General features: G+C 38.9%; 4 protein-coding genes across 7 annotated transcripts; 2 read left to right on the top strand and 2 right to left on the bottom strand.

Moving 5' to 3' along the window:
- Positions 1 to 9,546: 9,546 nt before the first annotated feature.
- LOC124165404 (geranylgeranyl transferase type-2 subunit beta) lies at positions 9,547 to 17,599 on the bottom strand. Of its 2 annotated transcripts, XM_046542799.1 has the most exons (6): positions 17,417 to 17,599; positions 17,166 to 17,273; positions 16,890 to 17,087; positions 16,611 to 16,769; positions 14,225 to 14,369; positions 9,547 to 10,329 (listed from the first exon to the last, which is right to left on the bottom strand). In XM_046542799.1, the coding sequence occupies exons 1-6, from the start codon at positions 17,417 to 17,419 to the stop codon at positions 9,941 to 9,943; spliced, it is 1,002 nt and encodes a 333-aa protein (XP_046398755.1). In that variant the 5' UTR covers positions 17,420 to 17,599; the 3' UTR covers positions 9,547 to 9,940. The 2 variants fall into 2 exon arrangements, with proteins under 2 accessions (XP_046398755.1, XP_046398754.1); XM_046542798.1 differs by lacking the exon at positions 17,417 to 17,599 and having other exon boundaries at positions 17,166 to 17,309.
- Positions 17,600 to 18,398: 799 nt separating this feature from the next.
- LOC124165405 (RNA-binding protein 8A) lies at positions 18,399 to 22,408 on the top strand. Its single transcript, XM_046542801.1, has 5 exons — positions 18,399 to 18,587; positions 18,704 to 18,841; positions 19,025 to 19,161; positions 19,508 to 19,632; positions 22,206 to 22,408. Exons 1-5 carry the CDS (start codon positions 18,527 to 18,529, stop codon positions 22,231 to 22,233), a joined length of 489 nt encoding a protein of 162 aa, XP_046398757.1. The 5' UTR covers positions 18,399 to 18,526; the 3' UTR covers positions 22,234 to 22,408.
- Positions 22,409 to 28,744: 6,336 nt separating this feature from the next.
- LOC124165733 (iron-sulfur cluster co-chaperone protein HscB) lies at positions 28,745 to 33,254 on the bottom strand. Its single transcript, XM_046543218.1, has 3 exons — positions 32,657 to 33,254; positions 32,317 to 32,570; positions 28,745 to 28,947 (listed from the first exon to the last, which is right to left on the bottom strand). The coding sequence occupies exons 1-3, from the start codon at positions 33,038 to 33,040 to the stop codon at positions 28,818 to 28,820; spliced, it is 768 nt and encodes a 255-aa protein (XP_046399174.1). The 5' UTR covers positions 33,041 to 33,254; the 3' UTR covers positions 28,745 to 28,817.
- A 6,189-nt stretch (positions 33,255 to 39,443) lies between these two features.
- LOC124165284 (sorting nexin-2-like) lies at positions 39,444 to 65,559 on the top strand. Of its 3 annotated transcripts, XM_046542623.1 has the most exons (12): positions 39,445 to 39,611; positions 40,031 to 40,138; positions 48,993 to 49,073; positions 49,791 to 50,148; positions 50,925 to 51,152; positions 53,211 to 53,332; positions 54,054 to 54,260; positions 56,543 to 56,635; positions 58,838 to 58,981; positions 60,111 to 60,263; positions 64,069 to 64,155; positions 64,463 to 65,559. In XM_046542623.1, exons 1-11 carry the CDS (start codon positions 39,519 to 39,521, stop codon positions 64,117 to 64,119), a joined length of 1,638 nt encoding a protein of 545 aa, XP_046398579.1. In that variant the 5' UTR covers positions 39,445 to 39,518; the 3' UTR covers positions 64,120 to 64,155; positions 64,463 to 65,559. The 3 variants fall into 3 exon arrangements, with proteins under 3 accessions (XP_046398580.1, XP_046398579.1, XP_046398578.1); XM_046542624.1 differs by having other exon boundaries at positions 39,444 to 39,611; positions 49,794 to 50,148; positions 64,069 to 65,559; XM_046542622.1 differs by having other exon boundaries at positions 64,069 to 65,559.
- Positions 65,560 to 71,819: the final 6,260 nt, after the last annotated feature.

Raw genomic sequence — 71,819 nt, 5'->3', positions numbered from 1 at the left:
ACAATGGGGAACTTGCATGAATTTTTTTTATTTCATAGGCGGACAGAAAATTATTTTCTGAATACAACAAAGGAAACCGCATGTAAATCTGAGTTTTCCTTCGCGAGATATTTAATGATAAATATTACGAATTTTAAAGCGCGGGAAAAACTCCCTCACCCCCCAAGCCACTGCCGACGAAGCCTCGATGACGTCAAAGGTGCCTAAACATCACGCGAAGCTATTGTTGTGATTGTTTGTAATAGTTGCCAGCAGTTGTGAGAGCTTCGTTTGTTAGACGTGTTGATTATATTATATTTAAAGATAAATATCCGACGGTAGAGGCTCGGAAGCCCTCGTATTTTGCATTATTTATAATATTAATATCTGAGTAAGGGCATAAAATATAAAACTGGAGCAGTTAAACCAAAAATTTGATAATACCTAAATAACATCGTTGTAGGAGTCTGAGCCACGGCCATTGGAAAGGGGATACGTTAATTGTAAGTTGATGTTATCGACGGCATATCATTCATTTAAGTATGTAATTAGAACGATTTTGATGTTTACTAATGTCCGCTTAGCTTTTATATACAATAACTTCATCCGTTTATTCGTAGGTACCGGAGAATTCGTCGTTTAGGACTGTCTGTGCTTGTATTATGGGGTGAATTCCAGTCAATGCAACTTTTGCTCGCTGATTGGAGACATCTAGGAACATTTTTGTGCCAAAATAGTGTTGTTTTCAACGTGACATCTCCCGTTTAGCTACTGCTAATAATCACAGTGCCAGTGGTTGTAATGCACAAAGTTTGACAATGTTGAAAAATATCGGCCATGAGTTATCAGTGTTCCATCGTGATTGAATTGTAAAAAGTGCTACTACGCTATCGATAAATGTCTAACAGTAGTGTAGAAATTGTCAGTGGCGTGCTAATCTCCGTTGTTCACCGTAGATATGACATTTCACGATCACGCTATTGAAATAAAAACTGTGTGTGAAGTTTGTTATTCCATTATTTCAACGAATAGTAGTGAGAAATGTCACCTGTGTCACTTGTGTGGGATAATTTAAGGGTTTAAATCAGTGAATAAATAGTTGTATTCATCATAACGAGTTCTGTTATTGTAAGTTGTACGTGATGAATATAAGAATGTGATAGTGACATCCAGTTTTTGATAAGAGTATTTGCCTATTTCCCACTATATTATTATGGTATATGCTAGTATATTGTTTATGGATTTACCTATATTATTGAAATAGGTTGTAGCTTGTGTGTGTGTTGGCAGCGGAACCGATTCGCGATCTCACATGTGGATTGTGTGCAGACTGTTTTGCTGTGAATTCGTACCGTAGGACGGATAGGACTACCTTCTCCGTTAATCCGGCGTTGCCAAATTCAACAGCACAGCTTACTCTAATGTCAACAGCACAGCTTACGATCGTTATCCTCCAGTATTACAAGTTTCTTTTACAACTCGATTTGCCGCCGACGTATAGCAATAATTTGTCTTAACAAATTCCATGAGGGTCGTGGCATCAATTTTTGGTGTTCTAAAAAAAGGCTGGTGTCCTAACACCCCATGCCACTCGCCTTTTAGGCGGCTTGCGGGGTATTATGTAGACGTAGATGAATTTCAGGTGTACTATTCGAACGAGTGGCAACGTTATCATCCATTTTTCTGATAACCAAAACACACGAAGTGAAACGCTTGTACTTCATCATCCCGATGCCGCATTATTAATATCCCAAGTAATAATCTAGGCACAATAGCAATAGGAAAACTTTCCCAAGAATAACAGAACAAAATAAAGTGACGATGAGCGGCTAAATACTCCCTCAAAACAAATTTTACACCATGCGCTCAGCGTATTTCCCTACTCCCAACGGTTGTTTAGGCACCTATGACGTCACGCCTGGCCTCGGCAACGCTCGGGTGTCTTCGCGCAGTGGTCGGCTCAGAGAAATTTTTCTCGATTTTAAATGCAATTTTTTTATTTCTTTTGATGTTGAATGGAGAAACTGAAGGTATTTTTGCGAGCTAATGTATCCATTTGACTTATTCAAAATAGTTTTTAGAGCAATCTACGACCCATGCAAGTTCCTCATTGTATGCTTTTATATCATAAGATGATATTGTCTTGTATATGCGTATAATCACTTTAATTAAAACTTTCTCTAATTTTGCGTGTGACTTGATTATTTTTATCGTGATCGTGATAAAAGTAAAGGTAACTTAAGATATATTTTGCCCCCCCTCCCTCGAGTTTTTTTCAGTACCCGCTACTAATTAAATCATTTCAATCATTACACCATGTATCATGAATAGAGATACGCTAAAATAGCATTTTCATTTTAATTTTATAGCACTTTTAATTATAGTTTCTAGCATTTTGTAGCATCTATTTTTTCTGGATTTTCATATTGTAGCATTAGTAGTTGACGACAAAGTGTGATGAAACACAGTATTTGAAAAAAATACTGATAATATAATTATAATTGATATTAGTAGCCTGAATATCATTGACAACAACACTTAATTAAGGAATAAGGCATAAAGTAAATAATCAAAATTGATATTAGTAGCCTGAATGGGTGCTTTCCATTCATGCGACTCGCGCGTCGACTAGTGTCGACTCACGAAAACTTCCTTTATAACCCTCCAATTCCTGTGCGTTACCGTTTGTTGACTTGTGTCACAACAGTCAGCGACACACACAGAATGGAACACGAAAACCGCGACGCAAGTCGACTTGTGTCGACGCGTGTCAATGAATTGAAATCACCCAATATCATTTACGCTAGTTGAACATCAACATTGAACTAGTTTCAAAACTCTCTTCCTTCAACCGGTTGCGTCTGTCAGTCACAACTAGATTTTACTGGCTGAAAAACCTCTCTGTAAACCTCTGTCCAGATTGTGTGGTGTTCAGCATTACCAAACTCAGTTTTTTTCTAGGCAGAAGGCAAGAAATATTTGCTTAACTCGCAGAATCTACCAGAGTTCTCTCTCAACCTCTCAAGTAGCTGCCGATGAAAATACCATCTAAGAAACAGTAAGGCCCAACGTCCAGTGGCGTAGAGAGAGGCGGGCTAGGCACTAAATTTGCGAATTTCGCCATCGAAGAGGCAAATTTGCGGTTTAAATATCATAAAAGTCCAGTCATCGTGCCTATATCGCATTTATTCACGTGTATCGCATCAATATCGTATTTATCGCATATGCGATTTTCACGTATCACTAATCATGAAATATGAGTTTTTTTTATGTTCATTATGGATTTTTTAACATTGTTAAACTTTAAAATATTTATATTTTTCCGCTAAATAGTGCTAAAATTATGAATATCTGATAGCAAGCTGCACACTTTATTGCGCGATTTGTCATCGGAAGTTAATGAAGAGCAGGACCCGTTATTTCAGCGAAAGGGGTAGATGTTATTAGTTGCATCATGAAATGGAAGATAAGGAAAAATTACAAAAATCCCGATAGCATTTCGATACTCTGTGATTGTGTAATCAACTTATAGGTGGGTATTTGGTGGCGGCGATCGACACTAGGGTAATTTCCGCGATCGGTAAAGGCGTGGAGGAATGTGTAGAGAGAAACCCTGTTCGCCTGTTCTGTACGAAAAGCGCCCAGGGGAAAATGGATATATGTCCCATCCAACAGACGGAGTATTGCCCTTGAAATGCCATCCATCTAATATAATAGATCTCTAAGTGATCTTCGCCGTGTCGCTCGCAAAGATATCTTTTTTCAATTGTTCCAGCAATCTATGCCTATATTATAGCGCGCAGCCTCCGAGTCTCCAGCGGCTGCCAGCCTAATTCGCTTAACATCTGGGTAGGTACCGCTGTCTGTACGCCCGTAGCAGTTTTTCACGAATTGCGCCGCTTTCCTTTGAATTTTATTCAGTTCATGGATTAAGTCTTTCTACACTAGATACCATATCCCACGCTCGCTGCATATTCAAGGTGTGGTCGGACGAATGCGAAATAAATCCTTTCTTTTACTTTCTCAACCGAAAATCTTCCCACAATGCGCTTGACGAATCCTAACTTCTTAGCAGCTCTACCTTCATTAAATTTACCTACATTTATTATTATAATTTAAATACATTCCTCATATTTGTTCCCCACGAGAGGTTCGAAGTTATCATAACTCAAGTACCTCACTTCATCTGTTGCCTTTAGGTTAATACCAAGCAATCTAAGCCTAGCGCGCAGCCTCCTAGTTTCTAACATCTGGGTAACTTGAAGGCAATCGACTAGTTAAATACAAATTTTAAACAATATAATGCCTTTACTATTTCCGAGAGAGGAAGAAATGTCTTAACCATTGGACTACCTTCAGAAATTCACGAACGGCGTACCTGAACGTCATTTATAAAACACCAATATACGCGCCACACCAGCCTGATGTATTTTTTTATTTTTCCGCTGAGAGCAGCACTTCCTAACGAATGCTGACCTGCTGACTCTACCGTTCGAGGTGTTGTGGGACTCTTGAAAATCCGCGGGTAACGAGCGCAGGTTTCAAACAGCGGCAGGTGAAATCCAACTTAACTAAAACATTTAGACGGTAGTACTCGACACAAACGAAAAACTAACAAAATTACACACAAACGAAGCAGTTCTAAAAAGAAGAGAAACCTTGAAATTTGACCTCGCTTTTTTAGTTGGAAAAAATACTGGGAAGCAAATATAATTCCTCCTTCAAACATCATATCATAAATTTTTCGAGCTAATCAACACTAAGGTATAAATACCAAAAAATACCCATGTTTAATTTTATCGTTTCTGATATTCTACCATCAGGGTAACGATTCAACAAAATATACTATTTATAACCTAAATATCTAAATTTCCAAAAAAGGCCATTTTTCTAAAACATCTAAAAATTCTTTTTATTAGAGCGAGTAACAATCAGTTTGAACATAGATTAAGTGTTTTAACACATCTTTGCCAGGCACTAATATTTACATTTATTTCAACCTCATGCAGAGAATTATACACTTCCCTCTGAACTGAACCATATATTGCATGAATGGGGTTGTTTGCTCTGGTCCGAAATCGCAATTAATGCGTAGAATGCGGTAGAAAGGAAGGTCAGATGAGTTACAAGAAAAAAAAACCTCAAAGCTGGCAAATATGCACCTGCGACCAGGGGCACAGCTAAGAATTAAGGCTAGGGGGTGATTTAGGCGCAACTAATACTTCGGGGTGTGGGGGTATCGCATGCCCGCCAGGGTAAGTGGTAGGTGCGAAGGCCTTCCGCCGGAAAAAATTTAAGATAAATGCTTCAAAATGGTGATTTTTACGGTCTTCTGAGGGATATTTCACTAATCCTTGCACTATTCTATAAGAAATATTAATCAAATTAAGTAAAATAGATTTACTTAAAAATTTCCATGAGCTCTGGGGGGGGGGGGTTTTATCCCCCAAAACCCCGCCCTCGCTGCACCACAGGTCCAATACACCCCTCCAAATCCAATCCCTGGCTAACTCATAATGACCCCCAAAATTGATGCATGCACAATCATATCAGTACCTTTTAATCCTTTCCTGCCAGCACTTAGGAGAGAAAATTTTTCCATGCTAAGGGTAGCATAGGAATAATTTTAACCTCTCTGTTCAGAGCTCTCTTTTTGGGTGGAATTCCCATGGTATTCTCATTCCGCCGATTTGGGACCTGACTTGGGGCTTATCCCAGCCACTGGACTAGACCCTCCAACCCTTTCTTACCACAAGTTCATGGTCAACTTGTTGTGTTACCAGTGTTTTTTTAAACCATATACATATTGCCCTTGATTGTCAATAATATACTCTATAGCAATACTAACAACTAATACTATAGCAATTTTTTAAGCATAGCAGAATTTTAATCTGATTACTAGCGTTGATAAGAACAAAGTTAGTGAACACTAGATACTAAGACTTCTACTCCAAATGTTATTAGTAATGCTAAAATTTCCTTTAAAAATTGCTTACGCACAGAACAAAACGAAGGATTCATTTCAAAGAAAAAAAATTGCAGTATGCAGCAAAATGTTTTATCACGAATACCATTGACAATATAACCACTTCACAACAGATTCTTACAGCTAGGAGTATCATAAATGAGTGGGGGAGTCTCACTTAATTGCCTAGGAATGGCCCTAAGGTTTCGCGAAGCTGGGTTTCAGGCAGGCACTTCATGCATCTGACAATCGCTGCCATTGCAGCAATCACTTCCCTCCCCCACACCAACGTTTGGATGTTTGTGATGAAAAATCCTTGCCATCCACACCAGACATTAGGTCTTCTGCGAATGAAAATGCTCATCAGCTTTACCAGACATTCAGCACTTCAGGGTTTAACAAGAAAAGATTCTCTTACAGGTTCATATTGAGCAATGATAGGTCCTTGTGGGCCCTAAAGCCTTTGCTCTAAAGTGTATGTGAGAAAGGAATATGTTGAGTGTCTTCCTGCAAAACTTGTTTTTCATTATCGAGATAGTTTTTGAGGGATTGAGTAACAGCCAGAGTTACAGTAGCAGAACCCATATTGCACAGTGACTCAGAAGCATAGAAGTCATTTGAAATGTTGTGCCACTCAGAGAAATTATGAAGATAAATGGACTAAACAATGACAATTTCAATAGGATAGCTTAAGTTTTAATTGAGTAATATGTCACTAAAAAAAGGTAGATTGGGTGGGAAGTAGACATCATCTTAATTAAGCACATAAATGTCCATTCTCCCAACTCTAAACCGCAGGAGCGAAGCTAGGAATTAAGGCTGGGGGGGTTTAGGTGCAACTAATACCAGGGTGTGTGGGGGTATGGAATACCCACCAGGATAAGCGGTAGGTGCGAAACTAATTAATTGCGGAATTTTAAGATAAATGGTGAGTTTTACGGGGCTTTCTGAGGGATATTTTATTAGTCCTTACACTATAATATTAGTAATATCAATCCAATTAAGTAAAATGGATTGAAATAAAAATTTTCTCTGAGCTCTGGGGGGGATTTATTCCCCAAAACCACATTCATTCAAAAAAATGCATTTCAACATTAATTCACACCGATAAAATTTTTTCACGAAAAGAGGTGCTTTAATTGAACATTGCAAATTTCTATTTAATCCACTTCTTGCCAACGTTCTTTAGATGAAGGGTACTGTATTCAAAATTATGTTTAAAAAAATTGTATAAACTCAACTTTCAATAATTTATTTTTAAAATTACTCAAGATATTTTAAATGACAAATGTTCTTGATAAAATATATGTACAAGGCTTTTAATGAACAGATAAAAGACATAAATTTTGTACATTTACATGCCAGTTCTAACGTACTACTTACAGTGCCTATCTCTTTCCCTTTTCTAATGATTTCCTTGCATACAGATTCAAACAATGCACAGAATCACATTCCTGGCACTGATAGATATATGTATTACTGTGTTCTAAGTAGTTGTGCAGTTTTGAAAAATAAATCAACAACTCACAAGCAAAACAAGAAGCACCTTTAAATACCTCATGAAGTTATGAATAGAAAGGCTGTTCATGTAAATGTCAGAGAGACAACATTCATACAGAAGAAAGTATTTCAACATTATGCAGATATGGAAAGAAATGCTTTCTTGAACATTGCAACTTTCCATTTTAATCAACTTCTTGCTAACGTGCTTCAAATGAAGGCTCAAAATTGATATGATTTTTCTAAGGTGATGCAAAACTACGCTTGAACACAAAATCTACACCTTGAGTTCTTTGATGACAATGAAATGCACCAAAACAATGTTGAGACAATGTTTTTAATCAAGCACTTTTAAACACCTGAATACCTGGTTATTGGGTACATTAAAATGTATGAGTAAATACGTAAATACATGAATGCTAGAACTGACCTGAAAATGCCCTGTGCCCACCCAACTCACACAAATACCTGAACAGAAAATAGAACCTGCTCTAATTTGTTCAGGCATTCATAAGAGTCATGTTTCAGTCAATCTAAATTGTTCACGCATTCAAACATTAAATAGCACATGTTATCGCAACGTGCAACCAGGCCTTAAGAGTTTACCAGTGCTGGAAAATGTAATCATCATCAAATTCAAGATGGAATGCAGACAACAAAGGAAAGAGTTTATTTCAGAGCAATGGAGAGGCCCATCTCAAAATGAGCATCTCCTTTGCTTTTATTCACCAGCACAAAAGCTAGCCAACCTAGGGAACTGCACTAGTTCAAACTTGCCTCAGTCACATTTGAATGGGAAGGTTTGGCCAGTTTCAATGAGCAATAGGGAACATCATAGCTCAGCACAGCACAGATCACGAATATATAAATGATGATCATATACATCATGACATCCAAATGAATGTACAGAGGTCAAATAGCTCTAGTTTATGCCAGAAGATGGGTCTCGAAAGAAGAAGCATGGATTGCATGGATGAGGACAAGATTGAAGAGGGAATGATGCCAGCATAGGAAAGAAGAGCAGGTTTCCCACTCCAAATAAATTATAAAATTCATGGTTTTTTCCAGGTTTTCACGGTCTCAGTGTCGTCAAATTCACGGTTTGTAGTTGAACCGTTTTAGGCAGAAAAAATGATTGCATAAGAATCATCGGCCGCACGTTACCTAAAAATTTAACAAACGCGACAGACTCCAGGAATGCAAACGCAGCAATGAAAGTGCTATCTCTCCTGACGTCACATATCATTTGCAAAATTCAGCTCTGGCTAAAGGTGTCTGAATTTTCGCCAGGTTTAATGAACACTTTGGTTACCAGTCTTCCGGCTTAAGGTAAATGTGTCGTCACAGCACATGGACCAATAATTGGACCATGGAATATTAATTGCGCTTAGAATATATGTGTGCAGATAAATGAGTGGACAGTGCCTGCACGTTACTGACCTTGAAATATGATCAAAATATCAATTTTTCTTTTGATCTGTCAATCCTAGTTCTAAAATCAAGTATGAGAGACTTTTACGGTTTTATAATGAAATTCACGGCTTATTCAGGGTTTTAAGGTCTTCACAGTTGAGTGGGAGCTCTGAAGAGGGAATCGTGCAAGGGGTCGTAATGATTGGGCAATTGTTGCGCGGGGAGGGAGAGGGAGCCCTGAAGAATACTGGCGAACCCTGGTCGGGGAGAATGGGAAGTAAGTCCTCAGGCATGAGTGGTCTGACCGTGAAGAATTAGCATCTGGAATGAAAATGAATAATTAAGTTGAGCTACCAATTGGTTAACAAGAATGTGTCCACAGACAGGAAATTCAAATGTCAATTAAAGTTAGAGAGAAAAATATCTCTGCAACCAGTTTTTTATTGTCTCAGCCAATCATCAAGAGGAGGGAGAACTGGCAATAACCTGCCGAGGGCTTTGATAAGACTATAGCAGTGTCAGCCTGGTGGTAACTCTAATAGTATTAAGCCTAGCTCTAAGCTGGTTAATACCTGTTATTTTCACAGTTGCTGATGCGCTAAGGCAAACAAAAAACTGTTTTCCGGGATATTTTTTCTTTCAACTTAGATTTTTATTTGCATTTCCTGCATTTGAACATATTTGGAATGAAAACAACTGATATTTATAATGAACAGCTAAGTCTAATTAACAGAGACATTACATGAGAAAAAAATAACAGGAAACTTTTGAGTTGCATTATAAGCCCCTACAAATTTTATTATGTACTGTCCTGCACTGTTGAGCAGGATTTTTACTCCATGACATTAAGATCTCCTTAAAGCATACACACTTCACCATGAACTGATGGGAGTGATCAAGATGGAGAAGCGATTTCACAGCCTAACGCATGCATCAGCTGGAGCAACTGGAGAATCATTGCAACCAACATGCGTACTCCAAACACACCATTTTATAACACTTGCACGGTAAAATGACCAGAAAAGTACGTCAAGTCCACGAGGAAACAAGCATTGAAAATGCTCAATCTTAACATTTGTACACTCAGCACTGAGACAGCTTCTGAGGAGAGAGGCCGAGCCTAGAGAGAACATGAGTTGGCATGCACAGCGTGGCGTCAACAGGGGCAACGTTGCAGTTCCCGAGCAGCGACAGCGCTGCCAAGCCAAACAGTGTGTGGAAAGGGTCAGGCAGGTCACCAGGTCGGTCCGCAAAACCACCAGTCTCTGCATCCTGGCACGCAAGGATGAACGTGGAGAGGTGGTGAGCATCTATCCAGTGAAGACGACCGAGGATTGATAGCGATGCAAGCACCCACCACGAGTAACAGACATCGGGCAGTTTCTCGGGCCGACCATTTAGGCCCCCAGATGGCAGCTGACGCTCGCTGAGCCACCATCCGAGTAGATCGGCATTGACCACATCCAGGCGACCTGTAATACAAACAAGAATCAGATATGTTGGACCTCAATGTACAGGCGTACAGACAGTGTTTCTCAGATTTTAACACTTTGCGTGCCATGGACATAATTTTATGTCCTGCTAATCCTTTTGAGGATTGCCATGGACGTAATATTACGTCTTTCCATTTAATTGGCTTTGTATACGTGAAGCTGTAATATTTCGCCCGTGGTACTTTTCCAGTTTACTGCTTAGTGGTTCTGCTTTTTCAAAAATCAACTGCTCGATGGAAAAAGAGTTCACTTTATGTCTTGAGGACGAAATATCCTCCGTAGCTACCGGCATCCTCATCTTAGGCCACTTAGTGTGAAAATTCTTTGGGCCAATGGACCGTTCGTTGAGGGTGCATTGACCCTTTTATTCATCCAGGATTTTCAATGCTTAGCTTGGAACAATGCTTTTTTATGATTTCCATGCTTTAAATAGTTCAAATTGAGCGTATTAAAAAAATTATTATGCATGTTATGGCGGTACATCATATGTTGCAACTTTTTTAATTTTCAAAAACAGTAGGTTTTCATTGTTCAATTATATATTTAAAAATTAGCAATAAATGTTATTCAACTCATTCATAAAGAAGAGCAAAGTCCATTTTTATTGAAATGCACATCGATATAAATATATTTTTGATGCTTATGTTTTAAAAAAATTTACGGATATAGTAAAAATGGCTGGATTTTTCAGTAGGGCTTTAAATTTAGCAGCCAGCACTCAAAGTGTTAATATGGGAGCCGCAAGAGACTCGGAGGCTGCGAGCTAGGCTTAGATTGCTTGAATAATTGAGAATAGATATCTTTAAGAGTGACACGGAGAATACCACCTTATAGCCCCACAATATTTCCAGGTCCGACAGAAGCAATAAATTGAGAGAGATACTTTGCCGAATAGATAAGGTACGGGAATTCGTTGAAATCCTTGAGTAGGCTTTCCTGGTGTAGTGAGGATTCAGCATGGAGGTTTTCGGGGTTACAGAGATGAATTTGCACGGTAGTAATCCCGAAAACCTCCAAGCTGAATGGGAATTCGTTTTTCCCTTGAACCATAAAGGAGTTAAATAAATGCTAGTCGTAATTTTGTTTTAATATTTGCTTTTATAAGTAAACGGCTGATGTCCTAACTTCCCCTGCCACACGCCTTTTTATTCGGCTTGCAGGGTGGTAAGTATATGTAGATGAATGTTAAAAACTGAGGACAGTTGGGAAAAATTTTCCATGCATAATAATATATTTATGAATTTAAATCATTTTTCACAAGCATCTGTGATGCCAATTTAAGGTGAAAATTTTAACAAAACATGAATTAGACAAAATGCAATAACAATATAAAAACTATCAAAGAATAAACCAGAGGAGAGAGGAAAACATTCGAATAGCTGAGAGATGAGACAAAGCCTGTGTGACCTCATTCTGGTTCCGGATGCCACCTTGGTAGGAGGCTATGACCGCCGCTACGATACAGGCTACTAGCAGGTAGCACCTCGCCTAAATAAGGATTATTAATACCCTATCCATGAGCCATGGGACCCAATTAGGTAGTTGGTGGCTTTTTTTATTCCATGTACATTCATAACTAATTTTCTAGCTCTTCCTTGACAGAGAACTCAAATTGAAATTCCAGACATTTAATTAAAACATATAAATATGATGAAAAAAATTATCTTAACTACATAGTACTTTTCTAATCCAGAAATTCTTTTATCATACCCTCAGCTACCGTGGATTGATGAGATAGGACAGCACTGAATGTGAGTGATGCTGCACCAAATCTTTACCAGCGTTTTTCTCTTGAACCAGGGCTAGTGAGAAAGAAACCTGTGACACTTTTTCAGCACTTACTTTATACAGTGGAACCTCGTTAAAGCGAGTACGGGCTATAGCGACACTCCCGCTATAACGAGACATAGTTGATGCACCGTCAATTGACCCTATAATAAGCGTGTTAAAAAATTCGTTTTTACGAGACCCTTTTGGTGCTGGCTCTCGCCATAACGAGGGTTTCATGGCCGGAAGACTTTCATCAAGACTCCTTAACCTCTGTAATCGCTAGCGATCTGTTAGAAATGAAGTTAATGGAGAGCTCAGTCTCAAATTTATGTGGTAAAATGTCGTTCGATAAATAAGTAGTTAATTTTGGTGAAAATATTGTGGCATTAGCATTCGCGAATGCTTCATCTTCTTTTGTTCCTCGGGCGGCAGAAAGCAGTCGGCAGCATACCCGCACGTCCGTGAGTTGCGTGAATAGAAAGCATTTGATGGCAGTCACCATGACCAAAAAAACACCAAACACGTCTAAGCGGGAAAATAAAAATAAAGGAGTAATATGAGAGTGTCGAAATTAATTTATCTTCCTATTCGCTCTGCAAAATTAAAAAAAACAGAAGCGCCCAAGGAATGCAGACGATAGTTATAAGGAGCTTTGTTCGGGTGGTTTTGCACATTCCAATCTGCGGGAACTTCTGAGAAAGGGGCTACGCCCAAGCCTAAAGCGGAATATTTCAGGGATAGATTGCGAATCGAGAATTTTAAGAGTGCAGAAGGTTGATTATACTAATGCGAAGCACCAAAGCGTTATCTCCCCTCATAATTGCTGGTGATGCCTCCGGTGTAAACCCGAAGTCGTGGAAGAAAGGACTCCGATCATAAGTATCTTTAGAAGTATTCCCCGCGTCATATAACATAGACGAAACGGAACTTTTTTACATACAACTCCCCGACAAAACCCTTGCAGTATGAGGTATTTCTTGCAATGATGCCTCTAAAGGTAGGTAGTGCGCCTTAGCGATGATGTAGGATGTACGAAGCAATGATACTCAGCGTGAATTGTCCGGATGGACGCATTTATTCTCCGTTGCGGATTTACAAGGGTGAACTATTCGCGTCAGTGGTTGGAGTCGTACTGGCGCTCTCTTTTGTCACGTGGGTAGCCGAGCATCCCCTGGTGGCCGCTGGAAGAACTCACAGAAGAGCTAACTCTCGTTTGCAGTGTAGTGGTAAACTCGGTGTATTATTTCAAATACGTCGCAAGCGTAACACTCAAAAAGAAACTTTTTTCAACAACGGCAATTTTAATCACATCATTTTTCAAGCTTAGCAAACTTTTTACCGTAGATGATGTAGATATTACATTATTTGATAGAAAAAGTCTTCCAAGGCGGGAACTTTATACAACCTTCCACCGTTTTCGACTGTAGAATCAAATGTAATGCATTATTTCACTTCACTGCTGCTTAACGTACAGAAACAATAAACATACACCAATGGAAACATTTGAGGCATTAAATAACCGCGATACTGTTTTATCAGTTAATTTTTGAATTTTCAGTGGAAAATACAAAAATAATAGAATGATCACGTAAATGAACTAATTAAGTGCATAGAAAAATGGCTTCGTTGGTTGTGCATTGGCATAATGATTGACGAAACAATGCATTCCATGATTTTTATTCAGTGCGGCGCTTATAAATTATTTGAATAGTTAGTCCTTGTTTGAGTAAGGAAATTTAGTGATTCAAAAAAACATCGCCTTTCGTCTGGATTTATGCTTACGTTTATTGGATAGATGTTTATCTGTCGCCGCACCACTCCTGTTCCTGTATATCAGTTCGCAACAGGTATATTGGCTATTATTTGCTCCACCTCCGGTAAAGCGACAATTCGCTATGGCGAGTGTTTATTAGTGCACCGTGGGGTGTCGTTATATCGAGGTTGCACTGTACTTTAGTTTCAGAAAATCACTACCCTTTTTGTTTCCATAGAATCACTTGAGCATTGTCTCCCCATGAGTAAAAAAAAGACCACTGATTTGATATTGCATGACCCAACAACAGGCATCTGCTTATGTATACACAACAAAGACAGTCACCCTCACCTGTCAAAGACAACATGCCCACACAGCAGTAGACAAGGCCTGCGTGACTCTCCGAGCCTGGTCTCGACCCAAAGCCACCATCAAAGTTCATGCATGACGCAACAAACTTCACTGCCTTGTCCACATCAATGGCATCCAACCTGCCCTGTTGGGGAAAAAAGAGCACAAAAATGCAAACAAATGTAGAATGAAAGGCATAGATGGATCCAACCACCACAACTATAATGTAGGCAAATATTAATTCCTTCTAAAAATGGGGAAACCAGGCAGCAACTGATAGGTATTTGTACTTAATCACAGCAATAGCTTTTACATAGACTGAGTATCCAGGAGCAAATGGGCATGGGATATTACACCAGAGTGGCACAATGGACATCACCTCAAAACAATACTATTTTCCAGGTAAAATAGAAATGATGCAATAAAGCAGATACATTACGTTATGAGCAAGCATCACTCACCCAGAGATTCAACTTAAAGGTTGGTAGAGTTACTTGAGTAGAGCTCACCCCAGACTAAGCCTGAATCATATGATCATATTTTCAATTCCTTTCAAGGAATAACTCCAATGATGGCGGAAAAAATTACTATTTTATGCAATCTTATTCCGCCATGGGTCGAGGGATGGAAATCCCATTCCTTTTCCCATCACTTGGCACGTCCCTTTTTCCGTCGCTGTGTAGTGATCCGGAAATGGAAGATTTCCATTTCTAAAATATGGATAAAAATGTTCTTGTGTGACAACTCAGAATAGTCTATCCTTCTTGGTCAAACTATGCCTTGGGATTTTTACCTTCCACTTACGAGAATGCCTAAACCTTCATCTTCCCATTCCTCTTCGTTGAAAACATCCTTGTTTCACCTCCCCTATATAATTTCACAGCGGAGATGCTATTGTCACTCAGTTAATCATACACAGTCATTGGCCACTCGTCTCTCGTCAGTAGTCAGTCACAATGTAGCCATCAATTGGAGTCGAAGCGCAGGAGGTGGGCCAGGACATTACAGCTGAAACCATTCACCAATCAGAATGCATGGCTGCCTACACCAAATAGTAATGCCAGGATTGGTTTTGAATTGAATGACAGTCTTATTTACAGAAAGTAACAGAATTAGAGATGGAAAAGGGGACGGTGGGAATGGTGATCAGGAAAATGATGCCAGAGTGAGCGGCCACTCTTTTGGTCCTGGAAAACCTATCCCTTACGCTATCATTCTGAGGGACGGAAAAAGTGATCATGTGAATCAGGTTTAAGTCACAAGCATATGAATATCACACATTCCTAGATGGAGGATCCAGATCTTTTACGGGGCAAGTTTGACAAACAATCCCTAAAAATAATTGACGGTAATCTTATAGCCATAAGTAGAGACTTATAAGATCTCAACACAATAGGGGAGAGAGGTTTTGCATACTCTCTAGGGGCCTATGAAAGTAATGAACCACAAAACATTGACCCTAATCTACCCCTAAAAGATGTAGACATTTAATGGCTGCCAATGGTTCTGAGAGGAAATCGAACTCCATTCTCAAAGCCAATTGCAAATTTCAGTTTAACTTCACCCACCACAATTGATATTGAGACGATTGAAGGGTCAACAAGCAGACTGTTAGTTTTTGAATCGTCCATACATTCATTTATGTACACTACCCCCTTTCATTACAATATTAATTCGTTCAAGAGGACTGATCATAAAGCCAATAGTATTGTGTGCTGAACCAGCATTATTTCCCAGTGAAAAATCAGTTTAATGAGTATTTAAACATTGCTGCATTAAAATGTGTCATGCTAACAAAGGAGTCATATCTACACACACTTTATGGCATATTGTGCACTGGGAAAAAACTTATCAAATTTTAATGTTTTGAGAAGTGCTCGATAAATCGGCTCGAATAGTATCCCGAATCCATCGGAAGTCCAACCTATCATAAATCAAGGGTTTTGTAGTGGCTTCCTTGAACCAATAAGTACAAATAAATGTCTCCAATGAAATTTCTTTGTTCTAGTCAGTTCTGCATGGTATCCAAATTAATATGATTTCAATGCACTTGAAAGAGCAGGCGAGCACCTCTGCATCCCTTAATTTAGGTGCTGACCATATTTATTTATAATACTATTTTGCTGCTCAATAACTTATTATTTCATTTTCCCTTAAACACATTCATGGAGAAACTTTATTAGTATCATTACATTATTTTTTCTTATCTTTGCATTGTCAGGGGCCAAGTGATGTTGGCTAACAGGAATTTGGAAAATTATGGAGTAAATTTCCCCCAAAAAAGTTACCCCAAATCTTCGCTAGGACAATGTAAAAGCAACGCCTGGGGTTGCTAGCTTAAACAGGTCATGTAGCAGTTGATCATCTTCAGAGCAAAAGAACTCACCAATAGATAGAGACAGGCTACAGCACAGAATGAAAATCGGGTATCCACTTCACCCCACTTGTCACCAGTGAAGCTGCCGTCTTCCCTCTGGAGACTTTTCACATAGCTAACAACTTTTTCCACATCAATGACGTGAGTCGCATCGTACATACACAGGATCTGCAAAATAAAAGGAACAATAAATTCATATTCCCAGACTTGTTAGGAGCATTTTCGCAGAATTCAAACAGCTAAACAACTTTGGAAGTTATACATCTACGAGCATTCTTCAGTCCTCACCTGAACTGCACTTAAGGTGTAAAGTAAATGAGGATCATGCCCGACACTGGCGCTCAAACCTCCGGAGTCATCCTGGCATGACTTGATGAAATCAAGCACATCGTCCTTATTCATTCTTTTGAGCTGTCCCATGAGTTCCATCGCAGTAAGTCCCCAATAAACGCCAGACATTCTTAAATACTCTGTCATGCAATATTCCTACAAAAAGAGCACCCCCTTTAGTAAATATATATTAGCATTTCATTGATTACTGGTTTAACTATATACAGTACTTACGTAATTGTCCTTATTGGCACCATAGGATTCAATGAAGTCTGCATGCTTATCTAGCAACAAAGATTTGGGGGCATTGTCTTTAATGGAAACGTCATTCTGAATCGAAGCCTGAAATAAAAGAAGGGACATAATTATGTACTGATAATGATACGGCATGGAAGTGATTGAAATGCTTGATCCACAAATAGAAAGGTGGTTCAACAAAGGGAGTTTGAGTTGACGTCCACCGCCTGAACAAGAAAATTACGCACCATTGTTCGTAGATAGAACACAGCCAACTGCAGGCGAAGTAAAATTCAAGAATCCTCTTTCAATGCAAAACTGTGCATGCCTTTCTTAGCGTACTTAACCAATTCCTGACAAACACCACCTATTCTCCTTGCACCACCATCCCACTTCGATACGACGCACAAAAAACTTCAATTGTTTAGAGCGTTTGTAGTAGCTAGATACGTCCGCCGTCGCCGCGGGTTGTCTCCAATAGTGCCAGAATATTTGAAATAGAAAAAAATAAAGAGGGATTATTTCACTCCTCTGTTTTTAATATATAACTTTGGAGATGCATTCTATGAATTCATATTAAAATGTATTTTATATTTCGTATGAGACCAATACACAAAATATTTTATATTAAATTATGTAGCTGTAAGGCAAGAGAACCTTCCCCTATGAAAAAATTGTATAAACCTGTTTCAAAATTTTATACAATTTATACAATTGCCATGGTAATTGTATAAATTGTATAAAATTTTGAAACAGTTTTATACAATTTTTTCATAGGGGTTCGGTGGTCCCCCAGAACGCGAAAAAAGGATGAAGACAGGGAAACGAAAAAATATATTATATTTAATTTGGATCTACTTGAGTACATTTTTAGAGTGTTCATGCTGCACTTCAAAATATAATATATCCTTTCAAATTGGTTTCTTTATTCCTTCTACCTATGATTTGGTACGCCTTGAAAAATTGTGTATTTGATGCATTTGTATAGTCGGAGTTCACAATTTCAACGAAGCAGCATTCGTATAGGGAAATTTTCGTGGCCATGCTGGTTTAGTATGACATTATACGCTCATACCATAGTTTAAATGTTTTTTTTTGTATAAGCCGTATTTTAATCCAGGATATGTTGCAGATTGGCGAATATGCCAAATCAACGTCATCAAATATGGAGGATTAGCAAAGTTCTGCCTGGGCCAGGTGCAGGTTGTTGGCGTCTCTAGTATGGAATCCTTCCGCGTGCATTTGTGAACAAGTGACTATTTGTTTTCGCGTGAGATCGGTTTGGAGTGTCCTTCGTTGGTGAATTCACAATTAATTAAGCGTGAAGTAGTGAAATTAAGTTTATTTTTCTTTCGAATATGGCTGATGTGCTAGATATTGATAATGCGGAGGAGTTTGAAGTGGATGACGAGGGCGATCGTGAGTATATACTATCATGAATCTTTGAAGTTAAGATATAAGAATGTACCGCATGGAATCCTAGTCGTTATTGTGCTCATGTTTTTAACTGTAGTGTTTCTTTTATTTCTCTGTAGAAGGTATTGCAAGATTGAAAGAAAAGGCTAGGAAACGTAAGGGCCGAGGATTTGGCGCTGATAATTCAGCAAGAGAGGAAATCCGTGACTATGAGTCAATGGAGGTTGATGGTGATGAAGAGCCCGGACCCCAAAGATGTAAGTCTCTCTATGTTTGTCTGTATTATTAGTCTCAATTACCATCAACTAGTCTTATTATCAATTTGTAATCTTTGCGGAGGAAACGTTAGGATGTGGAAGCAATAGCTATGGGAGACTGTATGAAGCTTTGAATGACCTAGGAAAGTACAAGTTTGGTAATGTGTGGTTGTATCATTTCAGCCGTTGAAGGATGGATCTTATGTGTGACTTCAGTACACGAAGAGGCCCAAGAAGACGACATACATGAAAAATTTTCTGAGTTTGGCGAAATAAAGAATATACACCTGAATCTCGATCGCCGCACAGGATTCTTGAAGGTAATTCCGTCGCAGATTCTCGTTAATATTTCTTAAGGCTTCTTGTGTTCTTCTTAGAGAGTATCCGAGTCCCTTCAATTACCCATACTTCTGTGGTTTGAATGATTACGGGCCCATGAATAATAAAAGGAATGTAATTGTAGCCACCGAAGTAACTCATTCATGAGGAAATATTCAATGATCAGTATTTTATACTTTTCGACTCCACTAATTATTTCAGTTTCGATGTTTGCATTCTAGTCTCTGTATGGCCCATTCATTTGCGAAGGTTTTTGTTCAAATAAATTTAATGCTTTGGCTAGACCAGCAATCCCCATAGACTTCTTCATCTTTCTCTTTGTTTCAGGGCTATGCTCTCATCGAGTATGAAACATTCAAGGAAGCCCAGGCAGCGCGTGACTCATTGAATGGAACGAGCATTTTGGGGCAGCCCATATCCGTTGACTGGTGCTTTGTCAAAGGCCCAAAAAAGTAAGTCATTAATGTCTTCCTTTATCAGGGTCACTCTAATCTGGTGATCATCCTGGACCTTCAACTCAAAGACATCTCTCCATTCATTTCTCCAATGAGGCAGTCTTACCATACTCTCATAATTAGTTTGTTTTAGATTATTCAAGAATCTCTCTTTAGCCTATTGTTCTCAGGGTATGTAATTGGGCTACGGTATAGTTTTATCGAATCTCCAATTTTCGTCGGATCTTCACCAAAATTAGTATACATAACTTGTTTAACATACTAAACAATCCTAGGGGTGGGCGAAAGCGGTTCGAGTATAAATAAAAATTTAATAATTCATTACTTATCTTGGTGTCAAATGGGTAACTTATACATTGCAGAAGCCATCATAGATGAGAAAAGACGATCGAAAACAAACTGTTGCTAAGGTTTGGGTATAGACGGGGCATGATGTGTTTTGTAAAGGATGCAAATTTTCCTCTCTACATTTTGTAAAATCCTAGCAAATGAACGGCTTATTCCTAGTGTACAGTTTTAGGACCGGAGGGGTGGGTCGGGTAGCGCACGGCAGAAGCCTCGCCGTAGGTGCGGCTTCTTTCTTATTTATGTGTCGGCAGACTCCGACAGGCGGACTTATGACGGCATAAGCGAGATTATTTGGGCGGGTCGGATTATGCCAGGGTTGGTCGAGGCATGGTTTTTGTAATAAAAACATTAACTTGTCCCTCAAAATTACATGAAAACCCTCTGATACAAACTAATTTGTTCACCTGAGCAAGTTTAGTTTTCGATCGTCATCTCTCGTCTATGATGGCTCCTGCAATGTGTTACCCGTCCGACACCAAGATAAGTAATGAATTATTAAATTTTTATTTGTACTCGAACCGCTTTTGCCCACCCCTTGGATTGTTTAGTATGTGAAATAAGTTATGTAGACTAATAGGGTAGTTTCCTTCATCAAAGAAAACGAAAGGCATTGATTGCGATTCGTTACCCACCATTAGTGTATTCATAATACACAAATTATTTGGTTTTTGAAATACCGGTTTAGACGAATGGCAAGGGTCAAATTTTATCCTCATTTGAAAAAGGCCAGATTGGCGCCCATGCGATTCCACTCCACGTGACGTCACAGGGACCTAGTTTCTACACGAGAGGATAGGAGTTATACATCGTCTGAGGTTACCAATGCATGCATGAGGCACAGAGCTCAGGGAAACATGTCTTAATAAATATCTATTAAAACTGGCTAAGGTCGGAAAGTTTTCTTCGCTTGATAAGGTATTAATAAACCTTTTTTAAGCCAAGCGCTACCATTCAGCAAGGTACTCAGCTACCCGCTGGCATCCTGCGTCCTATCAGCGCTCAGAGCCTCGATCAAGGTCACCTCACAAGGCAGGAGGGGGAGCCAGAAATGCGTTCCTACTTACGCGTCGCGTTTTTGCGCGCTTGAAATTTTTCACTTTTAATTTAATCGCGAAAAATAGATATCGTCATTTAAAAATCTAAAAGCGTGAAATACGTACTCCAGGAGTAATAATCTTTCGATTTAGGCAATAAAAAAATAATAGGAAACCACCCTATTTTGGTGAAGATCCGACGAAAATTGGAGATTCGATAAAACTATACCTCTAATTCGATAAACTATACCCGTCACCTGTAATTGCACATCTTCAAACTGCATCTTTTGCTCAGTAAGACAAACAATCATTTTTAAATGAGAGCAGTGGCTAATTGGCCACCTTTACACAAGGCATTTTGAAGTGCATGTTCACATGAACATTGTTGAAGTTATGCAGTCATATGCTTAATGGAAATCAGGGTAAAAATATCTTCTTAGGCCTCACTCTGCCATTCTTCCTATTAAGCTGTCCTTTGCTGGAAGTCTTAAATCAGTCTCATTATGTGCCCAATTATCCTGCACTTAATCAGTTTGTCTTAATATCTCAAGGCTTTATGCCAAAATGCAGTTAAAATACAAAATTTTACCGTCTTGGTGCCACCAAATTTGGTAGTAGTGGCAAAAAGTGCCAATGTAAATATAAGAATTTTGTAGCTCTTTATGAAAAAACACAATATGATGTTAATAATTAGATATCAATGTAACATTTTTTTATTTCACTGAAAAGGAATTCTTTGTTGGTCATAAGATTTTAATACATTGGATGAAAGATGAAGTAAAATGTATTTCCTTATTATGATTTTAAATCTGGTCTACACTTGAGCCAATGTATAAGCTGGTGGCACTAAGTACGTTTTGTTATCAGACCTTTGTTATTATTGTTGTAATGCTGTCAATAACATGCAAACGGGGCCTGTCGCATCCAGCAAAGCACCTTCAATATTGGTTCTAAATAGTTGCTGCTGTAAAGGCATGTATATATGTATTATTAATAATATAGAGCACAAGTTTCACATCAGAAATGACTATGTCTAGATGGAAAGGTTTGCTGATAACTCTTGGCCCAACTCTGGCCCTTTCAATTATGTACTTTATTGACTTTTTCCTGAATAATGTAGCTGTTAGCATTCTTAATCTGAGATTGAAATAGAACTTATGTTAACGTAGGTTTTCTTCAATGTTTCAGGACCAGGAAGAGTCGCAGGCGAAGATAGACTGTGAAAAGAGCAGTTGTCGACGTTTTTGTGGATTGAAGTTCTACTGTTTCACAAAGTTCTCACTTTGTTACAATGGACTACTTTTGTCTTTAATGTATGCAAATTTACTCTCCACTGAACAAAAGTGTATCTTCTACTGTGAGTGTAATATATTTTTTTTGTCTTTCAATGACTGTTGGTTTGAATTCATTTCTAGCTCAAAAATTTTAAGTTTTCTCTTCTACAGTGGAACCTCGTTAAAGCGAGTACGGGCTATAGCGACACCCCCGCTATTACGAGGGATAGCCGATGCACCGCCAATTGACCCTATAATAAGCATGTTAAAAAATTCGTTTTTACGAGACCCTATGGTGTTGGCTCTCGCCATAGCGAGGGTTTCACCGCCGGAAGACTTTCATCAAGACTCCTTAACCTCTGTAATTGCTAGCGATCTGTTAGGAATGAAGTTAATGGAGTGCTCAGTCTCAAATTTATGTGGTAAACTGTCGTTCGATAAATATAATGATTGACGAAACAATGCTTTGCATGATTTTTATTCAGTGCGGCGCTTATAAATTGTTTGAATAGTTAGTCGTTATTTGATTAAGGAAATTTAGTGATGCAAAAAAACATCGCCTTTCGCCTGGATTTATGCTTACGTTTATCAGATAGATGTTTATCTGTCGCCGCACCACTCCTTTTCCTGTATATCTGTTCGCAACAGATATATTGGCTATTATTTGCTCCACCTCCGGTAAAGCGATAACTCGCTATAACGAGTGTTTATTAGTGCACCGTGGGGTGTCGTTATATCGAGGTTGCACTGTATTTCTCGTCAATGTGGATTTTGGAATTTTGTGCTCCCTTCAATTTATCTCATTCCAAAACTCACCATTGCCCAAAGAGTATATACTATTTACGAGGGGGGATCCAAAGATAACTGGACACAATTTTTTTAAATATTTGAAATTTAATTTTTTGTGTTACAAATGCTAGTCACCTTCAAAGTACTTTATTTATTTATCAAATTGTCCACATACAGCATAGTTTGCCATTTTATAGTGGCACAGTATAACAAACATAAAAGCACAAACACAATCAAACATAATTAATTTAAATAAATAACAATACATTGAAGTAAGAAGCTCTTTGACCTTAAGAGCTTACATTAAGGTAGGAAAGAGCGTGGTTTGTAAGGTAGTGGTTTGGAATGGAGAACGGGTCAATGTGATCTGGAAGGGAATTTATGAGGGAAGAGAGGCGGAAGAGGATGGAACGTTTGGTTAGTGACAATCTGGGAATGGGCACATGGAGGAGCGAATGCGTTCGAGTGGGTCTGCATGGAACTTTAAAGTTTAGATTGGAGACGAGATCGGGACAGTCAATGGAAGAGTTCAGAATGCTACATTAGAAAGTACTCTCCATTTAAACTGATACACTCATTGGTTTTTCTACTTTGACACACTTTGCTATTGGTTTTTTTGTGATTCCTTGTAGGACTGCCCTAGATTCCATTTTCACCTCCGTAATGTTATGAAAATGTTTCCCTTTCATCACCATTTTCATCCGGGAGAACAAAAGGAAATCACAAGGTGTGAGATCTAGTGAGTGGGGTGGGTGAGAAAGCAGCGACATGAAATTTTTTACCAAAACCTCGAGTCGAGGCCAACAGCAACTCGTGCCACATTTTGATCAGGAGTCAGCAAACAAGGGATGAATTTCGCCACGATTCGTCTCATTTGCTAATCTTCAGCCTAAATTCACAGCAATGAACTCAAAGAATGACCAGATTGTTCAGCGAGTTCATAAATTGTACGCCTCTTATCCTCGTGCACTAGGACACGATTTTTTTCCACATTTTCATCAGTCATCAACTTGGAAAGCTGGCCCGGACGTTGAATGTCTTCGATGAACATGTTGCAGAGTGTGAATTCCGAATACCACTTATGCAATTCAGCTCTTTTTAAGGCATGTTCTTTATTAGCTGTAGACAAAAGATTAACCCTGTCGAACTAAATTTTACCAAGCAGAGAACAAATTTTCAACGCTGCATGCTGTTCTCAAATATCAGCCATCTCAAAAATCGAAGAAATAAAAAAACTATTCAAAAGTAAATGGTCAAAAGCCACGCCATTTCGCGTACTGATTCAGAAATGATGAAATAACAGCCAACTAGTTGGAGAGGCCCACATTATAAAAGTTACTAGCACAGCGATTTCCGGCCGGTTATTCCTGGGTACCCCTCGTATGGATTTTACTCGATAGCAAAGGTTTTTTGGCTTTTGCTACAGCCTTTTCTATCATTTGAAAAGGTTTATTGCTTAAATATGATTGGGTTTGATCATTTTGCTACTTTATAAGTTTCAAACAACAAGTAATTGTTGTTTTTACCAATGCCGTGATGTAAGTTCAAACCACAGATTAAAACACTGAATTCTCAATGCCACCACAATATGTTATCCTAAAATTCCCCATCTAATGTGGCAATCGCTATCTGTACACCGCTCATAAAGAGTTCTATTTTTTCTGTAAAAACTACACAAACATGAAATGACCCAGCGCTCAATCTGGATATGTACTTATGAGCGGACACATTCATGGAATAACTAAGCAACCACTGCTGTAGCACTTAGAGAACTAACTACTCATGTTCACTTGCATCTGGGTAAGGTGGCATGTATCGAATTAAATGCTTACATGCTGTGCCCTCTTTCTAAGAATATTGATTTTAAATCCTCCATTTTAAAGAGCCCATCATTATTGAATTCGATTTTTCATGACAGATGTCGCACAGTCTTCAATCTTGCATAATGACACACATTTGAAGAAACGAAGAATGATACTTGATTATAATCAAAGAAAAACATTAGTAATGAAATGCTATTGTTTGGTCTTCCTTCCAATGCTACAATTAAGTGACGGGAAACCAACTAGAGGGCCCTCATACTGTTGAGTTCTGATTGCCTTTCTATCATACAAGTACATATCAATTTCTCTGAATTAATGACCTTTAAAGCAGGCAATTTAGATAAATCAAGGTAAAACTATGGAAAGCAATATCAAGGGACTAGAAACAATAAGAAATCTAATGAAATATGCAGTGCATTTTCTCTTTGAATGCCAAGGAAAGCCGGCATTAGCAATGGAAACCACACTAAAGCCAATATACCACAAAAAATGGAAAACCATGCTTTAGTAGGCTTACTGTAATTATGTATTGTGATCAGCACGAGGTCACTATTATTTATCACATTTAGGAAACCTGGTGTAAGAAAAGGGAATAATGTTGAGCGCTTGTTTGTTGATCTAAGGCTGCCACTTGCTGGTGAAGCCTTCGTGTGCCCCAATTCAAAATCCGTGATAGGCACAAGGTGTCACAGCGAAAGGAACTAGCCTCCCAACTCAGGCTATGTGATATACCCTTGCCTCTGGCTCAATCTGCAAGAACTCTAACTTCACCAATCAAACATTCTGGTTAAATCTGCAAGCGATGTTTTCCTCATCTTCATATGATAACAGCTACGTTTATATTCACAGGCTTTAAGTTTGCTTAGGGGTTCCCCATGACCCAAAGTGATAAGGACCCAGCATTGAGTTCTTTAGGACTGAAAAATTACTATGTTTGTGGTGAACATGAAATAAATGACCTAAAGGACTGATTTTTAAAAATTGTTTTGACCTGCAGTGTTTGTGAAGGATGGTCCACCAAAATCAGATCTACCCCTCAAAGTACAACCCACCCATTTTACTTATGCTTTCACAGAATTCTAATCTGCCATTGAAAGTGCACTTGGATCATTAAAATTGCTTGCTTAAAAAAGGTTTTCTTTAGTACATAATTTTATTTACTGCCTTTATCGCAAACTGGATCTTTAAACTGATTTTTGGCTTGCTTTATGAAGATTTCATTTACCACATTCAAGGAGCCCTATCCATTTGTTGTAATCCATATTGTACACACTTGGGTGCGAAGGTAGACAGCTGTGATATATGTATATCTAACCAGCTGCATGAGTGGCAGTAATAGTATTTGCAATAATTGCCATGGATAAAAATTACCCTTTCCTCCCATGACAAATAGGGTGGTTTCCTATTTTTTTAAATGCCTAAATCGAAAGATTGTTCCTCCTGGAGTATGTATTTCATGCTTTTAGATTTTTAAATGACAATACATATCTATTTTACGTGATTAAATGAAAAGTGAAAAATTTCAAGCACGTAAAAACACGATGGCTAAGTACGAATGCTGGGAAAAGCCTGTTGATGTCATTCTGGTTCCAGCTGCTGCCGTGTGTGGCCACCTTGGTGAGGGACTATGAGCACTGCTACAATGCAGGCTGTTATCATGTAGCTCTTGGCTTAAATAAGGATTATTAATACCCTATCAAACAAAGGAAACTTTCCGACCATGGGCAATTTCAATAGGTGATTATTAAGAAATATTTCCCCGAGCTCTGTACCTCATGGATGCATTGGTAATCTCAGACAATGTTAAACTCCTGACTACTTTTATAGCATCTGGGTCCCTGTGATGTCACGTGGAGTGGCACTGCATGACCACCAATCTGGCCGTTTTCAAATGAGGATAATTAACATTCGTCTAAACTGGGATTTTCTAAAACCAAATATTTTGCATATTATGAGTACACTAATGGTGGGTAACGAATCGCAATCAATGCCTTTTGTTGTCTTTGATGATGGAAACTACCCTATTGCCATGGATAAAAATTGCCCTTTTTTCTCATGACAATTACGCATCATGAATTTCACGTACTGTACCGCAGAGGTTTAGAAACACATCCCATTTGCTGCTATCCATGGCTTTAGCCCATGATTCACCACTGGTTGTGGCTTATTTGAAGCCTACTCTCCCTTGTGTTCCTATCCTTGATGAAATGCATGGGCTCATCACAATGAACCACTGTGAATTGGGGATTCAGGTTGGTGAAGTAGCTGGTGTTGTCTTCCAACCCAGTTGCGTGTCAATCCTGGTGGTGGGAGAGATTTTTGGAGACTGCTTGATCCCTACTTAGGTGTTTTGTTGAGCTCTCTTCATCTCCTTCAGTTGAACTGGGCGTCAAGCCATGATCCCTGTGGTGGCTTCCATTAAGAGTAGGCTGATCCCAATGCCAGGGTTAGTCCCCAACCTTCCCTCCTGGTGCAAATGGTCTCAGCTGTGGGTTGCCTCCTCCAATGCTACACACTGTAAATTACCCAGTAAAACTCTGAGCCCTTTGTCTCTGTCAGTCACAATGTCTGTGAAATGGGGCGTCAAGCCATGGTCCTGTTGATGCCTTTTGTTATCCCTTTCGCGCCGGACCTTCGTTGAGGGAAATTCGTCCTCAATACGAGTCTCTTGAAAGTTTTATTTACTCCCTTGTACGGAGCTTTTTCGCATTCACTGAAGGCAGTGATTCCCTCCATAACCATTTTTGGACCCAACTCAGTGGGGCGCCGATCCCTTTCCTCGGCCTCTGTCCCAGACCCTAGAGGGATTAAAAGCCCCTTCCTAGGACGAGTCCGTGGTCAACTGGCTAAAATATTAGTGCAAAATATATGCAAATACTTGTTGTTCGCATCGATTTTTTACATTCAAAATGAATTTTGTGTTTTTTTTCTGAACGTGCAGAAATTTTAAACCAAGTTCTAACGTTGATATAGACGGATTTAGTATATTTACTAGTTGGTCTATATCTCCGTTGATATTAACGTTAGAATTTTGTTTGAAATTTCCATGTGGTCAGCAAAAAAAGATGAATTCATTTATAGCATAAAATATCAAAAGTAAGCAACAAATATAGTTTTGTAAGACACACTGCAAATAACAGTAGTTGACCGCATGGAGAGGATAAGAAAGGGTCGACCTGAGCAGCCGAAGATGGGACTGGGCTCGAGCTAAGCCGGATCACGAGGGGCGACCGCGTCCGTGAGTCTATTGTGTCCGCCACGGTCACTTTTTTCGACCTGTGCCGCACAGGCATGGCATTCGTTGCTTAGGTTAGGAAAATTAACGCCGCACAGGTGTGGCATTCGTTGTTTATGGAAGAAAATCCTCGCCGCACAGGTGTGGCATTCGGCGCGAAAGGGTTAAGAGTAGGCTAATGGAAATGTCAGGGTTTGTTCTCCACCCTTCCCTTGGAGCACAAATGACCTTAGCTGTCAGTTACCTTCTAAAAATACCATACATGCTATGTAAATTGCCAGTCATGGAGCCGGGATGGCTTTGTGTTCTGTGCAGTGGCCTGGAAAGCTGTATGTCTATGGTTAGTTTCCTGGTTAAGGAGTCTTTTTTTCCCATGACAATTACCGTATTTATCTGAATATAATCCCCTCTATTTTTTCGAAATGCCATTGGTAAAAGAAAAGGGGGAACTATATTCAAATGCATTATTTGAATTTTTCCCGAAAATGAAGCCTCATAATTAAGGTGGGGACTATAATTGGAGAAATATGGTATTGTGGTGGTAGACTGACAGAAAGCTGACAGGAAAATCTTGACAGGTGAGAAGATTAATCGAAGAGAGAGACATTGGTCAACAAAAGTGATTTATTTACAGTAACAGTTATGAAAGAGAAGAAGGAAACATGCCTTCAGGGTAACATCAATCCATAATGCCGTATTTCCTCTTAAGGTCTTGCACTTTCATCTCCAAATTGTAAAAGTACTTCATCTTGGCTACGACTTCTTTAGCCTTCTCCAAGTCTCCTTTGTCAAAGGCTTTCTCAGCCTCCCTGTTTTGAAATAGAAAGTGGGTTATATTTTTTTTATTTAAGGAAAATAAACTTGGTTTAATCCTTATCTGAGCATCTTAAAATGTATGCGGGCAAGCAGGGCCCTTTGTCCCCTTATTCTTACTTATTTTTGTTTAATCTCTGATTTGAAGTACCTTTCTTCATCAAATTCATTTTCTGATTGCAATTGAATCTAATTTATTCTAGAAAATGCTTTTTAACTACCTTTAACATGCATGCGGTGCCACTGTCAGGGGGAGTAAGGTCGTTGATTTTTGGAGCATTCCAAATCACATTTGTGGTATACAATACCTCTCACATTGAGGTAGGCATAGACATCTGGCTTGTAGATATTCATTATGTATTTTTAAGCATTGTTTGTGAAGCTTGTTAAATAAAAACTTTCATTAGCAATCCCCCTTAAAGATTTCAACATTTTCAAATTTTCCCATAATTATACAACAGGATCATTAAAATTTTAATGCTATGAGAATATTATTATTAAAGCAATGTGTAATAGCAATGGTGGCCAAGTCTCTGAGGAAATGCAAGTCAATCATCAATCTTCCGGACTTCCAGTTACATCAAAACAGCCATTAGCATACTGGTTCAGCCAGAAAATCATGAAATTGGAGCAAAGAATCAAATGGAAGATCATAGACTGGAGGATCAGTTCAACCAGATTGTGATGGTAAAGTTATGGGATTGCATTTATAATTGATTCCATTTTGTCTGTTACAGAAAAAGTTGAAGTCAGCGTCAAAAGAAATTGAGTGATTCTTTGTATCATATGAAGCCACAGGAATATAACACTTGCTACATTAAATAGCATTTGTGATTCTTGAATTGATTGAACAAGTTTCTGAAATGGTATCACTCGTGAGTGGAATTTGAAAAGGAACAAAAAAAAATATTTATTCTAAGTAATGATACTCGCCACCAGTGAGCAAAGACAAAATTTATAATGATTTCTGGAAGTACTACTCATGATCAATATGACTCAGCAGTAAATTAAAAACGATTTAAGGCAAATGATTTGCCATTTTTAATGCATTTACATTGTATTTTGATTTAAACCTTCCTGAAGGTAATCTCAGATCATGCTTGCTTATCATGGAAATACATACGATCTACGCAGTTGTTCATTTGGTTTTACGAGCTTCAATTTATAGTCTTATACATCAGACTTGATTCAAGAAAAGTATTATTTACGACGACAAAGAAAGTGTTCATGAATAGGAGAGCGCTGATGGGGTGATAATTGTATATAACAACAAAGGGCCTAATGAGCATAGAGCGTGATAGGTCAGAAACATGAATAAGGAGGAATAGAGTAAAACCTGGACTCATTGAAGATGTGGGTAAGGACGAGAATGAAGAAGGTGAAATAAAAATCAAGGCAGAGAAATGATGTTCAAAAAGTGTTGGGTGAAGAGAGGAAACTGCAAGGGGATACAAGGAGGCGGAGGACATACATGAAGAGTGTACCTACTGGATATGGAACGATGAAAACCATGTAGCAGAGAAGAATGCCGAGTCATTAGGAAAGGAGGATAAAAAGAAAAGGGCTCGTGAATAAAAATAACACAGTAATAGGTCTTAGTTTGAATTGAAGAAAAACATTAACTGGGAGAAGAGAGACAGCCAACGGTGATTTGTTACACAGATGCATATCTCCTTTCACCAGTACCACACAAATAATGTTACATGATACATTAGCATGTACCAGTTAATGTCTGATTGCACAAACGATTTTTTGCCCGGAACGGAACAAGTATGAATGCGTGAATCAAATTAGAACAGGTTCTATTTTCTGTTGATGCATTTGCACAAGTTAGGTGGTTACACGGCACATTTTGGAATAGGGTGGTTTCCTATTATTTTTTTATTGCCTAAATCGAAAGATTATTACTCCTGGAGTACGTATTTCACGCTTTTTGATTTTTAAATGACGAATTCTATTTTTCGCGATTAAATGAAAAGTGAAAATATTCAAGCGCGCGAAAACGCGACGCGTAAGTATGAATGCCGGGAAATCTCTCCGTACGTCGTATTTCTGGTTCCCCCTCCCGCCCGGTGAGGTGACCTTGAAGCGAGGCTTAGCGCTGATACGTCGGAGGCTGCTAGCGGGTAGCTGAGTACCCTGCTGGCTGGTAGCGCTTGGCTTAAATAAGGATTATTAATACCTTATCAAACGAGGAAAACTTTCCGACCTTAGCCAGTTTTAATAAGTGATTATTAAGACATGTTTACCTGAGCTCTGCGCCTCATGCATGCATTGGTAACCTCAGACGATGTATAACTCCTATCTTCTCCTATAGAAACTAGGTCACTGTGACGTCACATGGGCGCCAATCTGGCCCTTTTCAAATGAGGATAAAAATGGACCATTGCCATTCATCTAAACCGGCATTTCTAAAACAAAATAATTTGTATATTATGAATACACTAATGGTGGGTAACGAATCGCAATTATTGCCTTTTGTTTTCTTTGATGAAGGAAACTACCCTATTCTTTCTCACATTCATAGATTTCGCAATTTACTAGTACAAGCAAATGTGAACGCAGGTAATCTGAATAAACAGGCCTTTACTTAGCTCAGGGAATGAAAACCCCAAACTGGACATTGTGGGTCACAAATCCTACCTTGGAAGGCCTTTCACCACTCTAGGGTGTGGATGCTTGCTGTCAGATTCACCTCATCAATTGGTACACAGCTCAAACTTTATACCCTAAATACTCTAAGTGACACTAGACAACTTGATTAAATTATAATTGAGGAGTCAAAATGGTCACCTTTATACCATCGTTTTCAAAGATATCCTTACAGTTAACAGAAAGAAATACCGCTATTTTGCCTGTAAAACAAAGATGATTTCTCCTCCCATTTTCCCTGGCAGTACGATATTCTCAAAGTTCCTGAGAAGTTACCACCCTGACAAAACACTACACATTCCCTGCAGTGGTGTAACTATTAGATTCCCCCCAAAGCCTCCCGTGAAATTTAAAAAAATATTTAAAACTATTGCCTACTTTTGGCATATAATAACTGGAGTAAATGCCAATGCCAAAATGATGTAAAATGCCATGCCATTTTTTACCCAGACCCCTCATTGCCTGGGGTGGCGTATGGGGGTCGCCCAATAGCCCCCTCACCCCCACCAAAAAATATTCCTAGTTATGCTACTGATCCCCTTTGTGTGAGCATTCATTGACATTGCACCATATTACCAAAATGTAAGACCACACATGAAATCAATCCTTTAGGCCATATTCATGCTGCAAGCAGCTTCCAGTGTATGAATGGTGCCAGTTATATTTTCGTATGCCAGTATATGTTATTGGGATATTATATCACCAAAACTTACTTAGACAGCTCCATCATCACATTTTTATACATTAGACTCAAGTGATGAATTTTGTCTTCATCTTCCAAGCCATCCACTTCTTCGTTCCTCTCCATTATTTCCATTAAAAATTCTTGACTCAGGTCAGCTGGAGCTTTCTCAATGTCGACTCCTTTTAACAGAAGCATGTACTGTGCGCGACGCAGGGGATGATTCAACACAGAGTATGCTTTGTTTACTAGAGAAGAATGCTCCTCCGATAGTTTTTTTTCCTCCTAAGATGAGGAAATATCAGTAAGAATGCTATTTATAATGTCCAATTATTACTTTAAAAAAGCTTCACCACCTCAAAGCCAATTACCTCATCTTTATTGCTGTACAAGTCTGGGTGAAGCTGTCGCTGAAGATCGCGAAAAGTCTTCTGAATAAGTTTGGGGTCAACACTATACCTCTCGTTTATACCAAATAAATCGAAATAATTGCGACCTGTATCTAACTTTTGAATAGTATTACAGCCACTACAAAACAAATCGTATTTTTCCACCGCACTGTCACATTTCCAACAAGTTTTACTCTGAAAAGAAGAGTACTTAGACCTTAAATAGTTTCCGAGTTTCTCTTCACTACGCGCAACTTTGGATATAGTGCACACATAACAGGCTGAGGGCGATGACAGTAATTTACTATAGTAACAACTCCTGATGAGTGCTCTGCGTAGCATTGGGGAAACTGCTTGTAGATTCATTACTCTAGAACCTCATAACGCTAACCCAAACTCCAGGAAAAAACTCTAACATAATAATAGTTGGTTTTCATAAGAACAATACCATAAAAGTAATGACTACAGTCAAAAATACGTCGGTCCTTATATGTCCAAATCGCACTGAATGACTAGCTGGTAGCAACACATTTTAAGGTTTTCATTTAAAAGGCGATAATTACGCCGATTCCGCCAGTCCTTTTTCTGAAGCATGGAGTAAATGATAAATTACGGTCATTCGTTATCGAGGGCCGATAGCTGTTGCAGGTGCATGCATATGAGCTTCTTCCGCATTTTGTAGATGTCTCTGACGTCCACTCATTCTTGAGTACTTTTGCAAGCTTTTTTCGCAGTTATAAAGTCAAAAAGAAAAAGTGCCAATGAGTATAAAAAATAATTAATAAATATTTAATTTCCTTTTATGTGCACAATGTTGGTAATTTTGATGGTTCTTGAAAGCACAAATAACCAAGATTTTTCACTTTAGTACCACATTTAGGGCGTAGTGTTCGCAGTGGTTTACGTTTAGAGGTTTCAGGATAACGTTCGAGAACCTTGGATCCATTACTTTTCTCATGACTCAGTGATCCACTTCTTGGTTTCCAAGGGGTCGCATTTCCCACTTCCATTGGCTGGGCGAAATGTCGAGCGCAAGGCCCATAGATGCTCTATGGCAAGGCCCTTATATATTGGCCGTTGTATATAAGGGCCATGGTCGAGCGCAACCACCAAACGCGCCAAAAACCAGAAAAACGTAAGTTCATCATGAGCCTTCAAATTGGCAGACTTCAAATATAAATAGAGGCTGTAAGATATTACCCACTGAGCAAAAATATCCAATGAATGTCCAATGGATATCCATAATGTCCACTGTTCATATATATGTATTGGATAACCATGGCTGGATATACATTAGAGTGCACCAATGGATATTCATTATACATTCTATGATAGATACATTATTGAAAATATCACATTAAAAGTACTTTATTTACAGAATAAAATATAAGTGAGTAAGTGTGTCAGAAGGTCAAGAAGAACATGATGCTTTTTGAAAAGGTTATTATGGAAGTTTTTTTTTCAGTGCAGTTTCAATGAATAAATTCACTCAATAGATAATACAACCATAATGCTGAATTTTATAAACTGTGAAAGTCTCACCATCTTCTTCCATGGTCTCACTTTTCTTTTTTTTTCTTTAACGAAATTTATATTGTTATTAACTTTTATCCAGTTTTCAAGAGGCACAATATAGCGTCAAAATCCATTTCCGGGAATGCAATTTCCTAAAAATTTCCCCCCGTAAGAAGAGTCCCGTCTTGAGCTCCAGTCTAGGGCCACCAATCACCCCAGACAGTTCCTGATTTATCCCCTCAAATAGCAGATAATGCTCCGATCAGTGGCGTACCATGCATATGGGATGGCCTGGGGTAAAAATCCCCCCCCCCCTACAGGCAACAGGGGTTCGGGAAAATTTTTGAAAAAGGACAAGTCTGGAAATACATTTCACATCATTTTAACGCTTAAAATTTAACTTTAAGCAGATGCAATTAACTGCATCTACTTAAAGTTAAATTTTGAGCGTTTACAATTAGAAAATCTGTTAAACCATAGTCTAGTTTTGATAAATAATAATGACTATGGTTTAACAGATTCAGGCTTCAATTGGTGGAAGTTAGACATATTTGAGCTATCATCTGGTATAACCAGATAATGGTACAGATGAGCTGAAACGAAATTTTGCGGAAAAGTTCTACGTAATTTTGCTTATTTAAACTAGACTGTGGTTTTAAGTCTTTTTTTTTATTTGTCTGAGACTTTGGAGGGGGATCAATCCCCTCATCCCCCTCATTATCATAGTTACGTCACTGGCTCCGATAATTTATTCCCATCTCCATTTGTCCATTACTGGAGGAAAGTGTAACACAAAGGACGGAGAAAAATTGCATCACGAAATTTATCCATTGATATCTGATGCCAGGAGGAACCAAAATCACCTATTATGTTTCGGTCGAAAACGCACCATTTTTTTTTTAAACTACACATACTTTTAGAGAAGCGCTCCGATTGGCCGCGAGTTTGCCCCGTTTCCGGATGCCTCGGATACATCGCGGCAGGGGCGCCGACTTATAAAAAATATTGGGGGGGCCCATATCGGAGGTCTTGCCCCGGGAAGAGGTTAAATTCAAAGTGTGTCGCAGCACCGAAACACTACCATGATTCACACCACTTGATTCAGTTAACCTGCTTAACCATATAATTTTTGTTTCAACACATTGTTGAATTTATTTTAAAAGGTAACTATCGCCAAACATGGGAAATAAAAATAACAAATATATTTATGTGATTTCACAAAGCATAATATAACTTAATTATTTTCTTGAATTATTGAGGGGGCTCCGCCCCCCCAAACGAATCTTTGAGGGGGCTCGGGCCCCCTCAGGCCCCATGGAGTCGGCGCCACTGCATCGCGGTCTCCGACAGGTCATCAGAGCAAATATACGCCCCATAGAGCATGCTCTATGATACGCCCTTATCCTTGCTCTGAGGGCAAAGCATTCGAAGTCACGAGTTGTCCAGAGCAGGGGCGCAGCAAGGAATTACGGCTGGGGGGGTTTAGGTGCAACAAATACCGGGGTGTGTGGGGGCATTGAATTCCCACCAGGATAAGCGGTAGGTGCGAGATTTATAAATTGCGGAATTTTAAGATAAATGGTTCAAAATGGTGAGTTTTACGGCTTTCTGAGGGATATTTTATTAATCCTTACACTATTCTATTAGTAATATCAATCCAATTAAGTAAAATGGATAAAACTTAAAATTTCTCTGAGCTCTGGGGGGGGTGTTTATCCGCCAAAACATAATAGGGTGGTTTCCTATTATTTTTTATTGCCTAAATCGAAAGATTATTACTCCTGGCGTACGTATTTCACGCTTTGAGATTTTTAAATGACGATACCTATTTTTCGCGATGAGATAAAAGGTGAACATTTTCAAGCGCGCGAAAACGCGACGGGTAAGTATGAATGCTGGGAAAACGCCGTGTGACGCTGGGAAAACGATCATCTTGGTTCCCGCTGTCAGCGTGTGAGGTGACCTTGGGGCGAGGCTTAGAGCGCTGATACGATGCAGGCTGCTAGCAGGTAGCAGAGTGCCCTGCCAGCAGATAGCGCTTGGCTTAAATAAGGATTATTATTACCTTATCAAACGAAGGAAACTTTCCTATGTAAAACTCCTATCTACTCGTATAGAAGCTAGGTCCCTGTGAAGTCACGTGGAGTGGCATCGCATGGGCGCCAATCTGGCGTTTTTCAAATATTAGTCTAAACCGGTATTTCTTAAACCAAATAATTTGTATATTATGAATACACTAATGGTGGGTAACGAATCGCGATCAATGCCTTTCGTTTTCTTTGATGAAGGAAACCACCCTATTAATGTCCTCGCTGCGCCACTGGTCCTGAGCATCCGCCAACAGCATAGGCGGATCTAGGGGGCGGGGGGGCACGGGAGCACATGCCCCCCCCCCCAAGACCCTTAAAAAATATGCAAGATTTTTAATACGGACCCGTTAATATCATTGCGTTCGTTTGTTATTACAGGGTATCCTTGTGCCCCCCCCCCCCAGGGTAAAATCCTGGATACGGCCTTGCTGGTGCCCCCCTATGAAGAAATCCTGGATCCGCCCCTAGCCAACAGGGTATACTCGCAGGCACGCCGACTTACAAAAAATATTGGGGGGGCCCAAACCGGGGATCCTTCCCCGGGAAAATTTATAAGTAGTGAATTGTAAGTCTTTTATGCATTTTATGAGAGTCATATGATCAAAGTTAGAACCCTGATAACTCTAATCTCGATATCTGGACACTCCAGGGAAAATCGACAAGCCTGACACTTTTTTCCTCACACCCATAACGAATTATTGGGGGGGCTCGGGCCCCCTCAAGCCCCATGGAGTCGGCGCCACTGTATACTAGCGGCCAATCGGAGCGCTTGGCTCAAAGTTTCCGTTGCTTATATATTGAGCGTTTTCAACCTACACATCATAGGTAATTTTGGTTCCTTCTGGCATCAGCTATCCAGTGTTTAAATTTCGTGACATAATTTTCCTCCTCCCGGTATTTTATCCGTCTTATTAATAGCTAGTCAATCGCTTTTAAGAATAAATTATGTGATGTTCGATGATATTTTGCCAATAAAATAGAATATTATTGACAATGTTTCACATTAATTTATCTTCACAATATTTACGTGAAAGTATTGATCCGCTTTGCTCTTATATTTAAGTCCATTGTTTTGACTGATAGTAGGGTATATTCATCTACTTAGGTTTACTTAGTGTATTTTCAGTATAGATGGCAAATTCGGAGACATAATATATGTGTAGTGCACCAATGGGTATGATTTAATGGATTCCACAATGCACAAGCTCTCGGAAAGCAAATAACTCTGGTAACACTGGCGAAATATGACGAGAGGGTGGTAAAAGTGCGTGTGGTTCTCGACGAATTTAGTAGAAAATTATTGCATTGAACAATAATTTCACAAATTTACAGACTTAAAATAATCTTAAATACAGAAAAATATTAAGCCGCAGGTTAACAGATTAAAGTGTACAGAATCAGCGAATCCTGTCAGTCATAAATGCGGGGAAAATAATTTAAAAATTTTTTTAGCATATTTTATGGAAATTTATTCAAAATAATTGAAGCGATGACATGGGAAAGGCAGTAAGTCACCAACTGTGAATTTTATAGGAGTCGAAAGAAAGGGATTTACCTTATATTAGTGTGCAAATTTCGTCAATCGTAGCAATTAATATATTGTACCAATAGGGTGGTTTCCTATTATTTTTTTATTGCCTTAATCGAATGATTATTACTCCTGGAGTACGTATTTCACGCTTTTAGATTTTTAAATGACAATATCTATTTTTCGCGATCAAATGAAAAGTGAAAATTTTCAAGCGCGCGAAAACGCGACGCTCAAGTATGAATGCCGGGAAATATGTCCGTACGTCGTATTTCTGGTTCCCCCTCCCGCCCGGTGAGGTGACCTTGAGGTGAGGCTTAGCGCTGATACGTCGCAGGCTGCCAGCGGGTAGCTGAGTACCTTGCTGAAAGGTAGCGCTTGGCTTAAAAAAGGTTTATTAATACCTTATCAAACGAAGAAAACTTTCCGACCCTAGCCAGTTTTAGTAGGTGATTATTAAGACATGTTTCCCTGAGCTCTGTGCCTCATGCATGCATTGGTAACCTCAGACGATGTATAACTCCTATCCTCTCGTGTGGAAACTAGGTCCCTGTGACGTCACGTGGAGTGGAATCGCATGGGCGCCAATCTGGCCTTTTTCAAATGAGGATAAAATTTGACCCTTGCCATTCGTCTAAACCGGTATTTCAAAAACCAAATAATTTGTGTATTATGAATACACTAATGGTGGGTAACGAATCGCAATCAATGCATTTCGTTTTCTTTGATGAAGGAAACTACCCTATTGACTTCCTACCTTGTCTATGGCATTGGCATGTGCATGTACCACCTTCTCCATGAAAAAACTGAAATTTCGATTTATTGTGACTTACTGCCTTTCCCTATGCCAACGCTTCAATTGTTAATTATAGTCTCATATGATTTTTGTTGTTAAAACTATTACCAGAATAAAATAATTGCTATTTGCGATTTGATTTTACCAAGTGAACCAAATACGCGTGGGTACCCGGGTGTAACTGAAAAGGTCACTTTTTAAGACCTTTCGAGTTTAACAAACGTTTTAAATATTTAAAAAATATTATTGTGTCGCTAGGATACGGGAGCTGATATGAAATATTTTTCAATATCTTGCGATTTTGGCACCCCCAGATATGCACACTATGATGGACCACAGAGGACCGAAGAAGACCACAGAGATTATACGTTGGAAATTGTAGTCGCACAATGGATAGGCATAACATTGACTTCATAATAATGATTTTTATCGCGCATTCCTTTTCTCTACTATTTTACTCTTTTGTGGATTTCAACGTAGGAAAAAATAATGCATGAAGATTTCCCTATAAAAATTTAGTCCTTTGCTGAAGTAAAATCTCCACTTATCTCTATTTGTCCATATTGTAAATTTCATTTAAATATAAAAAAAAACTTAATTTGCGATCAACAGAAAGTTAAAAAATATATAAATTAATTATATTAGCATATTTACATTGTAGAGCAATCATTATCGACGTTGAACGGCTTCAGAAACGAAAGTAATTACTTGATACTGTCTGAGCCATTCAAACGAGATTTGAACTGTCGCCAACGTTATCAGCGGCATCTGCCAACGATCAGCAGTGTTGCCAGCGTTGCCGGAGCCACTGGTGCTACCATCTATTATCTCTAACGTTGACTCAGCCGACTCCTCCGATACCCCGGTTGAAGTAGTTACTAGTCGCTGCAGAAGTCACATATTCATCAAGGAAACATGGCGGAGTTCAGGGAACCGCCTCCTTTGTTTGACAGTGAAAAAAATTGTCTGGAAGATGACAATGATGATTTGTTTCAGTCAGCTGTAGAGGTAATGCTGAGTTTTTCTTATTTACTTGATTTTGGAGGGCTCGTCAGGTTGCCACCTTTGGCATCTAATCTTAATTCACCTCTTTTGCAAGTGTCTGCATCCATTTATGTGTTTGCGATTTTAGGACCTGTACTTCAGAGCTGAAGGATGGAGGTTTATTTTAGTAAACTAAAGGAATTTAGTTATATGTTGTCTTTCGTTCGCATATGAAGTTAACTTTTTATAAGTGTTGTGATTGATGTTCAATCAGAGTGACTGTTAGTCATCCAATTTGACTTGTGAACTTCGGGGAAACAAATATTGTTTGCAGTGTGTTATTATTCGTTTTCTGGTATAATTTTGACGTTGTTAATCTGCGTATGTTCAAGAGTTTATGGCTTAATCATAGTACTGACGAACTAATGTTGTATTTTTCACAGACTCAGTCATCCAATGTTAAAGGTTCGCCGAATCATAGTCCATTTGAAAATGGAGAAGAAATTGATCTGAAAAGGGACGAGAAAACGGAAGATGGATCTCTCTTTACAGTACGTACTGTTTTTTTTGTTTCGTACCAATTACAAATATTCCGAATACCATTGGTATGCAAATACCTATTCGAGCTATCCGTAGGTATTCCAATGACTAAATGCTACTTCTTTCGTTTCTGTCGCAATCTTCAGCGTCCCATATTTCAACTTTAAATGCAGAGGAGATCAATCTCTTTCGATATCCAGCATTATGTATTTACTTAAATGTATGTTTTGCCACATCCGAAGCCGTAAATGTCAATGGAAGTGAAGAATTTTTCTGTCATAATTGCCTAACTTGGGAAATCGCATACTACTGGATTGGCCGAGACGTTACTGTTGCGTTTTCTGGATGAAAGGGGTACTGCATACCCTAAGTGGTTCACAGTGTAACAGGTCCTGGAATCGCCTATCTATGTGATCGGTGTGAAAAACGCTGATTAAGGGGAAAATGTGCTTTCTGCATTATTTGGCTCTGAAGGAAGTGTAGGTGACCTTGGCTTATACTGTTCTTAGCTCACGTTGAGTCTGAGTCAACTTGTTTATTGATGTTAATGTTGGCAGGGGGGAGAGTAGTACTTATGTATATTCTTCATCAATGTATTATGTAAGTATGAGGCCAACGTTAAAAGAATCAATCTCAGAGCTTGCGATTTTAAATCACTGTTCACCCCACCTATATATTTTTATGTTTAATAATTAGAATAAGTACCAGTTGGGGTGGCACTTATGTAATTGAAAATGGATTTTGACAAAGCAAAATTTTTTTGTTATTGCATACAGCTATCAGCTATGACTATGCAGATAAGATTGTTTCTCTTCTATGGTGTATATATTGCAAGTGCTAGTAATTTATGCAAAGGTCCATTCATTCTGAACATCATGTTGGGAGAGTTTTCTCTCCTATCCACAGTATTGAAATAATGTTTTGCAAAATTTCAGTGGCAAATATAACTTGTTTTGGATTTTCAAGTTAAGTTGAACAGCTTCTTGATTGTATATCGATTTTTCCAACCAAATGATCTTTGAATTTTCTCCTTATGGAAAAATCTTCCAATTTTGTTGGCAAATAAGTAAGTAATGGTTTTGCTAGTAGTGGGCCCCGTCGTCCTCATGGCAGCGTGGGTATTTCCCTATCCTCTCCCTTTCACCCCCATCCTCACTCGGAGGAGTAGACTGGCTCCTATCACGGTGGTACCTCCTTCCTTTTTTCTTTCCCCTCCCCGGGTGATGGGGCGTGTCAGTTGAATTACTGGGTCTCCTCCTACCCTGGTGTGTTGTAACTCTTACGCTCCTTGCACATTACACATTTTTGCCCACTTCTTTCTATTAGTCCACTGAAAAAGTTTACTAGACCTTTCACATTGTACTGTTAAAAAACAGGCACGATTTTTAGCTGCCATGCAGCCATCCAGTACCTCTGGGGTACATGGCTACCTTATCGTCTTTCAGCTTCGTGATCCAGGTTAACAAATGCACAATTTAACTCTAGACGGTTTCGGCTGTCTCCAGTTGTTCGCGCAATCCGGCCTGAAGGTGGCACAGAAGAAATGCGCGCGGGGACGTGTGCCCCGGGTTATGATGAAATGAAAGGCGAGGACACCTTCAATCTAATTTGTTTTATTCGCGCGCAACTTGCGGGGAAGCGCACGCCGAACACTCCGCGTCCTCACGCTCCCGGAATTTGTGAAACACTGACAAACACCCACGCCGTGGGCGAGGGCATCGATGTTAGGGTAAAAGGGTTACTGACCCTAAGTAACGGCACTCCCTCACTCCAAAAGGGTGTGAGTCGAGTCCCCTTGGCGGAGACCAAGAGAAAGGGGGCCGAAAGGGACTTCGCTGGGCCTTGGGAAATCCCGAGGGCGACGACACTCGCCGCAGGGGAGGGGGGAAATACCCAACACCAGTATTGTTGATAATAATCTTTTTGAATGGTTAAAATCGCACAGTATGGAAAGCAACTGGCCACAATTTAAACCCATGCGGTTTTTCCCGCTCGGGCAAAAATGTGTCATGTGCAAGGAGCAGTAAAGGACCCCCATTAGCTCCTCATTCAATGTACATAGTCCATTCTGAGCCTTAATTAATGACGGCATGCCATTTCACATTCGAAAGTTTAATTCCTTTGTTAACATTCTTCTGAATATTTTAAATTTAGTGTAATGGCTCTGTGGCTTTTACAAAAATATAATAGCATTTCTAATTCAGAAATAATGTCAAACTACCCCCACACTATGTTGAAAGTGAGTTGAGTAGTTCTTAGCTGCCTAATCGTCTTATAAATATGAAGTTTACTTCTTTATTACATATTATATCAAAGTTATTTTTCACCCCATGATGGTTTTCTTCATGATTCATGGTTAACAAAATAAGATTGAAACTTAACGTGATACGAATGACTTCAACACTACAGGTTCCAAATATTTCACACTAATTTTCCTTTTAAAAAGAATTGTTAATTTTTCTCTCTGAGAACCTCATTGTGATTCTAGGTCCGAAGTAAACAGTAAATAAAGCACAGCATGAAACAAGTGACTTGGTATGCAGTTTGCATGTATGCAGTTTGCATGTATGCAGTATGCATGCACGGGTGCAAAATTATATTACACTGATGATAAATTTTGTTGTGAAAAAAATATTTGGCTTAACTGGGATTTGAACCTGGATCTCCTGATTGCCGGTCAGGCATGTTAGCCAATTACTCCACCATGCCATCTTCTCATACAAGTTTGAATCCTGGTTGAGCCAAATATTTTTTCATGGCGCACTTCACCTTGGTGTAATATAACTTTGCACTCATCTGGGTGATTGCATACAAAGTCACTTGTTTCCTGTAGTGTTTTGAATTTCGTTGTTGCCAAATAGTGACAAATTAGGGTTTATTTCTTCAACAGTGTCTCAGTAAGCTTGACTTCTATCACAGGTGCCGCAGAGTGGACTTGTGACATCAACACCTTGTTTGGTAAAAACCCATCCTAAAGTTTGCTCTGACGAGATGGCTTGGTGGTGTACTTGTTCAATCAAAACATACCTGACTGGAAATTGGGAGATTCAGGAATAAATCCTGGTTTAGCCAAATATTTTCTCATCGCAAACTTCATCCTCGGTGTAATATACAAGAACAGTAAAGGCCTGTGTATAAGAAAAATTAACATATTCCATATTATCATTGGGGACCACTAAGTATGGAATGCATGGAGCGTAACCTGGTGAAATTTATGCAAAAATTAGCATGAAAACTTGGAATTCACGGAGTCGCAGCCATTTTCTTTTCTTGCGGTTTTCTTCTGTGTTTTGCTATCTCTAACGGTGAATCATAGGAAAAAGACATCTCTGGTGGAAAAAAATAACGTGGGTGTAATATAGAATTGAAAGTATACCCCGGAAAAGACATGAATGGGGCTAAGAAACAATTCAATTTCAATAACAGGAGGGTAGTACATAGCTTGCTGTTTGTACTGCAGATGAATGATAGATGGCGTCAGGTATGTCATAATATTTTTCTGCAAATGTGGGCTTGTTGCAAAGCATATAGCAAAGCACATGGTGATGAGCAAAGCATGTAGAGCAACGAGCAAAGCACATATATGCATATTGAAATAAATACTTGCAATTTTCCACTATTATAAAATTATTATGCCGTTGGTTTCAATGTTATTGCATCATCTTCACGGTCAAAGGTGATATAATAACATAGAAACCTAGAAATCCCTAGAAACATCTTGAAGATGATGTAGTAGCATTGAAACTGAAGTCGTTATAAATTTTATTATTGTGGCTAATTGCAAGTATTTATTTCTGTGTGGAAAAATTGCACTCCATGGTGTTTGAATCCTCAGATTTTACACATAGATATACTTGCAGCCTTATCAAAACAAAAATGGAGAAGGAACTGTGAAATTAATGTTTTGTTAAGTGCTGAATACCATTTTATTGCTAATTCTTTCTGTAAATCGTCCTTAAAAGAGAGATTTTTTTCCTAAGGGGTTTGCGCAGGAATTCTTTTTCCCCCAATAATGAAGACTCAAATAAATTTTTGGTGGGATTCAGGAGTCACGTATCTCCATTGCACACCCTCTTTTCTTTTGTAAATGGCTGGTGTCCTATTACCCCATGCCGCATGCTTTTGGAGTCAGCTTGCGGGATGGTTTGTAAATGCACTCGAGTCCTTCTCAAAGACGAAAATGAAGAAAACACTTTCCTGTATTAGAGATCATGTTTTTCGTAGGAAAGACAGGGTGTCCAGTGACGAGGAAAATCGGGAACTGTGTGTGAATTTTTATTCCATGGAATAATGTATGAACTATTCATGAATTTTTGCTCCAACGGGGAATTTCAAAATCTTTTAGTTCAAATTCTGTTCACGTAAAATTTTACCAGTTTAATGCCCATTTTGAGGCCTAAAATGAGTTCATCAAAATGTTAAGGGCGGTAGCTTAGTAGAATTTTTAGAGCTGCATCGAGCTGTGGAATGTCAGACAAGAAAACAGAATTAAAATATCTGGCACTCCTGACTCAAATAAGGTTCAAAAACACGAGAATAGAATTCCAGGTGACATCAACTTCTACTTATGAGGTCAAAGCATTGGGAGAAGGCAAGAAACAAGAGTGTCAAGAAGGGGTCTCCTCTGATAAAAATTCGACTTAATAATTCATCCCCACTACTTAAAATTTGGTACTCCTTGCCTTGCATTGAATAAATTTCAAATTAAAGTACAATGTGCTCTAACTGACCTATTCCTTGTCCTAGTAAATACATAAAAATAATATTATTTAAAAGTATTGAATTTGTTTTTTGTTTTAAAATTCCTATCTATCACAATAATCACACAAGATTTACCTGGAATTTTGCAAAATTTCCCTGGAGAACTGAGAATTATGCATAAATTTTTTGGATTTTATTGGCCCAACACCATGAAAGAAAACTACTCAAATAGCAGCTGTATTCTGTACCATTGCTTGTCAGCGATGTGGGGGATACAGCTATCCTTTTAACTCTACAGCTAATCTTGTCCAAATTATAAATTCTTCTCTTCCTTCATTACCTGTTCCATGTATTTTATTGGATACCTTCTCTTGCCAATTACTCAGAATACACTGTTGAAGATGGTAGGCTGCTGTGGCTGACGAGAAGGTGTTTGGTGCCCACGTTTATGACTAGTGGTTTACTGTTGAGTTTACAGCAAGCTGGAATTCCCAGGCCAAGGCATTGGAATGACATAAAAACTTCAAAAACTGTGTCATTAAATGAATTTCATGTTAGTGCTTCCGTTTGGCAAGTTTTGAACTTACTGGCCTCAACTGCTCTGTAACCGAAATTACTTGACTCGACATTTGTAATGCAACTCGAAACGCTTGGGTGGAGTACCAACTATGAACTCAACTCGAATTTTCGAGCACTCTTACATCCCTAGCAAGTAAACATAAATTAAGGTATGGTGATTTCATGGCACGTTAATTGGATGTAATTATATTAGTAATTCATCTTCGGTAGAGTTGTTTCATGAATACTTTTGTTCTTTGAATATATATAATCCTGATTATAAGAGACAGCGGATTTCAAGGTCCAAACTGTTCCTTGTTGCTGGGTAAAATGTGTCCTCCCGTTAAGTCTGTAATTGTAGAATGAGTAGGAAGGAAACGTAGTGATTAAGTTTCATTAGACATTGGTTATTGGATAATGTACCCATTTGTTTTAATTTTGATGTGATAAGATTGTGTAATGTCATAGCAGGCTGAGATTACAAAACATTTTACTCTACAGCATTTATTTTTTAATGTGTATAGGCAAGGGAGGTTAGAGAGAGTAGGGTGGTTAACACAGTACCACAATGAGAGTCAGGCCAGTGCTTTCCATTCTTCAGGGGCAACTAGCTGCCTCTGGTTTTCATTAAGGTTCAGTTTAGTCTTTATATACAGCCTGTACTGGACTAATTTTTAAAGTATAAAAAAATATTATATATAAAGGAATACCAAGCAGTATAAATGGTCAAATACTAATAAAAATAACAATAGTATAAAAGTTGTAACAGTACGAACTTATCATGTAAATGATTTCACATAGTTCTCATGAATAATATTTGTATATTTGGTCATTGACTGTGAGAAGCCAAGGTCTTTAATATCATTTACCAACCTCTGCATTTTATAGACAGGGCTATTAAATGCATGGTTGGTGCTGTGAAAACTAATGTGAAATACAGTGCAACCTCGATAAAACGACACCCCACGGTGCACCAACAAACACTTGCTATAGCGAATTGTCGCTTTACCGGAGGTGGTGCAAATAATAGCCAATATACCTCATATTACTCCTTTATTTTCTCGCTTAGACGTGTTTGGTGTTTTTTAGCCATGGTGTGTTCCATCAAATGCTTTCTATTCATGCAACTCATGGACGTGCGGGTATGCTGACGACTGCTTTCTGCCGCCCGAGGAACAAAAGAAGATCAAGCATTTGCGAATGCTAATGCCACAATATTTTCACCAAAATTAACTACTTATTTATCGAATGACAGTTTACCACATAAATTTGACACTGAGCACTCCATTAACTTCATTTCTAACAGATCGCTAGCAATTACAGAGATTAAGGAGTCTTGATGTAAGTTTTTCTGGCGGTGAAACCCTCGCTATGGCGAGAGCCAACACCAGAAGGGCCTCGTAAAAACGAAATTTTTAACATGCTTATTATATGATGAATTGACGGTGCATCGGCTATCTCTCGTAATAGCGGGGGTCTCGCTATAGCCCGTACTCGCTTTAACGAGGTTCCACTGTATATGAGTTATCTCGGCTCTGAGGCTATGATTTGAAACATTTATTTTTAAAGATTGCTTTATGGCATTTATCAGCTGATAGCGAAATAAATGGGAAATGATTTTGTCTATTCCCCACAGCTTTATTTGGTAAGACCTTGATTGGTTTCATCTCATTATCAAGAGGAAACATTTCCTGTGCTATCCACATAATTTGTATTTACACGTTATAATGAAGAGGAAACATTTTCTCTTATCACAGGAAATATTTTCTTTTGTCAATGACACAGTGTTGAAACCGGTTGAGGTTTTACTGAATAAGGCATTGTGGAATAGACAAAGTTATCAGTATATTTATTTAACCATAAACCTGTTCCATAAACAAATTTAAGTATACCGGGACTAGCCACGGTGATAACTTTTACGGGAGTCACCCGCAATGCACAATTGTGCAAAAAATCCACAGAGAAAAAATCATTCGCCTTGACCAGGATTCGAACCCGGATCCCTCGATTTCTGGCCGAGGATTGTCCGGTATAGTCCACAAATTTCCACAGGGATGAATGACGCCTCGGTAGCTTAACTGGCTAAAGCACTCGGCCGGAAATCGAGGGATCTGGGTTCGAATCCCGGTCAAGGCGAATGATTTTTTCTCTGTGGATTTTTTGCACAACTGTTCCATAAACTTTACTTGCAAACATTTATAGATATAAAAGCAGAGGTCATTATCATCATGAGTCAATAATCCTGGGATTGGTTTGATGCAACTCTTTACTCAATTCTCCTATCACTTGATCTTTTCTCTCCTAAGGACATATTACCTCTCCACCTGCTACATATACTTCTTTACCTGCACCATGTATTTTTCCAAGGTTCTTCCTTTTAGATTTTTGCCATCCACTTGTCCCTAAACAATTGTCTTCATTAGCCCATCATGACTCAAGAAGATAAACGTTTTAAAAATGTATAATTCTAAGGTGCCATATATGAAGTATGTTGTGCTTTTTTGTCATTAACGTAGTGAAAAATAAAAATGGTCGTAATGCAAAAAAATTTTTTGCCAAACGTTCCTTGGTATTAGGTGACTTCAAAAATTTTAGGCCATTCAAAAATTTTCCTCGGCATAGGTGTCCTCAGGTTTCTTTGTCGTTTGTTGAATTGACATCTGGGACCTTTGTTGATTTTTTCTGCACCTGCTTCAGCTGAGTAATTTGAATTTTCAATTTCTTGTGCCAATGAGGAGTAAAAGGAAAATATTTTTTGTTGAATTTTTGAGTTTCTTAGATAGGATGGAATAGGGTAGTTTCCTTCATCAAAGAAAACGAAAGGCATTGATTGCGATTCGTTACCCGCCATTAGTGTATTCATAATACACAAATTATTTGGTTTTTGAAATACCGGTTTTGACAAATGGCAAGGGTCAAATTTTATCCTCATTTGAAAAAGGCCAGATTGGCGCCCATGCGATTCCACTCCACGTGACGTCATAGGGACCTTGTTTCTACACGAGAGGATGGGAGTTTTACATCCTCTGAGGTTACCAATGCATGCATGAGGCACAGAGCTCAGGGAAACATGTCTTAATAATCACCTATTAAAACTGGCTAAGGTCGGAAAGTTTTCTTCGCTTGATAAGGTATTAATAAACCTTTTTTAAGCCAAGCACTACCAGCCAGCAAGGTACTCAGCTACCCGCTAGCATCCTGCGTCCTATCAGCACTCAGAGCCTCGATCAAGGTCACCTCACAAGGCGGGAGGGGGAACCAGAAATGCTTCGCATGGACTTTTTCCCATCATTCCTACTTACGCGTTGCGTTTTCATGCGCTTGAAATTTTTCACTTTTCATTTAATCGCGAAAAATAGATAATCGTCATTTAAAAATCTAAAAGCGTGAAATACGTACTCCAGAGTAATAATCTTTCGATTTAGGTAATAAAAAAATAATAGGAAACCACCCTATTGTTTGCTTTACAATTAATAACTCAGCACTGCTAATTGTTCCTGATTGTTTCTTTATTTAGCTGGTTACATTATTTCATTGATGTTTCTGTTTCAATCTGTTACTCTTTTAGTTTTTGTAATTAGTGGAGCCCGTTTGATTTATTTCCAGGATGCTTTCAATGGTGATGAGCCATTTAGCTCCAATACAACTCCTGCAGATGTAGCTAGTAGATCAGATAACACAGTACAGGTATGACTGCTTTATTGTCTTTGGTTTGCTTATGTACTCACATATTGCATGTATTCAACTGTTTTGGTTTTATCCTTTGGCTTGGCATTGAAAATACTTATCACATTTTCAAATAAAATCGAGTAACCACTCAACTGGTTGGAAATAGTAAGGGAGACCGGGGCCCATACACCCATGGGGTTTGTTTATGCGCTGGCCATTGTTTGAAAAATTTAAAGTGGATCACAGCATATGTTGGACTATTTTAGAGATGTTTCCTATCAAGTTAACTTGCCATTTTATGGTGCTGTATTTGCAAGCACATTATGTGAGCAAAGGATTTCCATTTACTTCGTTTTTTACTTTTATTTGATTGAAATTAATTTTAAAAGTCACCAATTTTCTGTTTTCATAAAAAAATTCATTTAAAAAAAGGAAATATTTTTTATTTTGTATGTAATTATCTCTTACTCTTACTAAATGTTCAGATGTTCAAAAAGAGAATGTGAAAAAGTATGAGAAATTAAGTGTTTTGATGGGAAAACTCTGAGAATTTGTGCCCTGGAATCTTGTAACAGCCCTAGCCATTATGTCCTACAAATAACCAGTATGTTAAAGTAGCATTTTGTTGCTTTGAGTTGAATTTATTCTCTGTCCTTACAAACACCTATCTTATATTGGAACCATGTCCTTTTGCTCTAACATGTTCTTCTCTGCCGCGATACTCTGCTGTTACAGCAGCCGCCCCCATTGTCGAAGCCGGAAGCCAAGGTGTCGAGCTGGTCGTCAAGTGGGCCGGACGTCAAAGGGACCGACGAGGAAGTGGAAGAAGAGGAGGTGCCACGGCCTGCGCCCAAGGCGCACGATGAGCACACGATGGAGATTCGGGTGCAGGTGGCGCAGCGTGCTGGCGAGGGGATGAGCGCATATATGCTATACCGTGTGTGCACCTGCACCAACATCCCGCTGTTCCGCCGTCCCAAGTCGGAGGTGATGCGTCGCTTTTCCGACTTCCTTGGCCTGCACGACAAGCTGGTGGCCAAGTACTTGCGGTCTGGGCGCATCATACCCCCTGCGCCTGAGAAGAGCATTGTGGGTAAGCACCTTTGGTCATGCACAGCAGTAATGGATGGCACTGTGGGGAAAAATCTGTTTGAAATTGCTTTCAATTGTATGATTTTGCCCTTTAAGTTTTCTTTAAGGGCATCTCTGTTTCTTAGTCAAAAGCTGCTTTGATATCACCTAAAAATTCTGAAAAATAATTGATTTTAATACATTTTTGAAATCCTTCTCCTGTGAAGGCATGTGCCTATATATTAAGCTTATCAAACCAATGCCGATTAAAAATGCTAATCACTCGGGAAACTCATTGAAATTGCGTAAGTTTTGAATTGCATGAAATAGGTGCACGAGGAAAGCTTAGTGCCTATAATAAAATGTAATATCTATGAAGCTGGATAAGTGATTCAATTTGTTCATTGAAGGTTGTGCTATTTTAAATGAATTGTATAGTTTTGATGGCTGAACTTCAAGCAATTCATAATCAACCTGAAATAAGTTGTCATGGTTGAACATGATGTTAATAGTTGCCTCTTTTGATAACCATCTAGACTTAGAGTATGAGTAAATGGTGATGAGTGGCCTATTCTCTGACTGGATCCTTCATTCATGGTGAAATAAAAACACAGTACTATTCCACAACCTTATATTTTTGCAGTCTACTAATTTGTTCGCGTTTACCAATTAAGTCTACCAATTTTGTTGTTGTTAAGTCTACCAATTTTGCAGTCTGTTGATTTTATTGGATCCTTCATGTTGACGTTATGTATTGGTGATTTTGTCATTACTTATCCGAAATTCCTTTGCACGCAGGCATGACCAAGATCAAGATGTCTTCCTCACTGAGCCCCACAGAGCAGCCTGGCACGACGACATCCCCGACTGGCTCTGCAGGTGCTGCCTCTGGTGGTGGTGGTGGTGGCGGCGGTGGCCTGGACTTTTTGGAGCGCAGGCGTGCTGCACTGGAGCGGTACTTGCAGCGCACCGCAAACCATCCTGTGCTGCGCGTGGACCCTGATGTGCGGGACTTCTTAGAGTCAGGTGAGCACGTGTTGTGCCCTGTGTTATTTTAAATTACCCATTTGCATTTTTCTGAGGCTTTTCTTGGGTCGTGCGTAAAATCCACAGAGAAAAAATCATTCGCCTTGATCGGGATTCGAACCCGGATCCCTCGATTTCCGGCCGAGTGCTTTAGCCAGTTAAGCTACCGAGGCGTCATTCTTCCCTGTGGAAATTTGTGGACTATACCGGACAAGGTGGTATGGACTGCTGAGCATATTATGCGACGAGCAGTCCAAATCGTGCGCACGGCGCCACAGCCGGAGAGTAAAGTCCGAACTTTGAACACATATAGGTGTTCTCTCTTTGACGAATTTAAGTATACCGGGACTAGCCACGGTGATAACTTTTACGGGAGTGACCCGCAATGCACAATTGTGCGAAAAATCCACAGAGAATTGGGTCATTGTGATGGAAATCATCAGTTTCATTTATTTATTCCTGTACCACTGATAGCAATACCTTTGGCCTTCTACATCGCGGTTTTTAACTCAGCAATCAAACATAAATAACAATCAATTAAGGTACACGAATAGCCATGCTCTGGATAGGGGCCACCTACCAAGGTGGGACTCAAACCTGCAACGTCTTGTGTGGCTGGCAAGGACTTTACCCTGCCACTACCGAGGCCGTTGCTTACTATTATTAAGCCTTTTCTTTAATTTCAAACCACAGACAAGGGTCTTATTTTTACCATTTGTGCAAATTAGTTCAAACTGCAGATAAAAACACTGGATTCTCAAAGCTGCAACATTTTGTCATCTTTGATAAAAAATATTATTTCGGTAACCCGTGGACGAAGTCTTCGTGCAACTATAAAAGCTTCGGCAGTTAGTCCGGAAAAAATCGGGATCCACTAACTACTTCGAGTTTTTATTCTCAACCATTTTTAAAAGAGACACACAACAAGGTAAAACAACAAACCCTTGACTACAAAAAAGTACATAGTTACTTTTTTCTGTTGATAAAAAAAAATGGCATTGTCCGCAAATATACGAAATCATACATTTCATAGAAATCTCAACAATCTTGAAACCTGCCTGAATGATGTGACTATTGGTATTGCTGTGCTGCCAATAATGGGTCTTATTTCATCTGTATGAGCACACAAAGCTGAAAATAATATTCTGAGAAATTACTCGGCACTCTCTGTAGCTACTGCAAGCAGAGGCATTCAGAACACGACTCTTCAGCTCCTGTTGTATTTCTCTGAGAGCACACCTGAAATGCATCCATACAAAGTGGCATGTTGTGAATCTACTGTCCACATGCTGCACCTTTTTTCAATGAAATTAACATTTAATTTTTAAATTTCATTGATTGATTTCATTTATTCAATTTTAAATTTAGCTTTTTAAATTTCTCTATCCTAGATAGCTCATCATTACTCAAACTCAATTGTTCAAGATGGAAAAGGTTAAAGTAATGATTTTCTTCACCTCCTTTAACACTAAGTGGGTCATCATACCTTCTTGTTACATCAATTGTTGGCCTTTTGTGATGCCACATTGTAAATATTTTATTTACCTCAATCTGAGAATCCTAATCGTAAGTATCACATCAGTTTCATTATAATTTTCACTTATGGGGCACTAAGGATCACCCAAAACAAATACATGCAGCAGCCTTATTTTACAATAGTATTAATTTACTGTGACAAATTTAATAACTAATCAAAATTGACCGCCTTAACCCTTTTGCATATATGTATGTTGATGGCATAATGAACTCATGTTGAGCAGTTCACGGCTCGGCAAGGGTTCTTTGTTTCTCCTCTGCTTTGTGTCTTGCAGGGCTTGTTGTTGTTTACACTTTTGTGAGAAATTTTTTCCCTCAGTGGAAAGTTCACTCTTTACGAGCATATGAACCAGAACTCTAAAGACATCACAAGAACATAGAAGTGGTTGGTAGCATTTGCTTTTATTTTTAAAATTTACTTGAAAATAGCTGAATGGGGAGAGTTTTACAGATTATAGGTGTTTCAATTATGCCCTGCTTGTTTTAAAGTTAATTTCCCATAATTTTACTTTTTCAATGCAGATGCGGAACTTCCAAAGGCAACCAACACATCCGCTTTAAGCGGTGCTGGAGTCCTAAGGCTTTTCAACAAAGTTGGGGGTACAGTCAACAAAATGACTTATAAAATGGAAGAAAATGACCTGGTGAGTCTTAAATGAAAACCTCTAATTTCAAAGTTAAAGGAACCTAAAGCTTGCAATTTTGTGAATGAGTAATGGAGGGAAGGTTGCTTTTGAGTATTGTAGGTAGTATAAAGTAGTAACCAGACAGGTACATTGTTATGCTCTATACATAATCCCCATCCTTAGTGCTTTTAATAGCCAGTGCTGAGTGAAAATTGGGAAAATTCAAGTATAGTCATGTTTAAAGAATCGATGAAGATTTGAATCATCAAAGATCATTCTCTCAATCAATTCCGTTTCTCTCCTTTTTGCCCTAAATTAGAATTTTCTGTTACTAATTATTGATAATTAGTTTCCCATTATTCCCAACATGTTCCAAAGCTGCTCTGCGATTCATTAAAGCTTTTGCTGAAAATAGATAAATGTTTGACTCTGGATAGGATAATATTTACTTGAAGGAACAATTGTCACAGAGAAGTATTTTGAAAGGAGGCTAAAAACTTTAAGATCATTAATTTTTAATTAAAAAGCATGCATTATATTGGGGTTCACCCCTACAGATTTCATCTGCTTGTAAAAATCCACAATTTTGGATTATCACACTAAAAATAAGTAAGAAAAATATTTCCATCACTAAGTGCAATAGTAGTTGGAGGACGCACAGGACTCACTGTGAGTAAGTAACATACATATCAGGGACTTGATTATTGTGTTATCACTGGGTTATTCTGTTATTGCGCAGTGGTTTGAGGAGAAGGTGCAAGAGATAGAAAGTCTGGAGAGTGCTGTGCGGGAGCTGTTGTCAGCCACAGAGGCACTTGTGTTGCACCGCAGGGACCTGGCGGCTGCAACAGGGGCATTGGCCCGCAGTGCAGCTGTGTTGAGCAACTGTGAGGAACACACGTCCCTTTCACGGTCACTCTCGCAGCTTGCCGACATTGAAGAGAAGGTGAGTGAGTACAGTTACATCCCAACGCCTTCGCCAGGACATATAGGCAATTGTGAGGGCAGGAATTGAGTGGCTGCCCCCTGACTCACAAAGGTGGTGAAGAATCAGGGAAAAAATGACAACACCCAATGGATACTGGAATTATTGAGTTGGCTACTAAGTTCCCTTGGGTTTTTTTTACATTGTCTTCGTCAAAATCAGCTCGATGGATAGAACAAGGCGTCTGTGAGGTCAAAATTTCCTTTTTTGAACTTATAATTACAATTTTGAGTGGTTCTTTCAGCTATAGCATCTACTCGATGCATAGCACAAATTTTGCGAGACGCTTCTGTAGTCTTAGAACCTTAATTAAAAGCAAAGAGAAAGAGATGTCAAAAATGCTCAATTTTCTCAACTAAAGATTCCAATTTAATGTTGTGAAAAGCAAGAGAAATTTATTTAAAAAACATAGTTTCTGGTAAAAAAATGTCCTCTTTTGAGTTACTTCATACATTGAGCTGAAAACATTTCATGAAAATTGGAATGTTACAATGTAAAAAATATGGCAGGAACGTAGTTGCCAACCTAATATTTATCATTGGGAATGAATTACAAGTTCCCTCTAAGTAACCACCAAATAGCCCTTTCCTGCCTACCCCTACAATTGGGAAACTTTTTCTGTGTTACAAGTAGGATGAGAATATGTATTTTAAACCTCTCTGTGCTGAGCTCTTTTTTGGGTGTGAGTTGCCTGGGTATTTTCATCCCTCAGATTTGGGACCTAGCTCAACCTGTCCCTTATTCTGGCCACTGGACTACTCCCTCTAATCCTGTCATAGCATGAATCCACGGTCAACTTATTGCGTTACCAGTGTTTTTTTCAACCAAAAATTGTATTTGATTTATTCTTCTAAAATAATTACTAACATTTTATAAGTATTTTGGAATTTCAAGCGGATTTCTAGCGTTAATAATAACAGAATTTGTAAATAAAAGGTGATAAGGTTATAAATCTGGAAGTCCATAATTTTCAATGCCAAAATTTCTAAATCACTTTCGCACAGAAGAATATGAAGAATTCTTATCAAAGTGTAAAAAATTGTACTCTGCAACAAAATATATTATTGAAAAACTGTTGACAATATATCTTCACAATGGATTTCTGCGGTGAGGATGATCATAAATGAGTGGAAGGGTCGGGGTTTATTGCATGGGGAGTAGACCTAAGGACTCGCTAGGCTGGGTCCCAGGCTGGGCCTGAATGCATCAGAAAATGGCTACCTCAGCGGTCACTTCCCTTCCCTCGCATCGGCCAGAGCCAACGTCCACTCGTTTGCGTTGACAGCTATACCTGATGTCAGGAGTTATGCGTTTGAAAATTCTGGTTGGCTCCACCCGACGTCTAGCACGAAAGGGTTAAGTGGGATGCTGGAGCAGGACAACTGGGACTGCAGCCTCTTTTCTCTGGTCATATACACTCCTCCCTCTGGTCCTTATGTGCACTCCAATTGAGAGGCACAGCCCCACTCCCTTTGACATTGCTCTGAAAGTTCTGGAGCCCATATGCAATTATCACGAGACTGGGGCAATGGTCACTATTGCATAACAGGTGGACGCATGCTTGCTGGGTCCTGTGGGCATGCGACAGTATGATGAGGCTCTCCCATGACAATTGTAAATCTTTAGCTGTCTGAAGGAAACGTCCTTGAAATGCCAATTGTGGTAAAAAAATCGATGGCCATAACCCTTCTTAGATAAGTTGATGACATCAAGAACTTGTGCTGAGAGGATCATGGCTCCTCCAATGCTCGTCGTTCACAGATAGAAACATAAATAAATAGATAAGGGTAAAAAATTAGGCCTTACTATAAATCAGTTTAAATATTTTAAAGTTCCATCAGAAAAATATGAATATTAAAAGTATAAATAAATATGTATTTGAAAATATCTGGTTTAAAAAATTTAGATTAAAGTGGATATGTTATTTTTACCATACATCTAATGTATATGCGTATACATATATGAAGGTGATAGCTTTTGTATTTGAAAAAGCAGAAAAAGAATAAAGCCACGGATAATATTCGAACAAACCATCACTATGTTAAATTAGGTAGTTTTTAAAATTAGGACTAAAATGTGGAATTTTTTTGCAATTCTTTGAATTTTTTCCGATAGCATGAAGCTATTTCTTAATCTAATGTATGTATCTGTTCTGTAGAAATATAATTTCTTTTTTACAAGTGTCAGAATATTTTTTTTCAAGTGCTCTCACGTTCTGTTCTTACTGTTTCCTCTTGTTTCAGATCGAAATTCTCCACTATGAACAAGCTAACTCGGACTCTGCATTGCTCTGTGAGCTAATGAAGGATTACGTTGCCCTTATAGGAGCTGTCAAGGTGAGTTAAAAATTTCTTTTCAGCAGGTCTTCTGCGTAAAATTTATATCAGATACTTTTTTCTTTTCAAATTTTCTCAATTTTAAATTTATATGGTAAATTTGATTAGTCATAATTCTGGAACATGCCATTTTTAAATCATTAGCGTACCTGATACACCCATGTCTCGTATAGCGCAAGGGATGCGTTCCTTGGGGTCTTTGCGCTATACAAATTTGCGTTATACGAGAGCGTTTTAACATTGAGAAGATAGGGATGCGTTCCTGGTAGCATAGGTCTTGGGTATTGAATTTCCTCTAAAACATATATATTCCCATAAATAGCCTTAGAAAACATTAATTATATAAATTTTTATAGTTTAAAACATCTTTAAAGATAGTATGCACGCATTCGAAGACTTATTCACGTTAAAAAAAATTCTTACGTGCTTTTGAAATTCCCTCCTGTCGTGCGGGTGGGCTAACATCTGCTATCTCAGGGGTTCGTAATGCATTGCCGGCAGTTGACGATTTTTCAAACCAGTCTAAAAATATCTATTGTGTCACCCAGGCCCTTTTGTCGCTCATCGAAATGACAGGCAAATGCTACTTTGAATGCCATTTCATAGCTAGCGGAGTTTAAGAATGATAAATCATTTTAATTTGAAGCCCTCCGAGTCATTAGCAGCTTCGTGAAAGTCTTTAAATGCCTTGAAACCTGACCCAGGTTTTCCTTCCCTGAAAATGAATGAACGAGAATGCATTCTTTTCCCAAAGAATATCGTCTCGTCAACACTAAAAACTAGTTGAGGGGGAAAGGAGCCACTTTCAATCACAGCTTGGAGTTCATCAGAAAATGTTGTGGTGACTGCGCTATCAACACTTACAGATTCACCTGATATCGCCGCACTGAAAATACCTGCTTGCCGTTTAAATTCTGGAACCAACCGGGGCTTTCACTAAATGTCTCGGAGCGATTACCACTCTCGTCTTTTTGCACTGATTCACTCTGAACTTTCCGTATGTGTAGACCGCTTGGTTGAAGTTGGTGCGGCTGAGGTCACTGATGTTTTAACTTAGTCTTTATTCAGAATAAGGCATCGTGCGTTTTAACTTCCGCACGATATCGCTTTGATGTTCTCCATTTTCAAAGCAATTGACCTATATCAATTTCTCTTCTGGGTTTATGGTTTTTCTTGATAAATTCTTGATTTTTCTACCCGAATTCCTATTTTTTGCCATTTTATCTTGGTTTTTACTCTGCATGGCTCTATCGACATCACCTTCTACTGCTGAACTGTATTCTTGAGACGCAGAGGGCCTACGACTGCGGGGAGGGAACGAAGCTATTGTGTTTGAGACTCTACAGCGGACCCTCTTATATGTTGATGCTATTCATGCGCAACTCGGCCACCGCTCCATTTCTCCCCCGTGAATACCGATGACCTTGAAGGCTTTAGCGTAGACTCTCTACCTGGAAGTCAATCGCCCGATAACCTATGACGGCAAAAATTACGTCTCAACCAGTATTGCTTAAAAAAACTCATTTCCACTAGCCCCACGCTTAATTAATGATCTAAATTAACTCATACTCTTAAGGAGACGAGATAAATTACTTCAGTAGGCCGGCTATCTGGACCCAATGACGAGTAATACTTTTGGCCATTGCACAGCAATGGATTTCGATTAATATAAAAAACAAAAAAGAAGATTTGAGGCAAGCAATAATATTAATATGCGTAAAATGATAGAAATTTCGTGTGTACTTAGCGCAAGTTCACGTTTTATCACGAGAGCATTTAAGATTTTTGATTAGGCTACACTGCGTTGCAATGTTTCCCTGAGGAACGACTTTGCGCTATATCGAAATTGCGCTAATCGAAATTGCGCTATACGAGACATGGGTGTACTTAATAAATGCAATCATTGGTGAATAGACCGTCTGGAAATTCATATTAATTAACTAGTAAATAGAGGAACCTAATTTTTTTGGAACTGCTGCAATGCAATTATAGTGTGTAGTGTACTTTGTTTCACAAAAATTCACGTCAGTGTTTCACTTTGTAAAATGCACGAGTAGATTGGATGGACTAAGTAGCCTTTGGAGAATGGTGGTTTTAACATATGATAAAAAATACCATCAGGAAGTGGAAAGGCTTGAGTAATTTCCTTTTGCATATTTAAGGATTAATCAAATACCAAATCATGTGGCTTTGTTTTTTTAGGATGTTTTCCACGAACGTGTGAAGGTGTATCAGAATTGGCAACATTCCCAACTGACCCTGACTAAAAAACGGGAAGCTAAAGCAAAGCTGGACTTATCTGGGAAAACTGATAAGAGTAGTTTAGCTGCTGAAGAAGTCAGTGAGGTGAGTTCTATTGTGCAAAGATGCAGTCTCAAGACCAAAAATTTAGAAGTTTGTGTAAACAAACTTCATATGAACATGTCTTTCCAGAAAATGTAAAAAACATTGCATTTTTTATTGTCAAATAATCATCACGTCCTTCACAGTTTTTATGATATTAATTTTATGGTTCTATTAATTTAATTACAATAATTTTACTTTAATTTAAGGCTCATTATTATAATTGGTGATCAAATAGTGCACAATAAAATACCATGAAATACATTCCAATATGAGCATTACATCATTCTGACCTCGGTCGAAAGATGATTCTTAACATAACCAGCCTAAGATTCATGACCGCCTTTAAATAGCCGTTCACCCAATAGAAATCCGTAAGTCCTTAGATCCCTATTATGTAATCACTTTTTCTCACAGAATTCTTCATAATTTACTTTATTTCTAACAGTCGGCTTAGTCTGAAATTAAAGAAATGCAAAAATTGGAGCTTTTGGGTTTTTTTTAGAACTCCATGAGTTTCCTATCTCTTTTGTTGATATTATTCTTGGAGTGCAATAATTTAAGTTGATATCGATTGGCTACCAAAGAAGCAATTTTGCTTGAAAGACTTTAGACCAATGAGGGAACGAACTCCCAGGTTCTACTCCCTGCTTATTATGGAAAGAATTACTGAAAGCAAAATATGGTATTTCTCCGAATGTATAGTCTCCCTCTTAATGTAGCCCTCCCCTAATTTTGAGGCCTCAGTTTCGGGCAAAAATATGTTTGAATGTAGTCTCCCCTTTACTTTGAATACGGGCATTTTTTGGGAAAAAAGGGGGGGACTATATTCAGATAAATATGGTACTGCTTCTGTTTTAGGGAGTTTTTGCTAGTACATAGAGAGGTTTGTTAGAGGAGATTGTTTTGCATGCATTGTCCATTGGCTGGGTTTGGAACCGTGCCAATGACTCCGAAATAGGTCTCCTTAAAAGTTCGCTGTATGGGGGTTCGTTATATTGAGGTTTACTGAATTGTGAATTTCACTACTGTGCAAGTGGGAGGTTGGCAGTACATCTCATCCCTCCATTAGGTTTACGATAAATTCTGTGGACTCCACCCCAATTATTGACGATGATTCTTTGTTTTGCAGTGGGAGGCGAAAGTGGAGCGGGGGCAGGAGGAGTTCAACAACATTTCGTCAATGATTAAGAAGGAGATGGAGATGTTTGAGTCGCAGCGCGTGCGTGACTTCAAGGAGACGCTCGTCAAGTACTTGGAGAACCTGCTTGGCCACCAGCAACAGGTATGACTACATAGCACTCTCCTCTTGTCTTGTTGCAATTGTGCTTGTTCATTTATGTGGATGTGATACACTTTCTGCTACCCAGTGTCAAATTGGAGGGAAATTCATCATTCCTGTCAAATTTTTATTTAATTCCTGCGATATACACTTTTTGTACTGCATTAGATAAAGAGTACCTGTTGAAATTAAATGGCTAGAGAAGGCTACATATTTAAAATGACTGCAGCTGTGGTTAGTTTTGTACTGAGGGTTTAGTGGAAAGCAAATTTTCCCAACACCTGCTCTACACCTACATTACATATCTAAAGTATGTTCCTACATGTATTGTTGATTTAAGAACATGTCCTGTCTCACTCTCTCCTTCTCTTTTCATCTTCTTTTCCTCCTATCTCACGGTATCAGTATACAATAAGTCCTCTACCTACCAACATTTGACTTACAAACTTTCAGGGATAAGGACATTCTAAAACTTGAACTATGACTGAAATTTAATATTTGGCACCTTTGATGTTGGGCAAAGCAACGTGGTGTGGCGATCAGGAAGTTGCTTTTTGGGCATAGTCTAAATGAAGTATCCATTAATTTGCTGTAAAGTCGGGAACTGTTCACCGTGTCTTGCATTTTCCTTCCCGTGGGCAGCGAAGATTTTTTTTGTCTTCGGCCATGTCTTTGCGCAGCAAGATCAGTTCGCAGCCATTGTCACAACTGTAATGCAGTGTTGCATTCTGCTTACCTGGCTTGGGTATTTCAACTTATGAGCAAATTCAACTGATGAACAAGGTTTCGGAATGCATCTAATTTGTGTGTCGAGGACTTACTTTGTATCCTATAAATTAGATTTCCAGAATCCCTGGTCTTTAAATGCTGCCCCATCAATATCTCTACCAGGTTTTAAGGTGTAATAATCTTACTCATGTGGTAAAACTTATCCCAATTGATTTTTGGCCTCGCCAACAAGTGATCTCCACTGACGTCCGTCTTCTGCCCTCTGCTGATCTGCTGCTAACTTCCTAATTCCCCCAACACTTGGTCACTCCATTTGACAAGGGGAGTGTCCGAAAACTGGGTCTTGGATAGCAATCAAACTTTGCATTGTTGTAGTCCATGAGGAGCTGTCTGCCACGTAGGGGGTGATTCTTAGACAGCTCCCTATGGACTAAAACACTATAAAGTTTGATTGAAATCTGAGATCTGGTTATGGGGCACTCCCCTTGTGAGCCTTGATCTTCCCAGTGATCTTTTCCCTAATGGCTTTCCCATCGACACTTTTTCCATTAACTAGTCCCTCTTCTTTGCACCCAGCCACCTCAATCTTCATCTTCTACTTACCAGTGCTACTATGACAAGATCCTTATATACAAGGGTGGATCCAGGATTTTTTTCATGGGTCTGAAAGGCAAACAGTCCTCTCAACTTTTTATCAAGAACACTTACAACAATTACTGTACGAAATATATTCTTCATCTTCATACTCTGTAATGCAAACAAAACAACAGTAATGATGACGGGGCTTTATTAAAAATCTTGTCCATTTTTTAAGCATCTGTGCCCCCCCTAAATCTGCCTATGCTTATGTAGCGCCCTAAGTTCCTGGTTCGTCCTTATTCTCCACACTCCAACTGCTTCAACTGATCTAAATGCTATACATAATATCTTATTTTCAAAGACTATCTCTCCTCTCAATTTTTGGTGAGTGTCCAGATTTCCACTTCATATAAGAGTACTGGCTGTATGATAACTTCATGCATCTGAAGTTTTGTCATCCTAGTTTAAAGTATACCGGGACTAGCCGCAGTGATAACTCGGGAGTCGATACGGGAGTCACCCATAATGCACAATCGTGCGAATGATCCACAGAGAAAAAACCATCCGCCTTGACAGGGATTCGAACCCGGATCCCCCGATCTCTGGCCGAGTGCTTTAGCCAATTAAGCTACTGAGGCGTCATTCTTCCCTGTGGATATTTGTGGACATTATTTTGTCATCCTGGTCAGTAGTCTACTTCCAAAGAGTTGTGATAGAGAGTCCTAAATCATCGTTCAGCTGATGCTAGTCTGAGTTGAATTTCATCATCTTGTATATTTTCATTTGTTATCGTAAGACCCAAATATTGAAAAGTATTTGTTTTTCGAAACTTTAAATTTAGGACTTTAAAATCTTTTTGGTTGTTAGGTTTTCTGCTTATTTTCATGAACTTGATTTTTTCTTCATTTACTTGTAGTCCTTTCTTAGTTTCAGTGATTAAATTTTCTACTAGCTCCTTAATATCTTTCTTATTTTCAACAACAAGTTCTATATCATCCGCAAATGCTAGAACAAATACCTTAGTGCCAACGTTTGCTCCCCCTTTGAGACTACTTATGCTTCTTGGGAACTCCTCTATAACTAGGTTAAATAGCAGGAAAGGAAGTACATCTCCCTGTTTTAGGCCTATATTGATATTAGAACTCCCAGAGTATTCGTTTTCAATCTGGGGTGCAAGGTCAACTCCAGTACCCAAAAAGAGGGATAAATCCTTTCTTAATCCTTAATTGAGCTTGGGGTCTTGTGGGGTCGTGGCATACCCGAATTCATTGTTTGGGCAGCGGTCTTTTCCCATCCCTCTATCAGCTATCGCCAACATTCAGTCAGAAAGACCCAGTTTCTGAAATCAAGAAGAAACTTATGCAAACAGAACACTGTACCCATTCCAAATGTGGAAACTTTTTTTCCTAGGAGGGAAACTCGTCCACCTTTTGTAGTAGAGGCCAGCGGATTGATCTGTCAGGGAAGAGCAGCTCTGCATTCACCGTTATGTACCGTATTTCTCCGAATATAGTCCCCCTCTGAATATATGTAGTCCCCCCCCCTAATTTTGAGGCTTCAGTTTCAGGAAAAGTTAAAAAAAATGCGTTCGAATATAGTTTTTACTTTCACTTTTACCTTTTACCCTTTACTTTTACCACAGGCATTTTTGGAAAAAAAAGGGGGACTATATTCAGACATATACGGTATATATCTAACTGCTGCACACTCCCAATTATCCAGGCTAATGATGGGGAGGGACGGCACGAATAATCAGAAAACACGGTTAATCCAAACGTTCACTTAAATGTCTTGTAATGTTCATAATTTATGTGAAACAAGCAATATATTATTATTAATACAGTCATTCTGTTATTTAAGAGTTCTTCCCAAACTTATTGAGAGCTTTCTTTGCCAGTTCGTGATCTTTTTGGTGGCGATAACATGGCTGTACTCGTATTATCAATGCTCCATGTAAGATCTGGTTTCGAAAACCACACATCCGTGGCTGTGTGATCACAGAAACAGAAAAGTGGGTTGCACAAATGCTTCAAAACCACTGGAAACTGCATTGTCAGGCACCACGCCACGCAGTCGCGTCTCGTACAAGTTGCCCGGGTTGCAACTGCTGCCGGACGTGTATCTGTGATCACGGAGAGCTGTGCGCACTGTGAAGCTTGGAAAACATGAACACGGTGCTCCCATGAATGCAGCTAGCACACGATCGCTTCCGTTTTACGATATGGAATTAATGGATTGGGATGGAATTAATAAGCCCGTTGTATCCTAGCATTAATGCAGAAATTCCGATGATGTTGCGGCCGGTTTTTTTTTCTTAAAGGTTGCAGAAAAAATTGTGCGAGAGTGAAAATTATGCACCGATAATCCGCAACCTGGATAAACTGCAGCCGGATAATCGGGAGTCTGCTGTATGAACAGAATGTAGTCGAGACTAAAAAACATACACAATTGATGGTTTCCCTAAGCTCTAATTGTGCCTAATGTTAATTTTTTGTTCCAGCTCATCAAATTCTGGGAGATTTTCCTGCCTGAAGCCAAAGCCATAGCTTGAAGGTGACCAAGTCTACAAGTGAAAATTCCTCTTGTGGTAAATATTGTAAGACTTGAATTTTTGATGATTTCAAGTCATTTTCCACTAATTTACCTATTTCACGGTTAATGCTGATGTTATTGCTATGATTTCATGTCATAAGTTGATTCATATTTTATGTTGTTGACAAAGTTCGCTTAATTGTTCCTTACTTTATTTTGTAATCGATGCTGAATTATTTGGTGGATGTCTTTACTCACTTTTCATCCTTGTACTTAAGGAAATGCACCAGTCTCATGTGTTGTTTGTTATCAGTGCCGAGTCATTATCGCTGCTCCATGAATCGTTATTTTGTTTCTCATAGTTTCTGGATAGAACACATGGTGCCTTTGAGTGGTGGGGAGTTATACAGAGTTTGAATTGCCCGCCATATTTAGGTAAGAAAGATGGAGAAAAGGAACATTATGCTCTCACTTTGTCGATTTGTATATAAGCGTTGCAGACAGCTGTGTGAAATGGAATTTGAACGGAAGAGGTTTATTTCTGGGCGAGGGGGAATATATTTACGGATTGAGGGAGTGTGGATTCTCATTCAAGAGCATTGGCAGCTGTTGTCGGTGAATACTGTCGCTGTGGTACTATGTGATGATAATGGTGGTATAGATGTGCTACTGTTTATGTATTTGTGAATATAATATCATTCCATATTTGAGATCTATCATACCTAAGCCTCATATATACAATATATATATATATTTTGATTCCTATTATTAGTTCTCGAAATTGGTCATATGTTATGTGACTGTTTTAGTTACTGAGAATTCATGCATTTGTGTTTCTTTTGTGTGGATGGAAGTATGAAAGTTTAGTAGCCCTAATCGATCAGCTATCAAATTGTTATGATGTTGGAAGTAAGGCTTGAAGTCTGTGAAAATTAAATTTCAACGGAATGAGTTTGGATTGTTTAGCTGAGAAGGATCGTCACTGTTATACTGATCATTAAAGACTTTTGTTTACAAATGTGACAAATATTTATCCTCATTATGGACTTAAATTCCATTTCAATGTGCTCATGATATCCTTAGTTTCAGGTAAGTCTTTTGTGCGTTGGGACTTGGTTCTTCCTATTTTGCATTGGGTTCTAGATTGCATGAATGCCCAGGATATCCCTTGTCTGGAGCAGGTATTTGCTGCTTTTAGGAGTAGCCAGGTGCTCATGCAAGCTTACTCAACTGTAGATGCATTGAATGAAAACAAATGATTTATTGGACTCAACTGCTTAGTGACTTCTTTTGGACTAGCCTAGAACTACAGCTTATATATTTTTATATATTTTGCATAACATTTGAGCCCCTGTAATTGTGGTAGTTATGATAGTATCCTTAGCCATTTCTACATTGGAAGCATGTATACTTTTGTGTAGATGTTTTGTTGATATTAAATTTGTTGCTTGAAATTTGACATTTACTTTGATTGAATATGTCAAATGCATTTCTGTCCAATTGGAGGATTTTTTTTCTTTTGTTTGGATGTCCACTTCACACGTTTGCTACAAAGCTGAATCTCCCTTAGTGGGTTTGGACTGCAGTGGGTGCTTCATGGATATATTTACTCCTTCCTGTAAGGTGTGACCTGAAGACATTTTGCGTGACATTACCCAATCTGATGGGTGTGACCCACCCATGGGACACACATGACTTCCATTTGCACCACATAGGTTATCATGTATAATATAGACACATCAGGTGTTACATCTATTTTTGCTAAATGGAAACAGCAGAAAAAGAAGGAAATTAGTAAATTTGCTATTTCAAAGTTTTGAAGAGAGGTAGAGCCTAATTTATTTTAAGACAATAAAATCTTTGACCCTAGGAGGTCATTGAGGGTCGAGATGCCCCCCTGATGGCCACTCTTGCAAGTTTTTCATGAATTATTTGAAAACTATAAACAAAATAGGGTATTTCACTCCGACAGTGGCTTAGTAAGCACAACCCTCGCCACATGTGCCATAGTTTGAACTTGTGACGTCAACATCTTGTTCTGAGAGTAAAAGATTGAACACCAATGCAGCTTCCACTTAAATCTTTATTAGATACGACCATGGTTTCGTAGCGATGCTACATCATCAGGTGGACAAAAAGTAAACGACATGGGTATATATAGTTGAAAAAATCGTTGCCAACACGTGGGGGTGGTTAGGGTGGAGGAGGCTTAAGGAGGAAGGGATGGGGGAGGGGTGATGAGCCGTTGTTGGGTGAGGTGAATCAGTCTCCGGCTCTGCCCGGGCGTCTAACCTGCATCCTCTCGTGAAGGGAGTACCGCAACGGTTGTTCAGTGGGTGGGTAATGGGTGAGGTAAGGGAAATGTAGGAGGGGGGAGCGTGAGGGATACAAGTGTTCGTTAACAAGTTGGTCTGAGTTGAGGTGAGTCAGGATCTCAAGCTCTTCTAAGGTGTCTAATCTGGGCCCCTTCCTCTCGACATGCAGGACTTTTGTAATGAATTCACTGCTGTGGCCTTCTTCTATTAAATGCTTGGCAAATTGGGAGTTTTCCTTCTTGTTAATGAAACAGGCCCGGTGTTCTGCAGCTCTGGTGGCAAACTTCCTCCCTGTTTGGCCGATGTAGATGGCTGGGCAATCTGAGCATTGTAGCATATAGACGCCACTCTGCTGTTCTATCTTCTCTTTGTCCTTGTTGGAGCCGATTAAATTCTTGAGGGTGGTGTTACTATAAAAGGCGGCTCTAACTGTATCTTTGGGGAGCAGCCGCTGTATTTTTAGGGACAAATTACCCAAAAATGAAACTCTGCGCCACTTTTGTTTATTATCTGGTGCGGTGGATGCCCGGTATATCAATTCTCTCGCCACTTGAGCACGTTTCCTTCTGTATAGGGTGTCCACTAATTGTGTGGAGTATCCGTTGTTAATCGCTATGGCCTTTATCGTGAGAAGTTCCTTCTTGGTGTTGGCTTCTGACATTGGTATGTGGCATAGTTGGTGGATCATGGAGCGTAGGGCCGCTGTTTTCTGGTGAAAGCTGTCTTGATTTAGCATTAATGATAGTGTCGGGGTAACACTGCTTCCAGTAGATTGAAAATTCAAACTTTTGGTGGTGGGTTTGAATACATAGATCAAGAAAATTCAGGCTCCCCTCACTCTCCAGTTCCATTGTAAATTGAATGTGTTTATCCTGGGAATTAAGCACTGACAAGAAGCTGTTGAGTTGTCTCCTTGTCCCTGTCCAAACACAAAACACATCATCGACATATCGATGCCAATGGAGTACGTTGTTAATCAGTGGATGTTTGCAAGAGAAGAGGTTGTGTTCGAAATTATCCATGTAAATGTCAGCTAGGATGGGGGAGAGAGGGGAACCCATTGCCAGGCCGTCTAATGGTTGGTAATATTTACCATTAAAAAGAAAACTATTCTGGAACACGCACATTTTAAGAAGGGCACACAGTTCACTGATCACTGGATAGGGGGTACCTGATTTTATGAGGGTGTCTTCAGTTAAGTTAATAGCTTCGGTTTTGGGAACACAGGGGAATAGATTAATTACATCAAATGACACTAGCATGCACTTTTTAGGTAAAACTTTAGGCGAGAGTAAGTTCACTAATTCGAGGGAGTTCTTGATTGAGTATTTGGATGAGAGTTTCGAATGGTATTTAATTAACTCGTTTAACTTGTGAGATAGCAAGTGATTGGGCGCGGACACGCTGGAAACTATGGGCCTAATCGGGTTGTCTTTTTTATGTATTTTAGGAAGCCCATAGAATCTGGGTGACTTAGGGTTCATTTGAGTCAGTTTTGACACATCACAGGGACGTTTGACACATCACAGGGACCAACCAGCTGAAACACCTCGCTGTAGACTGTGATTTAGCGCTTCGGAAGGACAAATCAGGAGCAAAAGAGTGGATCGCCGCTGAGATATCGAAGCATATCACCGCATGTCGTTTACTTTTTGTCCACCTGATGATGTAGCATCGCTACGAAACCATGGTCGTATCTAATAAAGATTTAAGTGGAAGCTGCATTGGTGTTCAATCTTTTACTCTCAGTATGATTGACTTCCACAGAGTACTGCCTGAGACAGTGTCGAACATCTTGTTCGGTAAAACCCATCCCGAAGTTCGCTCTGAGAAAATGGCTTGGTGGTGTAACTGGCTAACACACCTGACTGGCAATCGGGAGAGATGGGTTCGAATCCCGGCTAGGTCAAACATTTTTTCATGGCGAACGTCATCCTTTGTTCTATTTAACATTGCACCTGTGCGCGTGACTGCGTACAAAGTCGATTGTTTCTGCAGTGCTTTACGGATTCCGGAATTCGCAGTTCATTGAGTAAACATTACATGTGGAAGGGAATCAAAAGACATTATTATTATTGGAATTCTGGCCATGTGTACTCAGCTACATTTTGGCATACGTGTCATATACCACCCTGCATTCTCAAAATACTATGTAGTATGTATTCATATTCATGGGGACAACATTCATTAACGGCCGAGTGGAAGCTTGGTTGCGCTTGTGGTACGTACTGTATATGTCTGAATATAGTCCCCCCTTTTTTTCCAAAAATGCCCATGGTAAAAGTAAAGGGGGGGACTATATTCAAACACATTTTTTTTAACTTTTCTCGAAACTGAAGCCTCAAAATTAGGGGGGGGGGGGACTATATTAGGAGAAATACGGTATATCCCAGTTTGAATGCTGGGGAAGGCAAGTACCTATTTCCGTTGTAGAAATTTGGCATTTAATGTACTCTTTTAAGGGCTTCTGTAAAAGTTAACTGCTTCCCAGTCCACTATTATTTTAAAAAATTGATAAACCTCTTATTTTTGCTAACTTCGGAATATTGCATGGTCAAAAAAAAGAGAGTTAGCACCATTCACCTATGTTTTTGTAAGGAATCTCAAGGAATTATATCCAGGAATATCCCAGGTGATTTAAAAGTTTTTTCCCTTGCAAAGTCACATCATTCTACATATTTCTAGTGGTGATCAAGGCTTAAGTAAGCAGTTATTCATATTTTCTCAGTCTCTCATCGTCTATCTTTCAATGAGATGTTTTTCCTGGGTTAAATGACTTCAAATTACCCAAGGAGACATTTTTCCTTTCTATTTAATGTGTACCTCGATTCTTTTTTTCAACGGGTGAACCTCAGTGACACTTGAGGAAACTTTATTTCTAAATTTTTTTAAACAGTGGCTTTAAGTCATTTTTAAAATTAGTTTTAGTAAAATTAGTCATAGATTGCATCTGCAGCGTGTAGATTCGGACTGAATATATGCGTAGTAGAGTGGTCTCTCCCCAATACCTCTCATGTGCATGAAATATTACAGAGTTGTTGTACCTGAATGATCAAATATTTCTAACTTTTTTCTGCATTTTTTTGAAATTCATTATTATCTATCATATGATGTTCTTTCCATTCTTCCACCCAAAATAATTTTTAAAAATCAAAGTTCACTGCTCTCTAAAGTCAAGCTTTATGTGATTTTTGAAGTTGCTCAGAATAAAAACTTGTCTGAGAAATTTTTTAGTTAAGTTTGCTGTTGAGTATTTTTCCTTCCCCTTTAAATTCTTCTCCTCTTTCTTCTTCCTCTTCTTCAAATTATTTGCATCCACTATGAAACTTCTATCCTTCACTTGCTACCAACATAACAATTATCTTTGACAAAATTACTCTCGTATATACATACCAGCCATTTTTTGTGAGTACCATTTGGTAAAGTAATCGTTTAATACCTGCTGTTATAACAATTTGTTTTTATTTAATTATTGTCGTTCCTAGTGAGGTATTCTAAATGTCCAGGCTCTTACCCCCTTTCCAATTCCATCACTGATAATTATCACCTTTAGTCCATCTGTTTTATATGCTAGTCATATGGTTTTTTTAGTGTGTGAGTGAATGAGTGTATAGATGTAGCATTTGTAGTGGTAAACACTTACTAGTATCAGACACAGGAAAGGGAAAAGGTACCTCCGTAATAGTCTTCTATGAAGAGAATGAGCAAGGAAAACTCATTGCTCCTACACACTACTTGTCCAGTTCTCTCCTATCCCTCCCTTCCTAAAACCCTAGATCAGGGGTCTCCAAAATACAGCCCGCAGAGGGCTTTCATCCGGCCCGTGCACTTGTTTCAAGTTGCACGTGATTCTCGCTCGTTTAACTCTGTGAGACGCCGCCAGGAGCATTGCAGCACTGTGCTGCACGTCAAAATCGCCTTCAACTGTTTGTAAATAAGAAATACGCCACTGGATACTTCAGTAGACGTTGGTATCGAATAATTGTCATCGGCAAATTTGCTATCAGGCCCGCAGGGCGATTCGGAACTTGGAATGTGGCCCTCGTGGCCTAGTAAATTGGAGACCCCTGCCCTAGATAACCATGGTTAACACAATATGAACACCATTTGCTAGGCCTTCCATGGTTCCAAATCTCAAGGTAACAAATTCTGGTCATCCCCTTTTAACACCTTAACATCACACAGTTTTATATTTGAGGAAGTAGATAATGTTGATGAAGGACCTCTTGTATATTTGCTGAAAATTACAAGATGATAATGTGAGTTTCAAATGATAAATTTTTCTCCTAAAAGATTATATATGACCAGTCAAAGGGGAATGATGAGCTGTCTTAAATATTGTGAAATAATTTTGCTGTGTTAGATGACATAGTTTGATGATAAAGAGCAAAATTTAGGTTTATACAAAAAGTGGTTTGCCAAGGATTTAAAATACTTTTCACCTGTTTGAGTATTTTAGTTTTCCCACATCTCTTTATTTTCTAACATGAGTGAACTGAAATGTTCAGAATTTGAAAAAATCTATTGTAATATGTTGATGGAAACAAACTTGTAAAAAACTTGTGAAACAAACTTGTGAAAACCTGTACAACTAAAAAAAAAAACAATATTGGCGATGTGGGTAACGTAGCTATTAAGGTGAATAGGTCAATTATGGCTAAATATTAAGTTAGCACCGCCTCTTGTACAAATCTTTATTACACTCTGGAAATCACCTTCAGGGTGTATGGCAGCAGGTATGTGTAGTGGCTGTGAGAGAGGGGAGGGTCAGGGGGTCCGGACACCCCTCCCAAATATAAAAACACAATTCCTTTGCATCACCAAAAAGGAAAACAAAATATCGAAAGATCATGAATTTACAAAAGATTTACTTGAAAAATTAAGGTTTTTCGATTATGAAGAGTTTTAAACTCCCTACTTAGTATCCTGTTTTTACCCGAACCCCCCTGATTTTTGACTCCTCCCGAAAAAATTCCTCTCTATTCAGGTCTTTGAAGTCACCCCCGTGGGAGCGGAGAAATGGTGTTTTTTTCGGGTGTTGCGAACTCGTTAAAAAAACATTTGTAGCAACCAAAAACTGGTGGCAGTTCTTTTTTATTCTCTGGCACAAAAACTGCTGGGTAGTTGCTCTCCAGGCTATCTGTGAATGGTGAGTCTTTTTCTCTTGTAGAGGCAGGCAGCCCCACGGATTAATGGGCTTTGGACACTCGAGGAAAGGTTTTCCTGAAGGAAGATGTCTTGGATGGTTAGGTTCAGTGCCTGTCCACTCAGCGGTACGTCTCAACACTTAGAATATTGGAATAGGGCGGTTGTTGAAAGCTGCTCTCGGAATCACTTTCTTGAAACGTAAAAATTGCTATCATAATTTTTAAAATTTTTATTTCAGTAACATGTTAAATTATTG

Source organism: Ischnura elegans, chromosome 9 (assembly GCF_921293095.1).
Source record: "Ischnura elegans chromosome 9, ioIscEleg1.1, whole genome shotgun sequence".
Taxonomy (NCBI): Eukaryota; Metazoa; Arthropoda; class Insecta; order Odonata; family Coenagrionidae; genus Ischnura; species Ischnura elegans.
Note: the sequence above shows the minus strand (reverse complement) of the source record. Positions and strands in the feature narration are given on the sequence as shown.

Coding starts and splice junctions, on each gene's coding strand:
- LOC124165733 (XM_046543218.1), bottom strand. CDS start 33,040: ATGAATCTACAAGCAGTTTCCCCAATGCTACGCAGAGCACTCATCAGG. Junction 32,571..32,656: donor TGTACAGCAATAAAGATGAG/GTAATTGGCTTT, acceptor TCCTCATCTTAG/GAGGAAAAAAAACTATCGGA. Junction 28,948..32,316: donor GTGATGATGGAGCTGTCTAA/GTAAGTTTTGGT, acceptor ATTTCAAAACAG/GGAGGCTGAGAAAGCCTTTG.
- LOC124165405 (XM_046542801.1), top strand. CDS start 18,527: ATGGCTGATGTGCTAGATATTGATAATGCGGAGGAGTTTGAAGTGGAT. Junction 19,162..19,507: donor GCCGCACAGGATTCTTGAAG/GTAATTCCGTCG, acceptor TCTTTGTTTCAG/GGCTATGCTCTCATCGAGTA. Junction 19,633..22,205: donor TTTGTCAAAGGCCCAAAAAA/GTAAGTCATTAA, acceptor TCAATGTTTCAG/GACCAGGAAGAGTCGCAGGC.
- LOC124165284 (XM_046542623.1), top strand. CDS start 39,519: ATGGCGGAGTTCAGGGAACCGCCTCCTTTGTTTGACAGTGAAAAAAAT. Junction 40,139..48,992: donor AAGATGGATCTCTCTTTACA/GTACGTACTGTT, acceptor ATTTATTTCCAG/GATGCTTTCAATGGTGATGA. Junction 58,982..60,110: donor CTGCTGAAGAAGTCAGTGAG/GTGAGTTCTATT, acceptor TTTGTTTTGCAG/TGGGAGGCGAAAGTGGAGCG.
- LOC124165404 (XM_046542798.1), bottom strand. CDS start 17,294: ATGTCCCTTCTTTTATTTCAGGCTTCGATTCAGAATGACGTTTCCATT. Junction 17,088..17,165: donor GTGCCAATAAGGACAATTAC/GTAAGTACTGTA, acceptor CTCTTTTTGTAG/GAATATTGCATGACAGAGTA. Junction 14,370..16,610: donor TAGCCTGTCTCTATCTATTG/GTGAGTTCTTTT, acceptor TTTCCCCAACAG/GGCAGGTTGGATGCCATTGA.